Source organism: Lemur catta, chromosome 22, assembly GCF_020740605.2.
Source record: "Lemur catta isolate mLemCat1 chromosome 22, mLemCat1.pri, whole genome shotgun sequence".
Taxonomy (NCBI): domain Eukaryota; kingdom Metazoa; phylum Chordata; class Mammalia; order Primates; family Lemuridae; genus Lemur; species Lemur catta.
Window position 1 is genome coordinate 8558582 of NC_059149.1, and position 71791 is coordinate 8630372.

General features: G+C 49.9%; 1 long non-coding RNA gene across 1 annotated transcript; it reads right to left on the bottom strand.

Moving 5' to 3' along the window:
• Positions 1–29919: 29919 nt before the first annotated feature.
• On the bottom strand, positions 29920–50615 carry LOC123626669. The gene is made up of 3 exons (XR_006730965.1): positions 50572–50615; positions 37947–38107; positions 29920–30168 (listed from the first exon to the last, which is right to left on the bottom strand). It is a non-coding gene; the product is annotated as an uncharacterized LOC123626669 (long non-coding RNA).
• Positions 50616–71791: the final 21176 nt, after the last annotated feature.

Genomic DNA, 71791 nt, shown 5'->3' on the forward strand with positions numbered 1-71791 from the left:
TCCCTTCCTCCCCTCCTTCCCCACTCATCCCCCACTTTTCTCACTTTTCCTAGTCTTCTTCCTTCTGTCCTCGCTCCCCTTTCCTTCCTTCCCTCTGCCCCCCAGTTCTTCCCTCTCTCATCCTCCTCCTCCTTTTCTGCAGAGAGCATTTCTCTGGCTGCGGTTCTTCCTCACAGAGCGTTCTTAGCGCTGGAGCCCGGTAGGTCCTTCCCAGCGACAGTCCCCGCTGCCTGCTGTGACTGTGCAGCCCCCACCTTGCACACAGCAGGGCCCTGGGGCCCGCGGTCTACACAGCAGGCCAGGCTGTGGGGTCTTGTTCTTTCTCTGCTTCAGAGAAAGAGTTCTGATAGAAAAGCAGGCCCCGTCATGTGTGTGGCATGTCCCTCCTGGGGCAGCCGTCACTTCTCTGGATCTGCCTGTGGCTTGAGCATCGCCCTGGCCTGGGCCTGGGCAGTGGGAGACGAGAGAGAGCGCTGGCCACGGCCACGCAGGCCTCCCCGCGTGACTCACTTTCTGTCGCTGTGACTCAGGCAGGTTATTCCAAGCCTCTGTTTGCTCCTTCATAAAATTAAACTTAAATCAGTCTCAGAAATAACATAGTGCAGTTAGCACGGTGCTGGCACGTGGTAAGCACAGTGCCTGTGGTGATGAAGCATGGAGTGTGGACCTTCCCTCAGGTAGCTTCGCTCTGGAAAGGCAGGTGAGGTTGCCATTCAAAGTAGAAAAGAGAAGGAAATTCGGAGGCGTGGGTGAAGAGCTGGGAGGAGCAAGGGAGAGACTCCCTCTCCCTGGGGTGACGAGGGAGGGGAGGCTTTGCAAGGAGGGGAGCACTTCGCAGAGCCTTGGAGGAAGGAGTCAGATGTGCCACAGGGAGGGAAGGATGAGCCACAGCGGGGGAAACACCAGGAGCACGAGTCCCGAGGGAAGAGACGAGTGTGTGTAATGGGTGAGCTGCAGAGGGCGGTGACGAGGCTCCCGGGGCAGTTCAGGGTTCCTGGAACCTCTGCGGTTACAAAGTTACAGTTGTGTTTTCCTGCATTTGTGCCCTCAGTCACGTCCCCTCCTACTGGGACATCCCTCCGGCAATTTCCACTTCCTCTCCCGCATCATTCCTATCAACACATAAACGTGCCCTTATGTTACCCGTCTCAAAATGAAACAGGAAACCTCCTCGTCCCCACTTCTCTGTCCCCCTTTAGAATGACACTCACTGTCTTGGTTCTTCTCCTCTCCACTCTCCGGGCTCACCCCACCATCCCTCGGAGACTATCTGGGCTGAGCAACGCTTATCCAAAATGCTTGGGACCAGAAGGGTTTCAAATTGGGATTTTTTTTCAGATTTGGGAATATTTGCATTATACTTACAACCGGTAGGTTAAGCATCCCAAGCCCGAAAATCCGAAATTCAGAATGCCCCAAAGAGCATGTCCTTTGAGCCTCATGTCAGCACTCAAACAGTTTTGGATTTTGGAGCATTTCCAACTGCGGATTTTTGGATTTGGGACGCTCAGCCTATAGTCATCAGGGTCACCAATGCATTTGTTCAATCCAGAGTTTGTCTTTCCTGACCCCTCGAGGGCATTTGGCATAGCTGCTCACCCCCTTAGCCTTGAAGTACGTTCTTCACCTGGTTTCCAGCTACTGTGCTGCCAGGTCCCTCCTACCTCGTTAGAAGCTCCCTGTGGTCAGCTCTCCGGCCCCCACCCCATCTCCCCGACCTCGTCCCATTGGAGTACCCCAGCGCTCTGACTTGGACCGCCTCACTTTTTCTTAAGCCAGTGTTTGCTTATTTTAACTTTTTCTTTTGCATTTAAAAATTTTTTAATCGTGGTAAAAAAAATAACATAAAATTTACCATCATAAAGTTGCCATTTTCAAGTGTACAGATCAGTAGTATCAAGTGTAGTCACAGTGTTGTGAAACAGACCCCAGAACCCTTTTCATCTCGAAAAACCGAAACCCTGTACCCGGGAAACAGCATCTCCCCAGCCCTCCTTCCCCCAACCCCGGCGACCACCGTTCTGCCTCCTGTCTCCGTAAACTCCTCCACCCCACGTGCCTCACATAAGGGGACTCGTGTCTGTCTTTTTGCAACTGGCATGTTTCAGTTAGCGTCATGTTCCCTGGGTTCATCCGTGTCCTGACATGTGGCAGGATTTCCTTCCTTTTGACGTCTGAATGCTGTTCCACTGTGTGTGTCACAGGTACCACGTTTCGTGTATCCATTCACTGCCGACGGGCACTCGGTGCTTCCCCTCGTGGCTGCTGTGAACAACCTGCTGTGGACCTGGGGGTGTAGATCCCCCTCCCAGACGCGGGTTCAGCTCTGCTGGGTGTGTGCTCACAAGTGGAACCGCCCGACCTTCCCGCTCCTCCACCGCACGGTCGCCTCAGCCACGCTCATGGCTTGAAATGCATTCCTGATGGCCTGATGGCTCCCAGCTTTAGGTCTCCAGCCAGACCCGTCCCCTCAACTCCCGACTGTCCACTCACCTCTGCCCCAGGCTGCCCAGCAGGCACCCACACTGGGCATTTCCCAAACTGAACTTACAACTTCCTCCCAAGAACTTGATCTTCCCCCAGTCTTCTCCATCTCATTCAATGGCAGCTCCAGCCTCCCACCTGCTCCCCTGAAACACCTGGGGTCCCTGGCTCCCTCTGTCTGTCACACCTCACAGCCAGCCCCTCAGGAAATCCTGTTGGCTCTACTTCAAAATATGTGCAGATTCTGGCCACTTCTGTCACCCCGGCTGCCGTTGCCATGGTCCACGCCCTGTCACCGCTCGCCTGGGTGTGGCAGTAGCTTTCCAGCAAGCCCCAGGCCCACCCCCTTTTCTCACAGGCTATTCCCCAGGCAATAGCCAGAATTATCTTTTTAAAGATTTTTATGGCAAATGACATCCTTCCTCTTCTTTAAACCCTCCAAGGGCTTCTGGCCTCCAACGGGAAATGCCAAAGGGCTGTAACAACCAACCAACCGTATGCGATCCGGTCCCATCAGCTCTGCGAGCTCAGGTCTCACCCGCCTCTGGTGTCCCCATTACCTATGACTACATGACGAATTACCCCGAAACTTGGTGGCTCCAAACAACAAACATTTGCTATGTCACAATTTGCACTCAGGACACAGGGTGTGGTTTGGTTGGGTCCTGTGGCTCGGAGTCCCTTGCGAGGCTGGAGGCCCAGCATCAGCGAGAACCGTGGTCACCTCAAGGCTCAACCGAGAGAGAAGCTGCTCCCAAGCGCACTCGCCGGGCGGTTAGCGGGACTCGGCTCCGCGTGGGCCAGTTGGACGGGGGGCCTCAGCTGCTCACTGGCTGTGGGCCCCAGGCAACCCTGCGCTCCTTGTCACCTGGGGCCCTCCATGGGACAGCTCACAGCATGGCAGGTGGCTTGCATCAGAGCAAGGCAGTGAGCAAACTAGACGGCAGGCCAGACAGAAGCCGGAGTCTTCCAGTAACCTACGCTCAGAGATGACACCGTCATTTTTGCCATATTTTATTGGTTCAAAGCAAATCACTAGGTCCAGCCCACGCTTGAGGACAAAAGTGTGAATCCCAAGAAGCAGAGGTCCCCGGGAGCCATCCTAGACGCTGCCTGCCACTTCAATAAAAATTTAAAACAATAAAATAAAATTGCAATAGCCCCTCCTCCCCACTTTTCTCCATAACACTGATCACCTTCTAACATACTGTAATTTTTTTTCTGGTTTTTTGTTTTTGTTTTTGTTTTTGTTTTTGAGACAGAGTCTCACTCTGTTGCCCGGGCTAGAGTGCTGTGGCATCAGCCTAGCTCACAGGAACCTCAAACTCCTGGGCTCAGGTGATCCTCCTGCCTCAGCCTCCCGAGTAGCTGGGACTACAGGCATGTGCCCATGCCTGGCTAACTTTTTGTATTTGTAGTAGAGATAGGGTCTCGAACTCCTGAGCTCAAGTGATCCTCCCACCTCTGCCTCCCAGAGTGCTAGGATTATAGGCTTGAGCCACTGCGCCTGGCCTCTTTTCTGGTTTGTTTGCCTCCCCCCATTAGATTACAAATACACAAGGGCAGGGTTTTTGTGTGATTGTTTCACTGCCATATCCCTGGTACCTAGGACCATGTCTTGTACATAGTAGGTGCTCAATAAATGAATGAATCTTGTAGGCCAGTGATTTTCAACTTTTAGGTATGTAACATTTTCTTCAAACAATTTTGTAAGGAAAGCCAATCTACAAGAAAAGCAAAGTGACTCTGTTAGAATTAGGGGGTAGGGACCCAAAGTCCAGCTCCATCTGCCTCCACCCACACCCTGTTACTCCCTTTTTGAGGAGTCACGGAGCCTTAGGGCTCTCCCGGAGCACTGTGAGCAGTTCTAGTCAAAGGTAAGAGGCAGAGAGCTCTCTGCTCCAGCCCCTTGTGTACGGGCTGGGTTCGGAAAAGAGCCCTGAGCTCCGCTTGCAGCCCGACCCTAGACATCAGTGAGCCCTTTGTGTGGCCCCAGCTCTCTCCCATGCAAAACTTGATTCCATTCCTGGCCTCTAAAGAGGGAGAAAATACTCAAGAGAGTCATTATTGGAAAAGACTTTAGCTGTCACTTAATGTAACCCACTGCCCTGTGGTTTTCAATCATTAATTCATTCAACAAACATAAAGTTCCTGCAATGTATGTGCCAGGCACTGCATATAGAAAGACATGAAAAGCAGAGTACCTATCCCCCCGAAGCACAGGAGGGAGATGGCAAATGTTGAGATGCCTCTCTCCAAACTCCCTGTTTGAACTCCTCCAGTGCTGGGGAACTCACGACCCACCAAGGCCACACATTACACTGCCCAGCGACACCAGCAGCAAAACTCTTCTCCTTTTTGTCAAGCCCTGTTTTCTTACAGCTTCCACTTTGGTCTTAATTTTCTCCTCTGGCTCCACACCAAATAAATCTCTCCCTCTTCCAAATGACAGCCTTTTAAGTATTTGAAAACAGTAATCAAGCTCCACAGAGAGCTGTCTATAGACCTGTGGCTGCTCTGGGGGGGCCTACGTTTTTGTGGCTGCCCCTGAGCTGCTGGGTTCTGGAGCCAGGCGGAGCCCAGTGGTCCCCGAGCACGTAGCAGGGCCGTGGTGCTGGGAACTGCCTCCCGCGCCCACACGGCCCGCCCCAGCGAGAGGGAATTCCAACACGCTCCCACTAGCCGGCAAAGGGTTCACACAAGGGGCCAGCCCGGCTGGCAGGTTTTCCGCTGCCTCCGCAATCCCCGTCCTGGAGGGGCAGCTTCTCCTGGGGTGCAGCCCTTCAGCTCACTTTTCAGCTCACTCATTCGATTTCGAAGCAGCCAAATCCCGGCTCTTTTCGACCTGGGGAAGTCTAGCTGCAGCAGCGAGGAATTAAATGGTTTTTTTTTTCCCCCTGTATGTTCTTTGTTTCAACAAAATGTCGTTTTCCAAGTAATTGCTTGCCTGACGCAATAGGGCCTGCTGGGCCTCCAGGGTGTAAATCTTCCCGACAAGGGGGCAGTTTTCTGATTTTTCCTGCAAGGCTGAAGCCCAGCTCTGTCTCTGGGCCAGCCCAGCAGGTCTTGAATTCATTAAAGTTTGGGCCACTTGGCCAAGCTGTCTCCGGCAGTTCTGCCAGGGCTGTGGGCTGCTTGGCACAGTCCTCGGAGCCCTGTTCAGCAGGAGACCGGGCTGGCCCAGGGCGGGCGCAGAGGGAGGTCACAGGGTGCAGGACAGGCCACAGAGCTGGGGTGGGGCAGAGTGCAGAGTCGCCAGACAGCCTCAGAAAAGCGAGAAAAAGCTTCAAAACGCATCCAGTCTCAGAAGGAGGACCAGGACGTGGGAGTAACCTGTGGATCTGCCCTGCACAGCTGTTGGAGGAAGCCTGTTCTCCAAAAACACCCTGACTCCTGGCTGCAGGGAAGTAAAGGGAACGCCTGGTCCATTTCGGAGTGTCTGAAAATTCCCTGTGTGGCATTGCCCTGCTTGTCGCCTCTTTCCTTCTCCTTTACTCCACGCTCTGGTTTCCATTTAAAAGTGGTGGCTCGCGCCTGTGATCCCTGCTTTCTGGGAGGCCAAGGCAGGAGGATCGCTTGAGGCCAGGAGTTTGAGAAGAGCCTGAGTAACAGGGAGACCCTGTCTCTGCAAAAAATAGAAAAATTAGCCGGGCATGGTGGTGCTCGCCTGTAGTCCCAGCTACTCGGGAGGCTGAGGCAGGAGGATCGCTTGAGCCCAGGAGTTTGAGGTTGCAGTGAGCTAGGCTGACGCCACTGCACTCTAGCTGGGGCAACAGAACAAGACATTGTCTCAAAAAATAAAGCAAAATAAAATGAAATGTAAATAAATAAATGCAAACATGCTCTTGCCTCCATTTCCCTCCTTCCTTCACTCTTCACCCCAATGTCCCGCCCACCTCGTGTCCCACCCCAGGCCCACTTCTCTGACAGTGACAAGTGTCTGAATCAATTGCCTTCCCCTTCCTCGGTGAGGTGTCCCTCTCTCTGCGCTACTCCTCCTTCCCCGTGAGTCTCCTCTGGTTAAATGAAGCATAGTGGTAGCATCCTCATGTCCTTGGGGACAGCCATGTGTCTTATATGAACAGAGAAGGCAAGAGTCTGTCCTGCTAAGCACCCACCACCCACATCTACTGATAAAGAAGGGCCTTCCTGGTCCACACGGGCCTTTAAACCGTGAGCCTAAGTAAAGGCTTCAGGCAGAGCTGTTCAGTGGGTCCCCCACAACCCCACTCGCACCAGGTCTGTAAAACCAAACCCCCCCGTGCCCTGTAGGAAAAGTCTCCTGATCGCAGTCATTTGTACGCACGTGTGAAGTAAAAACCCGGTGTTAGGTCAACCTGGAGATGTTTGCCTTTGGATCTTCCCTAACCGTGAGCTTAAAGACTTTAACATGACTTCAGGCATCACCCACCAGGGGACAGAGGTTCACAGGGGCAAAGTATTCTTTGCATATTCCCCGTGTAGACTACACGGGCAGCTGCACACTCCTTCCCCTCTGAGGCCAGCCGGCATCCCAATCCCATGCAACCATGTTAAGGAGCTTCTTGTCCTCACTTCTGGGGTAGGAAACAGGCTGTGAGATGCCGTCAATGGTGAACAAGGGGACTGTGAAGTCCTCTCCCCGCCAAGGCTCTGGAACACTCAGTGTGCTCCTTACAGCTGGATTAACCTAGACACATTCCTGCCCGGACACAGAAGCCCAGGCCGAATGTTCCAGGCGCCCTGCGATTGTGGGATTCTCTGCGGGGCCCACCCAGTGGTTTCCAGCCATGCTGGAAAAAACAACAAGCAGCAGCCCCACCCTTTCACTGCAGGGCACGGATCAAAACCGCACGCTGCCGGGTGTGCGGTTACTGCAGCAGGGGAACATTTGTCTTGCACTTTGAGTGCATCTTGCTGGAGACTTCTTTGGGGGCGACGTTATCACCAACATCATCATCAGATGGTATTTTTTTCAGTGTGCAGATGTGCATGACACAGGGACAAGCCAGTGAAGGTGGCTCATTCTGCAGGGTTTGGAGCTCTCTCTTCGGCACAGACAGCTGCTGCTCCTCAGATAGTTGGACAAGTGAGTTCCACACCCAGCCTCCCCTCACTGTGTTAGTCTAAAAATGGAGGCAAACAAGCTTATCTTCTCCAAAAACCCCATGCAGAGGTCTTTGGGGGACCTCACAGAGGCTGAGCCAGAACCCCACTTGATTTGGTTGGTGGTCTCCGCCACAGAGCTAATGAGCTGCAAATACTCCTCTTCAAAAGCACAGGCTGAGCCTTTGAAGCCTGCACAGACCCGCCCAGAGTCCCACAGTCTCCAGCCCCAGCTTCCCGGCAAGGCCCTCGAGAATTCCTCGGGTTGCGAATCAGAGAGCCTGTCCCACGTGGAGAGCAGGAGGGAACCAGCCACACTTCCCATGCACACCCAGCCTGAGCCTCCCCGCTGGAAAGGGGGGGACTGTTTTGCTTTGCACCCCACAGTTTGTGCATGACAGGAAGAGCCTGATAACAAGTACCATTTGCTGAGCAATATGTCACCCCCGTGCTAAGCACCACGCATGCGTCTTTCCTCACGTCTCTCACACGCCTTATTTTAAAGATGAAGAAACAGGGACACAGAGAGGTTCTGTAATTAGACCCAGGTCGCACAGCTAGTAGGCGGCATATCCAGGACTCCAGGCTAGGTCTGGCTGACTTGCAGAACCACACATTTCTACATATGACAAATTCATTTTATTTCTATGAAACCCCGGAAATAAGCCTTGATACGCAAGTGTATGGGATACACGTGCGTAGGGCCAAATAGAAATCAGTCCATGCCTAAAAGAAATCATGCTACGGGGCCAATGAACATCGCTGAGAGAATGTGGGGAAAGCCCTCTCGTGTGGATCTCACTCCTGTACTCCCCGGCCACACAGCTGCTTGGTGGGAAGACGTTTGAGTGTGCACACTGTCAGCTTCTAGTGAAATCGGGGACAGTAGGGACCATGGGTGGCTTCTGGGCCGCCAGGGGAGGTTTCTGCCTCCTGCTGATGTCTGAGAACTAACTTACGGGTTTTCTGCTTGTCTCCTGCACGAGAACAGCCAAAGTGTTGAGAGGAGAAGGTGGGAGTTAAGTGAAATTAAAGAGAAGCGAGTTGTAGAAGCGGAAGAGCCACAGTAACCTAGTAAGACTATACTGAGTGTGTATTTAATGCTCAAACCCACAGCAGTGTGCGCATGTGCGTGTGCAGCACCGGGGCGGGGAGGTCGAGGAAGGGGAGAAATAGGAGAACTTCAAGGCTCTTGAAAGCTGGGTGAGGAAGAAAGACCGATATTACATATAACAGCCAAACGCGGTTTGCATCATACCGTACGTAAGTGCTGAGTTATTCAATAGTAACTGCGTGATTCCGGGTCAGGGGACTTGGAATAGTAAGAGGGGGCTTCACGGAGTGGGAGGGGAACTGTAGCAGACCCTCGGAAGCTGGCTGAGATGCAATCCGGCGCTGAGGAAGAGAGGGCACGGCTGCAGGGGAGCACACGTATGAGGATCATAAATAATAAACCAAACCTGCGTTGTACTTAAACTCACAAGCTGTTAGGGCTCAAAGGATCCTCAGAGGCCGCGTAGTTCAGCCCTTCCCTTTGGAGACAAGAAAACAGAGGCCGAAAGAAATGAAGTTGCAATGGCTAAGCCGCTTAACCTCCTTAGGCGTAGTGGATGTTTGTCTCCATGGAACTGGGATTGCTTTGTAGACAAGATCTCAGGCGTCCTAATAACATCCTTGGGAACCAGCCAGGGAGACTGCGATGGTGACAAGGGCAGCGGTGGCGATTTGGTCCTTTGTTAGTCTGCATGATGGTGAGCTGGAAAGGAACCAGGTCCCCCCAGTTCTGTTCTGGCAGAGTCTCCAGGGAAAGGGAGCGCCGTGGGAGGGAGGGGGCAAGGAGAGCCCTCGGCCTCCCAAGCGGCCACACAGCACCACTCACGCTGGCGTCTGTCCTGTTCAGCACACCACGCAGCCATCATTTTGTGCAACACAACTTCAAGTGTGCCGTCTGGTGGAATTTCAGTAACTCTATACAATCCTGCGAGCATGAGCACAATCAAGATGCAGACGTTTCCATCAACATAAAGACTTTTCTCACAAAACCGTTCCTGTCATAACTCCCCCAGCCCCCACGCTCACCACAGACAACCACTGATCTGTTTTGCCTTTTCCAAAATTTCATATGAATGGAATCAGACAGCATGCAGGCTTTTGGTTTGACTTCTTTCCCGTAGCATGGTATTTTTGAGATTCATTCGTGTTGCCTGTATTAATATTTTGTTCCTTTTGCTTGCTGAGTAGTATATGGATATACCACAATCTGTTTATCTGCTCAGCAGTAAAATATACAGACGCTTGGATTCTTTCCAGTTCTTTGGGGTCTTGGGGGGGTTCTTTTGTTTTTTTGCTTTATGAGACAGAGTCTCACCCTGTTGGCTGGGCTAGAGTGCATTGGCGTCAGCCTAGCTCACTGCAACCTCAAACTCTTGGGCTCAAGCGATCCTCCTGCCTCAGCCTCCCGAGTAGCTGGGACTCCAGGCATCTGCCACCATGCCTGGCTGATTTTTCAATATATATTTTTAGCTGTCCATATAATTTCTTTCTATTTTTAGTAGAGACAGGGTCTCGCTCTTGCTCAGGCTGGTCTCGAACTCCTGAGTTCAAACAATCCTCCCACCTCGGCCTCCCAGAGTGCTAGGATTACAGGCGTGAGCCACCGCGCCTGGCCTTAACTATCTTTTTTTGAAGACAGAGTCTCACTCTATTGCCCCAGCTAAATGTCATCACAGCTCACAGCAACCTCAAACTCCTGGGCTCAAGCAATCCTCCTGCCTTAGCCTCCTGAGTAGCTGGGACTACAGGTGCACGCCACCACCCCCAGCTCATTTTCCTATTTTTTATAGAGACCAGGTCTCGCTCTTGCTCAGGCTGGTCTTGAACTCCTGACCTCAAGCGATCCTCCCACCTTGGCCTCCAAGAGTGCTAGGATTACAGGCATGAGCCACCGCATGCACCCTTTTTTAACTGTCTTTTGAACAAAAAAAGTCTTTAATTTTGATGAAGCTAATTTTATCAACTGATTTGTACCTTTTATATTTGAAACATTTGTTTGACCTAATGCAGTAAAGATTCCTCTTTTATATTTTCTTCTAGTTTTAGTTCTCAAACTTAGGTTTATAATTCATTTTGAGTTAATTTTTCTGCATGGTTTAAGGTAAGAAACAAGGTTTAGTTTTTGCATACAGATATTCTGTGGTTTTTTTCATACAGATATTCACCAGATGTTGAAAAGACTCCTTTTTCCAATTGAACTGCTTTGGCACCTTGGTCAAAAAAAAAAAATCAATTGATGATTTTTAGGACAGCGAAACTATTCTGTATGATACTATAATTGTAGATACATGTCACTATACATTTTTCCAAACTGATAGAATGTACAACACCAAGAGTAATATACATTACACCCTAATGTAAACTATGGACTTTGAGTGATAACAACATGTCAACACAGGACCATCAATTGTAACAAATGTACCATGTTGGATGCTGATAGCAGGAGAGGCTGTTCATGTGTAGGGGTAGGGAGTACATGGGAGCTCTCTGCACTGTTTGCTCAATTTGCTGTGAACCTAAGATTCCTCTAAAAATAAAGTCTGCTTGTAAAAAAGAAGAAAAAAAGTCTATTTTTGAAAAAAATCAATTGCCTGTATAAATGAGGGTCTATTTCTGGACTCTATTCTGTTTCATTGATCTAATATCTATATTTATTTCAATACCATATTATCTTGATCACTATAACTTTATGGTAGGTTTTTAAATCAGGTGATTGGTAAGTGATCCAACTTACATTCTAATAATCATTCTAACAGGTATGAGGTGGTAACTCATTGTGGTTTTAATTTGCATTTCTCTGGTGATTAGTGATGTTGAGCATTTTTCGTATACCTGTTGGCCCTTTGTATGTCTTCCTTTGAGAAATGTCTATTCAGGTAGGTCCTTTGCTCATTTTCTAATTGGGATATTTGTTTTCTTGCTATTGAGTTGTTTGAGTTCCTTATATATTTTTGCATATTAACACTTTATCAGATACATGGTTTGCAAATAGTTTCTCTTATTCCATAGGTTGTTTCTTATTGACTTTTTAGCTATCCTTCTTTCTAGTATTTTTAGTGGTTGCTCTGGGAATTACAATATAGGTCCTTTAAGTTTTACAGTATGCTTAGAGTAAATATTGTACATTTCAGTAAGTTATCGAAACTTTGCAACTGTGTTGGTCCATATTCTCTTACCCCACCCCATCCTTTATGTTACAATTGAAATATATTATATTTTGTGTATATGAAGTATATACATTTCCTTTGGTATTTTTTGTCATGGAGCTTTGCTAGCAGTGAATTCCTTTTCACCTGAAAATGTCTGTATTTAACCTTGATCCTTGAAGGATATTTTCACTGGATATAGAATTCTGGATTGACAGTTTTTCTTTCTGCAATTTAAAGATATTTCACTCTTCCAGCCCCATGATTTCTGATGAGATAACAGCCCTAAATTGAATGTACACTGTGTTCCCATGTACACAGTGTGTCATTTTTCTTTTGCTGCCTTCAAGATTTGCTCTTTATCTTTGAATGTCTGTGGTTTGTCTAAGATGCATCTTTTTCTCTCTATTCTTTAACTGGGATAATTTCTATTGCTCTATTTTCAAGTTCACTTTCTATTTCCTTTGTCATCACCATTGGATGTTAAGTCCAGCCAGTAAATTTTGATTTTTGACATTGTATTTTTCAGTTCTAAAATGTCCATTTAGTTCTCTGTCTTTTAAATCATTTCTCTTTCTCTACTGTGATTTCCTATCTTTTGATTCATTAGGAGCATATTTCATTTTACCTCATTGAGGGTAGTTATAATAATTGCCATTTAAAAATCTTTGGCTGCTAGTTCTAGTATCTGGTTCACTTCAGGGTCATTTGCAGTTTATTTTCTTTTCTCTTAAGAAACTGTTCCATTTTCATGGATCTTCCTATATTAGGGAAATTTCTGTTGTAACCTGGTCATTACAAATGTTCAGTTGTAGAAAATTTTAATTCTGTTCTTTTTCTCTGATGAGAACTACAAACTCTGTTTCTTGAACAGCAGTTCCCATGTCTGTTCAAATATTTTCTCTTTAACTGAATCCCTTTCAGTCTGTTCTGTGCATTTGGAGGGTCGGGAGAGAGGTGGGTGCTCAGCATTTGGGATCTTCTTTGGCTCTTCCCCACCATGGTTGCCCCACTCTCTTCAGCGCCACAAGTTAGTTCCCTGGCTTGGTTTCCTGGTTTCCCAGTCCAGAAAGACTCCAGCGTGTCCACCAGCACTCCTGCCACTCTGGCGTCATATCAGCTGCACCTGGCCCTGGGAAAGAAGCTGCAAAAATGAGAACTCACTTTGTAAAACTCCTTTCCTCTGAGGATGTCCTTCCCCCAAAAGCCTGTCTGCTTCCGTTCACTCTTCAGTGTCGGATGTAGCTGTCTTTGGTTACTTATCCAGATTTTTAGTTGATTTTTATAGAACAGTCTGTCTGGTAAGATCTTACTTATTCTGTCATTACCGGAAGCAGCAAGCCCAGGATAATCTTTTTAAAAAGCAATATCAAGTCACTTCCTGCTAAAATCTTGTAAACATCTTATCATTGCCCTTAAAGGCCAAAGTCCTTAGTGTGACCTTCAGTTAGACTCTGAGCATAAGGCAGAAGGTACCTGCATTACTAATGGTTTTCCAGAGAAACAGAACCAATAAGATATATATATATATATATGTAAAGAAATTTATTATAAAGTATTAGCTCACACGATTATGGAGTCTAAGAACTTCTACAATCTAGAGACCTGGGAAAGCCAGCAGCATAGTTCAAAGACCTGAGGGCCACCGAGCCAAAGAGCCAATGGTGTGGATTCCAGCCGAGTCCACAGGCCTGAGCCCCGAGGGCAGGGGAAGGTGGATGCACTCAGGCAGGGAGTGAATCCAACGCTCCTCTCTGCTTTCTTCTATCCAGGCCCCAGTGGACTGGACGATGCCCACCCACATGCGGAGGGTGACCTTCTTTCCTCAGTCTACCGATTCAAATGCAATCTCTTCTGGAAACAACCTCACAGACACACCCAGAAATAATATTTCACCAGCTCTCTGGTCATTCCTTGGCCCAATCAAGTTGACACATAAAAATTAAACATCACAGCAGTCTCAACTGGGATTTTGAGGATAGTTTGATGAAGAGACATTTACAAAGGTTGAGGGAAATAAAAAGACAGGCTAAGGCACTCTGGGTCTAGCAAATATGGAAGCCATGGTGACTCTTAGGCCTGAATGGGCACGGGGAGTAAAAAACCAAGCCAAAAAAGCTAGAGCCATGGAAACGGGGCCACCCACAACAGGACACAGCCACTGCCCGAACGTCAGCACCCAGCAGGGACAGGGCAGGAGGGAATGCCATGACTCCTCCTCCCTGTGTTCTCTGATTCCTGCTGATGTCTCCACGGCCCAGATCCAGCTGAAAGCCCGAGGGAAGAGAGCCCAGGTGCCACAGTCTTCGGTGGCCAGCCTCCTGGGCTGCAGAGCAGGACAGAGAAGGACCCTCTTCGGCCTGGTCCTGCCCTGGTGTCCCCTCCAGCACAGGCATACTGGACATCTTCCAGTTCATCCAATAGTTCTCTCCCTCCTTTGCCACAAGATATTCCTCCTGTGAATGTTTTCCCCCATCTTTGCCAACCTCACCTCTCTTGTCAGCTTAAGCCTAAATTCCCCAGAGAGGTCTTTTATGACTCCCCAGACTAGGAAGTGACCCCCTTTCATGTATTTCTAAAGCTCCCTGTTCTTCTGTCTTACAACACCAAGCTCACTAGTGAATAACCAATCGCATATTATAATGAGTTAGTTACTTCTCAAATATCTGCCTTCACCAACAAACTATGAGCTCAAGGAGAGCAGGAGCAAGTTCTGTTTTGCTCACCACTCTGTCTGCAGTGCTAGCACATAAGCTGGCACTAATGCTAGCTCATACTAGTGCTCAATACACGTGTGGATTGATTAGTCAACATGCCTGTCTCTCTTGCTGGAATACGAGAAGACTGACTGTGTTCCATGAATTCATGAATCCCCATCTCCTAGCATAGTGCCTAGTATATCATAGGCCCTCAAAAATGTGGCTGGATGTACTAATACACAATACTATTTGTATTTTAAACCTATGCTACATTTGAAAGTAATGAGTTCCATTAATTTAATGCCCACTGCAAAAAGTCTTTTATTTGTCCTAAAATTTCCTCATTCAAGCTTGGAGGCTGACCCCTGCTCCCCAATTTTGTGATTCTCGAATTTGGGAGCCACATCTATGTCCACCTTTCCAGCATGTTTCTGCAGCCTTCACTCTGCCAACTCTCGCACATTTGACTTTCCAGTTCAAAGGGACTGCATCTCTGTGGTCTCTTTATACTTGGCCAGACTTCAGCCCCTAGAATACTTTCTCCCTCTCTTCTATAATTTCTCAAATGCCATCATGCATTATTGATTAGCCAAGATCAGAAATGTCCACAGCACTGTGTTCGACTGGTAGGTTCTTGCACCAAAGAAGGACAGAGTTTTCTCTCTCCTTCCAGCCCTTGTCCTGATGGGCAAGTCAATCAAATCCTTGGCAAGTCAGATTCCTCATCTATGAAATGGCAGTGACATCTGCTGTAGCAGTTGCTGAGTAACAAACCACCTAAAAACTTAGTGGCTTAAAACAACCATTTTATTTTCTCATGATTCTATGAGTCAGCCGTTTGGGTTGGGCTCAGTTGGTGGTTCTTCTGCAGCTGGTCTTGCCTGGGGTCACTCATGAAGCTGTGGTCAGCTGGCAGTTCAGCTGGATAGAGTTCCCAGCAACAAGAGAAGGCAAAACCCCCAGTACGCAAGCACTTTTCCAGCCTATGTTTACATCACATTTGCTAAGAGCACACTGAACAAAGCAAGTCACGTAGTCAGGCCCAGCGTCATTGTCAAAGGGGCTACACAAAAGCATGGATACAGGAGGAATGATTCATCGGGGCCCATTACGGTAAAAGTCTCCCTACCTTTTACTTAGAGAGCTATGGTGAGGAACTAGTGAGATATTGCTTGCACACTACAGTGTACAATGTAAATGCAAGTTATTACTTAACCGGTGTATGTAATTCCATAATTTACATTATATTGATTATGTATCTGGGATCTTCCAATATCCCCTATTGGATTCAAGTCTCTTTGGGATGGTGTTATAGGTTGAGTTGTATTCCCCTGAAAAGATATGTTACAGTTCCAACCCCCAGTACCTCAGAATGTGAACTTATTTGGAAATAGAGTCATTGCAGATGTAATTAGGTAAGTTAAGATGAGGTCATACGGTGGTAGGGTGGGCCCTTAGTCCAGTATGACTGGTGTGCTGGTACGAAGATGGCCATGACACAGAAATACGCAGGGAGAACACCTCGTGAAGACAGACACGAGACGGGAGTTATGCTGCCACAAGCCAAGGGACATCTAGGGCTACCAGAAGATGGGACAGGAAAGGAGGGTCCTCCCCTGGACCCTCCAGAGAGCGCATGGCCCTGTGAACACCTTGATTTTGGACTAAAGCCTTCAGAAATGTGGGACAAAAAAAATATCTGTTATTTTAAGCCACCCAGTTTGTGACACATTGCTACTGTAGCCCTAGGAAACTAATAATATGATAAATATATTTAACTCCCTATCAGCTTCATTTAAAGAGGCTTGAGATAAAATAAACCAAGAGTCTTTGATTAGGAGTCAAGAGTTTAGGACGCTCACCATCTGTGGCACTTGACCAAGTCATTTCTCCTTTCTGGGCCTTAGTTTCCATATCTGTTCAGAATGAGGGTTGCAGTATATCCATGTTTCCAAAGCATGGTACGGCTGTACTATGATAAGGTACTTGGGATGATTTTACAGGGGCATATGGACGAACATTTTAAAATTGTAATGTTTAATATTAATTATGGCTATCTTAAATGTATGGCAAGTAGGGCTGGTTTCTATTACGTTGGTAATATAAAACCATCCAGGGTTTTGAAAAGTCTTAATTTAAATAAAACTATGAGTAAATAATAGCACAGTTGGCATATGTATATGGCAAAAACTGTGAAAGTGGTATGTGAAAGACTGACATTTGGGGAAACACTGCACTTTATATTCTCAAAAGATCCTTCCAGATCAGAAGTGCTAGGATTCTGTGGCTCTGCAAAGATGCCCGCCAGAATGAAAGGCAGGGGAGGCACTGGAGGAAGACAGGCAGGCAGTTACCGAGGAGATGAGAGAAGCTTGGGCAGCTCTGCAAGACCCCAGGAGGGGCAGTGAGATCCTCGTCACTCGTGGGAATGTCCTCTGATTCAGGAGCTGTTTGCTCCATGTGCATCACATGTCTTTATCGCCACACGCCACCGTCCTCATTGTTGGCTTTGCCGGGGTACACCTTACCCTAGTTAAGCTTCCATGACCGAAGGACCCAGGTCCTGAGACACAAACTGCCTCCCCTACTCAAGAGGCAAAAGGTAATAATATCAATTTAGGAAGCTGGGAAATCTTTCAGTTGGACTTGCCTGTAGGCTGTTTCTGGTTTTCATACTAGGGTATAATATGGGGTCATGTTTGACTATAAGAGGCTAACAGGTGGCTGAGGAAAGGGCAAGGAGCATGAAGACAGATGCGTCATAGTCTCTCAGAAGCCCCTTAGTACTGGGAGAGACCTCAGAGGTCATGTAGCCTCTAAAGCATCCCATTGGGTGTCGTCCAGCTTCTCCTGAAACAGGTCCCTTGGCAAGCCAGCCCTTCCATGTCAAATGGCACTGAGGGTTAGAAGTGCCCTTCTCTGTGCTGGACTGCAGACTCCCTTCTCATAACTTAGATTAGTGGATCTTTTAGCTGCAAAGACCCCTCAAGAATCATCTGGTTTGGCCCCTGCCTTTGAAGAGGGCAGGTGGCGTTACCCACATTTTTCATAGAAGATGACTGAAACCCAGAAGATTCATGGACAGAGTTACTCAACCTCATCTCTGGCTCAGTAGCTTCCTATTATGCACATTCTGATTGACCTTTCAGAGCTGGCTGGACCAAAAAGCCATTAGTCCTTCCTCGTCCTCAGTGCAGCATCTCTTCTGCAGCAGGTGGGATGCGTGGCATCGCCTTCCTCCAGCCCCGGTGCTGCACTCACCATCCTCTGCCCACCCTGGGGGAAAGCCTAGTTTTCAACATACCTGTGCGGTTTCTGTTCCGCTGTTGGCACTGACCTGTTGGGCTTGGGATTATTGCCTGTTGGTCCTTGTTCTGCATTTAGTCTCTCCACACAATAACTCCCACCTGCTGGAAAAGACCCCCTCGCGTAGCCACACAAATCTCTTCTTCTCTAGAGTTGATACTGCTAGTGCCCTCTCCTGTTCCCCAAGGACATGGCTTCCAAATCCGAACACTGTTCTTAGGGTCTTCTGGTGCTCAGAACTGAATACAACAGTCTAGACACAGCACGGCTGTACGGATACATGTGCATCTGTACAACAGTCTGGACGCAGTTGGAACACAGAAAGCCCTTAGGACTGGAAGAGACCTCAGTCCTTGTCTGGCCACTAGACTTTGATTCATGCAGCATTAACTTTTGGAGCAGCCACAGGGCACTCAGGACTCTTGGTGAACTCTCAGTAAATTAAACCTCTAAATTATGAACCAATATTAGACTTCAGTTCTCGTACTTTTTACTTATACAGTGGATATTTTGTAACGTAATTTCTAAAAATCTCAGATACCCGTGTGGATCACCTGCTCACGTCCTCCAGGCCTCTGCTTAAATGCCTCTTGGTGAGGTCTTCGGGGAAGGGCCCCCAGGAGCCCAGGTCTTTGTCCAAACATACTTCTCTAGCCTTCCCTATTTCCTTCTCTGCCTTAGTTTTCTCTATAGCAGGGGTTCCCAACCTACGGTGAGCTGTATAATTATTTCCTTATATATTACAATGTAATAATAATAGAAATGAAGTGCACAATAAATGTAACGCACTTGAATCATCCCAAAATCTTCCCCCTCCTCCCCAGCCCATGGAAAAATTGTCTTCCATGAAAATGGTCCCTGGTGCCAAAAAGGTTACGGACCGCTGCTCTATAGTACTTAATCACCATTTGACATATTATTTATTATTTTACTTATTTACTCTGTCTTTTCAAATCTGTCTTCCTCTACTAGAATGTGTACGCTCCGTGAGGGGCTTATCAATTTATTCACTACTACAACTTCAGTACGGATGGAGAGTTCCTGACACACGGGAAACACTCAGTGAGTATTTGTTGAATTGATAAGTGAATAAAATGCAGATGTATAGTCAGCTTGGGTTGCCATAACAAAACCTGCAGCCTGGGTGGCTTAAACAACAGAAACTTACATTGTCATAGTTCTGGAAGCTGGAAAAGACAAGATCAAGGTCCAGCAGTGCTCAGCTTTTGGGGAAGGCTCTCTTTCTGGCTTGCAGACGGCCACCTTCTTACTGTGCACTCTGGTGGCCTTCCTTGGTGAGTGTGCTCAGGGAGAGAGATTTCCTGCAAGGCCACCTATCCTATCAGATTAGGATCTCTTTCTTGTGACTTCATTTAATCTTAGTTATCTCCTAAAAGCCCTATCTCCAAATACAGCCCCATTGGGGGTTAGGGCTTCAACATATGATTTTGGGGAGACCGAGTTCAGTCTATGTAGCAGGACATTGGAGATCACCTACTCAAACTACCCAGGTGGTTGGTGCAGGTGAAGAAACTGTGGGCCTGGAATGGTGAGGCCACATCTTGTCCGCTCACTTCCTGCCAAGTCCTCACACGAGGGCCACCAGTGGCACCTTTGGATTGATGTGAGGCTACGCAATTCCCCAAACCGGGCTCCATCCAAAAACATACATCTATCACCTTAGTTCTCCTCCCTGCTGGGGCCTCGCCTCCAAATTTCAAGACCAGAGCCCCTGCTTCCAATTTGCCCAGAGGTCTGGAAAATGGGCACAGCTGCCAAGCCTCAGATGCTGCAAGAACCTGCCATCTTCCCAGGGATCCACCGTCAACCGCACTCACTGAGCCCGTGCCAGTGCTCATCCAGCTGTGCTCCCCACGCGATGACAGCAGGCGGGTAGGAGAGCACTCATTGTCCCGAAATTACGAGAGAAGAACAAAGTGCTAACAATGTGTGTGAGGCTGGCTCTGGGGTGACAAGTTCCAAAGAGAGAGAAATCAGAGTGAGTGGAAGAGGTCTTCATGGACATCATGACTCAAGTCGGGGCTGGAAGGACATGTGGGACACGGACAGGCAGAGAGGAGGAGGGAGGACTTTGCCACCTGTGACAATGGGCGGGGGTGGTGGCAATAGAATATGAACAAAGGGCTGAATCAGTCAACCCCAGGTGTGGGTCTGGGAGGGGGACAGGGCTCCAGCATTCCTCAGTGAGAACAGCACCAGGAACTACAACCTCCTCTGCCAAGTTCTTCTGTCCTTTCTTCTTTCCTCCTTTCCCTGCAGCTGCCAAGGCGGACAGGCCCAGAGCTTCCCTAACAGTTCACAGGAAGCGTCCCAAGAACGATTGTTCACAGCGGACCTTCGATTCTCCCAGTAGAACAGGCGGCTCCTTGGACACTCTTATTGTTCTTCCCACCCAGGGTTTTCTTCCATCAGCAGCCAGTTCTGGGGGATTGGGAGCCCCAGCTTACTAACTTGAGCAGAGTCCAAGTTCCTTAGGGTCTGAGGTCCATTTGGGGACAAGGGTTTGGACAGCAGGTCCCTTCCTTCTTGGATTCGACAAGAAGTGGGTAGGTCACAGGCAGCTGTGCTGAGTATTTATGTTACGCAAAAGGCCGACTCAGCCCTCCTTCCTGCCAAGGTCAGCAAGCCACGTTCCCAAGAGTTTGGGCGTGTGGGTGTCCTCTGGACCAGCAGGGGAGTCTGCCAGGAGCCACGGCCTTAGCTTGTGCAGATCGTGTCCCCAAAGGCAGCACCAGGTCCCCCTTGGATCTCTTCTCTCAGCCCTGGCCTCCCACACTTCTCTCACGGAGCACTTTGTCAACCAACGAACAGGACTCCGGGGACATCATGTCAATGGTGACATGGCCTGGGCTGAGTCGGGGTGGTGGGGGGCTGTGGCGAGGACGGGGGGGCCTTGGGGACACGTGCGGGCAGAGTGACTACAGTAATAGGCTTGTCGATGCAACTTCAGCCGAAGCCCCCCTCAGCTTCACTGCCACCATCAGCCACATCTAGGCACGTTCTCACTTCAAACTGCTGAGATCAGAACGAAGCGGATGTGATTTGGAGAGGAAAGTAAGCAGCAACAGGACAGCCTGAGCACTGACTGCGGGAGGTGGCGGAGTCGCTCCAGCAATTTGCTTTGGGAATTACTGGGAGACCAGTTTGGGAAGGGAAGACGTCTGAGGTGCGGATCAGCCTCCCGTGTTACCGACCACGTGCAGGGCAGCTATTTCCCTCGTCCCGCGGGCTTCCGCTGCCCCCGCATCCTAGGTACGCTCGGGTCGGCCCTCTGGAAAGTGCCCCAGGCCTCAGCTGTCACTCACGAGCTGCAGGCCTGGGTGCCGTAGTCACGGTGCCCCCGAGCTCGGTGGGCTGCCGCTGAATGAGCTGCCCACCGGCCCCAGGCGGAACCCTGTGAGAGGAGCCCCCCACCCCAAACCTCCCTGGATCCCTGAGCGCCTAACCCCACCCAGTGCACTGTGAAGAAAAGACACGACATAAACATAATACGAAGAAGCGGCACAAGTAGCAAGGAGAGCGCCCAGCGAGCCAAACCCCAGAATGATCCGAGAGAACATCCAAAGTGTTTTCTCCAAACATCTGTTGCAATCGAAGCTCAGGGCCCACCCCAAGGATCAGCACTGGGCCCGGGTCCTCTGCAGCCTGTGGTGGCAGGACACGGGGGACCCCTGCACTGCACATCTCTGCGGGTGGCATTAGAGAGTACGGCCGGCTGGGTGGGACCCCAAAAGGCAGGGTCTGGTGCTGAGCTCTGTGTGAGACCCAGGGGCCCCAGTTTAATTAGAATTCCTGCCTAGGATGAAGGCCTGTGGCTGCCAGCCCCGGCCTCGAGCCATTGGTCACGGCCCATAAAGGCCACCCATGAGTCACGGAGCCTGGGCGGGGCTTGTGTCCCTTGTGGAGGGCGTCTTGGAGTCCTCTGTGACCCCTGCCTGCAACCCAGGCCCCCAGGACTGCATCCAAAGCCCCTTCTCAGCAGGCCACGTGTGTAATGACACCAGATAGGGATCTAGGCCACTAGTGTCCACTCGGTGGAGTCTCAGTTCACTCCACACGCCTTCCACGAGGTCATTCCTGTCCCCAGGGCGCCCCCATCCCCACCCTGAATGCAGCTCCAGGAACTGCCATTCAAACTTGCACGTGTCCACGACGGCTGCAGGGTTGGCACAAGGGCAGAGCCCACCTGCCCCATAAGGGCGAGTCCTTTGCAAAGATTTATATCAAGCAAACATTTTTAAAACTGTGAAATGTGTCATAAACTCCCAACCAGGCTTTCTAACAATGCAGTCGGTGGCGACTGGCAGCTGCTGTCAGCTCCACGATGCTGCCACAGGCCCCGGCAGAGCCACTGACAGGAGCAGGGCCAGCCTGCGGCTCCGCCTGGCTCCAGCACTCGGAGGCTGTGTCCCCAGAGGGGAGAGCTCTGGCCCACCCGCCAATCTGCATGGTGTGACCCTGAAGCCTCCAAATACTCCCCTTGCAACAGACACCCCAGAAGTGTCTTTAGATTCCACTTTGACATTCTGGATCCTGCTAAGCTGTTTTCCCAAGGAGGTTAGCCCTTCCAGGGATTTGCAGTCATTTACACTTTAGTGTGAATGAAGGATCTAAGACCAAGATTAATTTAGAGAATTAGGAGGTGGGACCCCAGGATGCCAGAGTTCTGAGGGGAAAAGAAGTGAAAGGATGAGGAGAAACCAGGCTCTGAATTCAGTCATTTAAGTCAGGGGAAGCTCTAGTCATTCATCAATGACACTGTGGTTAAGGGCAGGTTGCTGGGGCCAGATTGCTGGGGTTTGACTCCTAGAGCCACCGCTTACTGGCCACTAACTAGCTTGGACAAGTCACTTAACGGCTGAAAATGAAGGAAATCTTAGCACCCTCCTCCAGAGTTGCTGTAAAGACTGGATAAGTCAATGCAAGTGCACGTGTAAAGCATTTGGAGAACAGAGTCTGCCACCGGTGCTGTAAGTAAGGCCCACATAAATGTTGCTGCAGGTTAAGTTCCATTATCTGAAATACTTGGGACCACAAGCATTTTGGATTTCAGACTTTTTTTTTATTTTAGAATATTTGCATCATCCTGGTTGAGCGTCCCAAATCCCAAACTTTTTGAGTGCGTCCTGTCTGCACTCAAAAAGTTTCGGATTTTGGAGCATTTCAGATTTCTGGTTTTCAGATTTGGGATGCTCCACCTCTACTGTTAGCTACAAAATGAGGGAAGGAACCTGGAGAGTCTCGGCATTCTACTGACAGAGTGGTGGCGCTTCAGGAAGCGGTCTTTGAGAGAGTCTCCTGCTTGGAAGGTGAGCACTTCTTTGCTCCCCTGAGGAATGTTCTGGAGTGGGCAGGCAGGGAAAAGTTCAAAGAGATCCCTGGAGAGGCCCTGAACCCTCCACCCCTCTGCGCACAGAACTCTACTCTGCATAATCACCAACTTTCTATCTCGCATGCAAACCGAGTGCCACACGAATAAATCAATTCCCAACCACTACGAGTCTGTAATAATCCCTCTCACTGGCTCTTCGAGCCTGCTGTAGGGAGCACCTAATTAACTAATAGCTGAGATCTGGTGCCTCTTTCTCCTGGGAGAAGCCTCACTAAATCCCTTCCCCGGAGCCCTCCCTGTCTTGCTGATAGAATCTCCCAACCAGGAGACGGGCAAGCAGTTAGAATGTGGGAATATGAGGCCACTGTGCTAATGGAGATGAGTGATAAATAAATACATTCCATTTAATTAACTAAAACAATCATTACGGAGACTTAATGTCCTCCTGTATGGTCTAATCTTAATGTGACCGTTAAGAAAGGTCAGTACATCATAACGTTATGAGGGAAGCTTTCAGCTGGGTCCATCTCCCCACTTGCACGTTTTCAAAATACTCAGATTCTTCAAGATGTAGCCCTAACTCGTGCAGTCACCTACCCCACAAACCTATTTACTGAGTGCCTACTGCATGCTGCCACCAAGCTAGGCATGAGGGACACGTATATGAACCAAGAGCAGTGGTCTCGGAGGGGCTGCACGCCCCACCTCCATCCCGGGGAGGGAGACCAGCTGATCTGTTAGAAGTCAATAAGAAAATATTAGAAGTTCCATTTCTATTTATTTATTATATATATATTTGAGACAAAGTCCCATTCCGTTGCCCGGCTAGAGTGCAGCGACATCATCATAGCTTACTGTAAACTCAGACTCCTGGGCTCAAGCCATCCTCCTGCCTCAGCCACCCGAGTAGCTGGGACTACAGGCACACACCACCACACTCACCTAATTTTTGTGTTTTTTGTAGAAATGGGGTCTCGTAAGTTGCTCAGGCTGATCTCAAACTCCTAACCTCAAGTGATCCTCCTGCCTTGGCCTCCCAAAGTGCTGGGATTACAGGCGTGAGCCACTGTGCCCAGCCACTATTTTTAAGCTTGCCTGCATTAATTTCTATTTTTGTGTTTCCTTTATAATGACTAATATGTGAGTACAGACATGCATGGGTAAAATGTTTAAATAAATACCCAGATATTGAAGGTACATGCCCAGAACGTTTTATCCATGGGGTGCCTGATTAGAGAAGTTTCAAGACCACTGAGGTAGAGCAGTGGTTCCCAGAGACCTGTGGGAGATGGGTGAGAGGATTAGAATCCCCATGGGGAATCTCTTCTAAATACACTTGCCCATCCGCCTGGAGGAACCGTGGGACTCTCAGGGGAAGAGATGGAAACCATTTGTGATTTTAAAAAGCTCTAGGTATTTCTGACACCAACCCTACCCGCTCCCTGCTCCCTGGTGAGAACTGCCTGTTCACTGACTGCTTCTCGGAAGCCCTCTTTACGCCCCTTTCCCAGCCTGCACTGCGATGTCCTGGGGTTATGAATAGCATTTCAGATCTAATTCACATAATTGGGGACTTAGTTGTAACCGCCTGCATTATGCACCACGTAACATCACTTCCGTCAACGCTGGACCTCAGGTAGGATGGTGATCCCACAAGATTATAGCATATGTTTCCTGTACCTTTTCTATGCTTATATATGTTCAGATACACAAATACTTACATTGTGTTCCAGTTGCCTGGAGTATGCAGTACAGTACCTGCCGTACAGGTGTGTAGCCTAGGAGCAGTAGGCTACGCCATACAGCCTAGGTGTGCAGTAGGCTACAGCATCTAGGTTTGTGTAAGTTCACCCTATCATGTCCCCATGATGATGAAATCGCCTAAAGACACATTTCTCAGAATGTATCCCTGTCATTGAGTGACACATGACTGTACTTCAGAGATGACTGATATCTCAATTAGACTGGAAGCTCCTTGGGGACAGAGTATCTGACACATGGCAGCAGGGAGAGCCATTGCCCCTCCTGTGTCCAGATCCATGAGCAGGCTCGAGGCCGGATCCAGCACCAGTGGGTTTTCCAAACTGGTGCCTCTTTTCAGAAGGGTGGGAGAAGGGGCTCTGGGGACACCGGAGTCAAGCCAAGGAGCAGAGCTGAGTGGTGGCCTCCACACGTCACCTTTGGGAGACATCATTGAGTTACTCGCCTCATTGGCCATGTCTGGGAGGGTGATTTGGGGGCTTTGTCACCATGAAAGTGCCCACGGTCTCACCTCTGCAGGCAGGATGAGAAAAGCTAGGATGGTCACTTACCTTCTCCCAACTTCCGCCCTCCGAGGGCCTCTTGTCCCAGAGGCATTTACACTGGGATGTCACAGCCTTAGCCTGCCCAGAGGGCCGTTGGGGAAGGGAAGGAGGAGTCAGGGAGGGCTGGAGGGAGCACAGTGAAGCAAACCCTCAAGCTCGATGTATCAGCTACGAAGCTTCAAATCCACTGATTCTGCACCGCCCACGGCCTCTGCTCAGGGCCGGCACAATCAGGCCAGAGCTGGGCACCCCACCCAGCAGCCGACTGGAACCTTTGAGGGGGCTGGAGTGAAGAATTCTGCCCATCTGACCAGCTCCCTCCACATTTGGCATAGACAGAAATAGAAGGTTGGAAGCCAGCCAGAAATGAGACACACCGAGAGACGAGCCTGGCAGGACAGGGACCCCAAGAGGGCTTGGGGCGAGAGTCCAGTTCCCAGCAGGACCCTGACAACCGGCAACCCTGACACTAGTGCTGCGGCAGCACATGCGCCCTGTTCTCTGGGTGAGCTGGGGACGCGGCAGCTCTGTGCCAAGGCCGGAGCCAAGCAAAGACTTGACCGTTCCCAGGTGGAGCCTCCAGGTGTGTGGAGGCAGGACCACCTCGGATCCTGTCCCCTCTGAGCAGCCAGCGGGGCCTGCTCCAACCCCCATGGGACGTGAGGTGTTGTCCCACGGTCTTCAGGGCCACCACAGAGCTGTCTGGGGCCCAGCAACTGTCAGCCCTGCGCTGTGCAAATGGGCAGCCCTCAGAGAGGTGCCTGTGGGGGACACAGGCGGGAAGCCGTGGTTCAGGGAGGAAACCCCCCCCCCCCGCCTCCTCACTGGAGCCCAGGCAGGGCTGGGGGCCCGGCTCTCGCCATTTCCACGCCTGTTCGGGCCTCATGCGGAACTCTGACCCCCTCCCCGTTCAGTCCCGCCCTGGCTGTTCACAACAGTGAGAGTTCCCCCCGTAGAAAACACTGGTCCAGGCCGGGCGCGGTGGCTCACGCCTGTAATCCTAGCATTCTGGGAGGCCGAGGCGGGTGGATCGCTCAAGGTCAGCAGTTCGAGACCAGCCTGATCAAGAGTGAGACCCTGTCTCTACTATAAATGGAAAGATATTAGCCAAACAACTAAAAATAGAAAAAATTAGCCGGGCATGGTGGCGCATGCCTGTAGTCCCAGCTACTTGGGAGGCTGAGGCAGGAGGATCACTTGAGCCCAGGAGTTTGAGGTTGCTGTGAGCTAGGCTGATGCCATGGTACTCTAGCCCAGGCAACAGAGTGAGACTCTGTCTCAAAAAAAAAAAAAAAAGAAAGAAAAGAAAAGAAAACACTGGTTGAGGTGGACAAACATCATGACAGTCTCATTTCTACTTTCTTCTACTTTCTTGCCCCCCAGGGATGGCCCGGATGGCAGGGCAGGCCTCTCTCTAAGGCAAACCTGGATCTTGGGAACCAGCGTTCCTAGAAGCTGGCTCTGCCCCCTCCCCGTTGACACCCGGAAGCAGTCAGCCTCAGGCCACAGCCCTGTGAACCCGTGGTCCCTCTCATGAGGGAACAGGATGTGCAGTGGGGCCCTCCTGGTCACCCGGAAGCAAAACCAGGACCCGAGGTGGGGCGAGGAAGGCCGATCACAGTCAGGACCCCACATCCCACCTTCAGAGAGTTGCCCCCAGGTCACCCAGGGCAGGCTGAGGGAGCCAGACGCAGCCTGCCTGCCCCCAACCAGCCCAGAGGACGACTTGGGGACGGGAAGGGTCACAAGGGCTTTCCCTGCCCCAAAGGGCAGTGAGCACAACTCCAGGAGGCTGGCAATGTGGGAAAGGAGGACGGGCAGACCTCTGCCCCCACCAGATAGTCCCTGCGCCGCAGAACCCAGCGGAGGGAGGGTGATGAGAAATTCCTCCGAGAACATTCTGGGAGCCCGGAAGCATGGTCTGTGGTGTTTCAGTCCCACGTCCCCCACCTATGGGGGCCAGCAAGGGGGCGCTCGCCATGTGCTCCCTGCTGTTTGCGAGCAGAGACACCACAATAGTTTCCTAGAGCTGCCGTAACAAAGTGCCACAAACCAGGAGGCTTGAAATCACAGAGATGCATCGTCTCACAGTCCTGGAGGCCGGAAGTCTAAATCCCAGGTGTCGCAGGGCCCTGCTCCCTTGGGGGGCCGTAGGAATCCTGCCTTGCCTCTTCCCGGCTTCGTTGGCCTGCAGTTGTGTCACTCCCATCTCTGCCTCCATCGCCACACAGCCGTGTTGTCCCTGCCTGTCTCTGTCTCTGTGTCTCTTCTTCTAAGGACGCCAGTCATGTTGAATCAAGGGCTCGCCCTACTCCGGTACAACCTCATCTTAACTAATTACATCTGCGCAACCCTATTCCAAATGTTAGGAAGTTAGGACTTTAACCTATCTTTCTGAGGGACACAACCCAGCCCATAACAGAGACTGATGCCTTATCTAGAGAATTCTGAAAGTCAGAGGCTGCTGGACTGTCCCCTGGACCTGAGGGGACTGTGGCATAGCGTGCCTCAGAAGAAAACAGCCACCTCCCGCCCCACTGCAGTTCTCCGTAACGAAGACCCCGAGGATTCCTGTGGTTGTGCATGAAGAAGCTTGCGGTTGGCAAAGGGACAGAAACCAGCGGCTCCAGGGCAGCCCCAGAGCTGAGGACAGGACAGGATGCCCACCCCAGAAGAAGGGCATCTGCCCGACGCTGTCAAGGGCGGGTCAGGGAAGGAAACCTCCACCTGCACCCACCTCCCTGCCCCCAGCCCCTTCTGGGAGAGAGAAAAGGAGGAAGGTTCCAGAAGCGGACCACACCCTCCTGTCTGCAAGCAGCTGGGAGCCAAAGCTCTGGCCAGCTGGGAGGAGGGAACAGACAATCCTTGCATTGTTTGTAAGATCAGAGTTTTGAAAAGTGAACAGGACTGAGTCTTAAATGCTGGACTAGGACTGTGCAAATGACCAAAAGTGACAAGAGAGTCATGGCACCCGTCCAGGGAGGCATTAAAGGACACACAACCAGCGAGACAGAAGGTCTGCGCTGTATAAATAGAGCAGCAACTGGGGGGAAATCGTGCCGTTTCAAGATCACCCCCCAACGAACCGAGACCCCTCCGTCTACCAGCTACAGTGAGCTTCCCTGAACCTGATTTATAGAAGTGTCACATGCAGGCTGCTGCCTCTGCCAGATAGGCCGTGCCCTTATCATGCGCTGGGGACCCGAGCTCAGACAGCCGTCTTCCTGCGACAGTGACGTGCCCAGGTGAGAACAGCTCCCAGCCCTCATCACTCCAAAGCCAGACACCGAATGACACCGGCGGCAGCACAAAGAGGTCTTTGTCAGCACTGTCCTCAGAGGATCTCAGGGTCCCTGCGCTCGGATTGCAAGTGCCAGAAACCAGGGAACTTTCTCCAAGGAGGCAAGGCTAAGTAAGGGCTGTCGGGCTACCGAGAGGCCAGTCCCACCATGTGTTTCGCGAGTGACACAGACCAGAGAGGAAAATGCTGTGGGTCCTCGACTTGCTGAGCTTGTCACTGCCCAGCACAGGGTGTGAAGAAAGCACTGTGGTGGGTGCTGTGCCACGGAGGGTGACCAGCCCCGGGAGGAGGGAGTGGGAGCAGCTTGCCCATTGCTGGTAGTCAGCGACAGCAAAATAACATTTGCTGGCGTGTGGGGTCAGATGACTCGATTAGAGTGAATTCACCAGGTAGTTACGGAGCCCCTGCTGCGTGTAAGGAATAGCGCCAGGCAGAGTTAGGAGCAGAACGATGAGTAGGAAGGGTCTGTTTGAAAACACAGCTGGGATTCATTCAGGTATGATGAGACCACCAGACCAGGAGACAACTGCTATTCAAAAGACAGTTTGCTACTCACGGCTCCCAAGAGAAGGGGACACACCGCACCAGCCGGGGTCACAGAGGAGGCGCCAGGGTCAAGAGGAAACAAGGGCAAGAGCCTTCACTGTGGTTATCTCAGAAAGGGAGGCGCGAGGCAAGGGAAGCAGCTGAACAGGTTTAGGGTTAGGTAATATGAATAAATTTGTCAGGCTCTGGGCTAGAGGGGTGGTTGTCCAGTACCTGGCCCTGGGGTGATTTGGAGCAGAGGGACAGTGTCTGGGATCTCAGGATCTGGTGAAGGGATGGTTGGGATTGATTGGTTTGCATATCAAAGGTGCGCCTGCGAGGGAGGAAGTTGTTATCTCTAGGAATCAGCCATCCCTGGGAGCCTCAGTCCTTCCTGCACCCCGGATGTCACAGCATCATAAAATATAGAAAACCGCAAACGTGGTTAATACCAGCTTCCTGCTCTCAAGCTTGCAGTTCAGGAGGAAGGCCCTAGAACATGTCCACAAGTGACTATAAAACAAGACAGGGTACAACGTGTGCCATAAAAGATAAAAATGAAGGGATGGAGTTTTCAAGAGAAGGAGAAATTATCTGTCTAGCTGGGGATGGGGGGGAGGTTAGAAAACACCTCAAGGAACAGGTAGTATTTAGATAATGGATAACAAAACGTATTTAGTTTTTAATTGATAATACATGTGCATGATTTTTTAAAATGAAAAAAATCACAAAAGTCAAACTAAGACAAAACCACAGTGCTGAAGGCCGGCGCAGCGGTTGCCGGGGGTCAGGTCTGGGAGCAGGATGGGAACGTAGGGGAATTGCACAGGGAGGTTTGGGGTGATGGAGCTGTTCCGTGTCTTCCTCATAGTGGTGATTACCCAAATTGTACACGTTAAAACTTGCAGTACTGTACGCCGAAAGGAAAAAACAAGTAAATTTTACTGAATGATAATTCTTTAAATTAGAGAGAAAAAAAATACAAATGAGTATAGAGTGAAAAGTAACCTCCCACCAGAGGGGAATTTGAGAACATTTAAAATCTATTCTTTTAGACTGGGCGGGGTGGCTCCCTCCTATAATCCTGGGCCAAAGAGCCAGGCATGCAGCAAACATATAAAAAAATGCTCAACATTTCTAATCATCAGGGAAATGCAAATCAAAACCACAATGAGATATCACCTAACCCCAGTGAGAATGGTCTTTATCAAAAAGTCCCAAAACAACAGATGCTGGCGTGGATGTGGAGAGACAGAAACACTCTTACACTGCTGGTGGGACTGCAAACTAGTGCAACCTCTGTGGAAAAGAATTTGGAGATACCTCAAAAAGCTAAAAATAGAAATACCATTTGATCCAGCAATAGCACTATTAGGCATCTACCCAAAGGAACAGACATTCTATAATAAAGACATCTGCATGCAAATGTTTAAGGCAGCACAATTCACTATTGCAAGGATGTGGAAACAACCCAAGTGCTCATGAATCCATGAGTGGATTAATAAAATACGGTATATATATATATATATATATATGTATATATATATATATATATATATATATATATATATATACACCATGGAATTCTACTCATTTACAAAAAACAATGGTGATCTAGCACCTCTTATGTTATCCTGGATAGAGCTTGAGCCCATCCTCCAAAGTGAGGTAACACACGGATGGGAGAATAAGCACCGCGTGTACTCGCCATCAAATTGGCACTAACTGATCAACACTAAGGTGCTCACACGTTAGTAATATTCATTGAGGGTTGGGGTGGGGTGGGTAAACTCACAACTAAGGGATGTGGTGAGCATTGTATGGGAGAATGGCATGCCTCTTATCCTGGCTTGGGTGAGGCAAAGTCATAACATGTAACCAAAATGTTTGTACCCCCATAATATCCTGAAATAAAAAGAAAAAAGCAAAAAACAAAGAGCCAGACATGGTGGTGCACACCTGTAGTCCCAGCTACTCAGGAGGCTGAGGCAGGAGGATCACTTGAGCCCAGAAGTTTGAGGTTGAAGTGAGATATGATGACACAACTATACTCTAGCCTGGGTGACAGACATCCTGTCTCAAAAAAAAAAATCTCTTAGCAATTTTGAAATATGCAATACATTATTATTAGTAACTGTGGTCACCGTGCTGTGTGATAGATCTTGAAAACTGGCTCCTCCTGTCTAACTGGAACTTTGCACCCTTTGGTCAACATCTCCCCATTCCCACCCTCATCTCCCCCAGCCCCTGGCCTCTGGTAGCCACTTTTCTACTCACTACTATAAGTTTTGCTTTTTTAGATTTCACATACAAGTGAGATCATGCAGTATTTGAGAATCTCTGGATCTTTTTTTTTTTTTTAAGGAGGAGTCTCACTCTGTCACCCAGCCTAGAGTGCAGTGGGGTGATCACAGCTTGCTACAGCCTTGAACTCCTGGACTCAAGTGATCCTCCAACTTCAGCGTCCCAAGTAGGTGGGACTACAGGTGTGAGCCACTGCACCCAGCTAATTTTTTTCATTTTTTTAGAGACAGGGTCTCACTATGTTGCCCAGTCTGGTCTCAAACTCCTGGCCTCAACTGATTTCCTGCCTCAACTTCTTTAGTTACTGGGATTACAGGCATGAGCCACTGCACCTGGCTCGATAATCTGTTTTTTAACTGGCATGATATAGTTAGATTTATTTCTACCATGTTATATTATGTTTTTGTTTTCACTGATTTTTTTTTACTCCACACTAATTCAATTTTCCTCCTCTCTACTATTTTAGAAGTTATACTTTATATTTCTATTTTTTTTTGAGTGTTTCCCTACCATTTTTAGCAAACATCGTGTCACAAGTTTGGATTCTCCAGGAAGCAGACACTAGATGGAATTAGGTGAGCAGAAGGATTTGGGGTGTAACACCGTGAACAGGAAAAGGAGGAAGCAGAATTGGGCAGAGGGGAGTTTCAGGTGGTAATGCCGGTCCCAGTTCCACCACCTGAGCTGCTACCACCTTGCTCAGTCACTGGCCAGAAGCTGCTCTAAGAATAGCATGACCTTGGCCTGAAAACTGGAGGTGTCAGGTATCCTCACACCTGGGCAGCAAGCCCTTTCTTGAATGGAGAGTCAGGCAGTACATTTCCATGCCTGCCATGGCGTGCATATGTGCCTACATCAATGTCTCTAGCCCCTCACTAAAAAATACCAGGATTTTAGCATTCTAACTCCAATCATGTCTGCCCACATTTTAAGTAGGTGTCCATAATCCAGTACTTCTTGTTACACCTCCCAAGTTAGTCATCACCATAGTTTTTGTTTTATTTGGTCAATGTTTGTTCAGATTTTCATGTACAGTCATCCCTGGGTATCTGAGGGGGATGGTTCCAGGGCCCCTGCAGTCACCAAAACCCAAGGATGCTGAAGTCCCTGATATAAAATGTCATAGTATTTAAATATAACCTACACACAACCTCCTGTGTACTTTAAACCTTCTCTAGATTACTTATAACACTTAATACAATGTAAATACCATATAAATAGTTGTTAATTTAATTTTTCATTTGTATTATTTTTTACTGTTGTACTTGGTTTTTAAAATGTTTTTGATTGGTGGTTGGTTGAATCCGCAAATGTGGAATCCTCAGGTACAAAGGAACAACTGTACATTCACTAATTTCTTTGTTTATCATTTCTTCTGGCAATTTAATCCTTCCTTCTATTTTCAATTATTTTTCTTCCTGAAGTACATCCTCTAATTCCTTCAGTGAGAGTGTTATTGTCTCTCAGTCTTTGTTCTGAAAATGTTTTTATTTTGCCCCTAACTCTTGAATGATAGTTTAGCCAGGTATAAAAATGTGTTTACTAGCACTCTGAACATTTTACTACATGATTTTCAGGCTTCTATTTATTATGGTTGAGAAATCTGATAATAGTCTAATTTCTGTTCCCTTGAAGGATGCTCTGGTTGTTTTTAAGATTTCCTTTTAGTCTCTGAGGTTCTGCACTTTTACCACAATGTGTCCAGTGGTGGATTTAGTTTGATTTATTCTGTCTGGGACCAATGGGATTTCTGAATCTATGAGTCATGTCTCTCATCAACTTTGGAAGATTATCAGTCATTACCCCTTAAAATGTTGGCTTTCCACTGTTCTTTTTATTTATTTTTCTTTCTGGAACTTCTGTTAGATATATATTGAAACATTTTAGCCTATCTCTTGTATCTCTTAACATCTTTTTAATATTTTATATCTTGTTAACCCTTTGCAATGAATTCTAGACAATTTTTTCAGCTCTAGCTTTTAGTTTATTATTACTATTTTTTTTTTTTTTTTTTGAGACAGGGTCTCACTCTGTCATCCTAGCTAGAGAGCAGTGGTACCATCATAGCTCACTGCAACCTCAGACTCCTGGGTTCAAGCGATCCTCTTGCCTCAACCCCCCACCCCAAGTAGCTAGGATTACAGGTGCACACCACCATCCCTGGCTAATTTTTCTATTTTTTGTAGAGATGAGGTCTCATTCTTGCTCAGGCTGGTGTTAAACTCCTAGCCTCAAGCAATCCTCCCTCCTGAGCCTCCCAAAGTGCTAGGATTACAGTGTGAGCCACCATGCCCAGCTATTTATTGTCTTCTGTTTTGTATAAATGTGCTGTTTCATGCAACTATAATATTTTAATTTCAGTATCCATATTTTTCATCTCATATGCCCGTCATGTTTTCATCACATATTTCTCTTTTCTTGCATTTTTTATTACTTCATTTATGTCTTTCATCATTTTGAGCATACATTTTAAAAAATTCCTATCTAAGCATTCCATTTTCTGAAGTTCTCAGTCCTGTCCAGGGACACACGCCCATGATGGACTGTTTCTGGGTGAGGTTCTGACTGTGAGCCCACGTGCAGTGGGACTGCATCTGGGGAAAGCTGGGGCTGGGGCTGTGTCATTCCGGTGGGGTTTGTGTTTGCGGCTGCCAGTCTCTCCAGGCTGCGAGCATTGTCAGCTTGGGCCACGTTAACATTAACATCTTAGCTCGAGGATGCCTAGACCACCCAGGTAGTAGAAATTAGAGCCAAACTCAGCCAAGGTACAGGCTGTGACTACAAATTCTCAGGGGGCACTTCTTCCCATCCAGAACCAAGTCACAGCAGACAAGCATCCTTCTTGGCCCCTTCTGCTGGTGGGTGGATATGTTTTAGACCATTATTTTACTGTGCACGTAGCTCATAAATGATTCTAGCTTTAAGCAAGAGCCTCAACTCCAACCCCTCTGCCTGAGCAGGCCCAGGGATGTGTCTCCAAGGAGGTTCAGACCCAACCCTCAGCCATAACCAGGTCTGATAACCAGCCACGTTCCTACCACAGCTGCCATGGTCTCTGATCACATATTTATCAGCCTGATTTTCCGTTCACTCTTTAATTTTGGCCCTGAGGATTTCTTTTGCTTTTTTTATATAAGCTCAGTTATATGTTTAAAGGGATATTTGATATATCATATTTAGGATTTCCAGGTGTTTTGTAGCAGAAGAGTTCTCAAATTATATTAGTTCCCCATATTGACACATTAAAGTCTGATCCTTCTCATAACTGTCGCTTCTTGTAGTTTGTTTGTTCAGACACTTTGTGACCCCATATTAATAAGTTTATTGCCTCTCTGGGTAATATGTCAGCATCAACTCCCTCCTGTTAAATACCTGGCCTCTCCATCTTTTTAAATTCAAATTCCTGGGAATGGGTTCTTGGTTGGACCAGCTCAACCCTCTATGGCAGGGCTCTTCACCCCACGCCTCCCACCAACCACGGGCAGCCCATGACTCAGCCGCTGAGTCAGGTGCAACCACATGCAGCTGGAGGAAGGCTGGGTCTCACAGTATAAAACGCTGTGGCCTAAGGCTGCCCCAAGCAGGATCAGTTCCTTAGAAGGACCTGTGGACATGGAGGGCACTGTCCTCTTCCCAGCGCCATCAGAACAAAATGCCACCATCACCTGAACAGCATTTTACCCATGAACACATGAATAAATGAACAGACAGCTAGTGGAACAGCCTATAGCTGACGGTGATGCTTAATACAGGTTTCCATTTGAAAGGCAGTCTCTGATGAGCTCCTTGGTCAACACTTTAGTCGCTGATTTAGACACAGAGATCAAAGTCAGTGTATAAATTTCCAGCATGACACAAAGTTGAAAAGGGACAGATAACATATTCCAAAAACGAGTTTCAAATGGTTTCGACTGATGAGGACAAACAAGATTAAATTTAATAAGGATTAGGCAAAGCCCTGGAGTTAGGTCCAAAATTCCAATTGTGAAGCACAGGACTGCTAAGCCCTGACTTGGCAGCAGTTCCCAGACCAAGGACATGGGGTTCTAATGACCATAATTTTCACCTGGCCCTACTAGTCCCGCTCAACTCCCACCCAATACTCCCGGCCCTGGTCAGACACCGGGGCCCTCAGAAAAAGAACTCCCCAGTGGTTGCCGTGGGCTTAGATCCTGAATTACCTCGTCAGCCTCAAGCTTAGCTCTACCTCCAGCCATTCTCCTCTGTACCCAACTCAGCCCCTCTAATGCTGTGCACAATTTGGTTTTCTGGGCCTTTTCAGCACCTCTCTGCTCCTTAGTCATTTTACTCGCAGTCTTCCTTCTCTGCAAGCCAATTCATATGGGGAACTTTGGAAGGAACTAAGGGTACATTTCTCCTACAGAAGAGACCATGGAAGCAGAAGAGACATGCTCAAATGGAGGGGTGGGGAACAGGTCTTGCCAGCAGCATCAGAACCGGAGGGGAGAGTGGGAAGGATCAGATGTCTGTTCAACATAAGCCACTTAGCGCTTCAGATACTGTGCGTGAGCACTCACTATCTGCAAAGGGACAGGTGCTGTGGGCCATGCAAAGGAAGGACTTGCCACAAATGGAATGCATCCCCCTAGCTGTGGCATTGAAGGGGGTACCCGACCTGTATCAGGAACGCTGCAGAGTTGATGGCTGCACTGGGTGAGGGGACCAGACATAGCCAGTGGCAAAATTCTGGTTCTATAAGCCAAGTCCGAGCCAGACCAGCCCTCTCAGAAAGGCACTGAGGAAAATGAACCCTTCTGAATGCAGAGGAGGTGACAGACCACAAGTTGTAATCCCAAGGGGGTCAGAATGACCTGCAAAAACTCCTGCAAATACCTCTCTACCTATTTGCTTTGCTTCTGGCCCTTTAAGTTATCCCAACCCTCTCCCAGGCTGCACCTGCAGAAGATAAAGTTTGGCTGGAAACAGCCACCCGTGTGCAGAGCAATTTCCCAGAAACTCTGTTCCCTGATGCGGCTCAGATTCCGTCTTCCTTTCCCCCAGTCTCCCGGCTCTGGCTTCACCTCGGTTATCTGACCCTTGGCTTTACTCATCCTACAGGCCAGGTTTTCAAGTGTGAGCAAGCCTCTGACTCACCTGGAGGACGTGTCAAACCACAGGTTTCTGGTCTCGGGCCCCAGAGTTTCTAATTAGGTAGGTCTGGGATGGGCCTAAGAATTTGCAGCTGTGACAGGTTCCCAGGTGACACTGATGCCGCTGGTCTGGGGACCATGCTTTTGGAACCAGTGCTGTAGACTGAGGCACAGCTCTCCCCTCGGCAAGAGCCTCTGGTCTAACTCAGCCCCGTAAAAGCCGACCTCTGCCTCCTAGGCTGTTGCAGCCCCAGACGTCCCCCCAGTGCCCTGGGGGGCTCAGTGCAGCCATCACTGAAAGGATGCCCCGGGCTCCTGAAACCCAGGGTTTCTTGATCTATAAATATGCCAGTGTCTTAGAAGGTATTTTCCCATAGTTTCATAGAGATAATTAAAAATCCTTTGGGAATAAAAAAACACTAACTCCTCCAAATCTTCCTAAATGTCATGAGACCCAGCGGTAGCCTTTGAGCCACACACAGCCTGCAGTGCCCGGGCAGACAGCTGAAGGGAAACCGCGGGGTTCGGATACCAACAGCTAACTCTAGCATAACTCTTATCCTGCGCCTGTCTCTATCATAAACACTTTATTATTTCATTCCTCGTAACAAACCTACAAGGAAGTTTTCATTATTATCCTCATTTCATTGATAAAAAAAAAAACTAGGGCACAGAGAGGTCAGGTAACTAGCTTGAAGTCACACAGCTAGAACATGATGGAGCCAGGCCCAAGCCCTGGAGTGGAGCTCCCGAGTCTGTGCGCTCCCCACTGCACCACACGGCCTGGGGCGACTTACGCAGACTCCAAAATCTGTGTTCTGGGTTCAGTCTCTTTTCTCCTGCTGAAATATTTACCTACAGTTAGGATCCAATTTTCAGGTGCCTAAAATCTTCCACCCTTTCCTTACCGCCCTCATTCACCCTAAAAGAGACTTGCTCCCGGGGCTAAGAACTGAATTTGAGGCATCAGCAAGCAGAGAAATTCAGAGGAGTCGCTGGGCAGGGCCTAAGACCACGCCCAGCTGGCCCACCCCGCTGGCCATGAAAGTGCACCTGACTTTCATTAGGGGTCTTGACTGTTCCTCAATGACTTCGTGGAGGTGGGACCGCTGGGAGGGCAGAGTCCCCGGGGTTCTCCCCTGGACGGTGTGCCCTCCTGCAAGTCAACATAGGTCTGGGCCACTTCTAGGTTTTGAGGATATCGCCAGAAGAGCCTTATTATTAATGTTTACAATAAGCAAATGGACACATTTAATCCCCCAAAGAAACATACCGGGCAATATGCTGTAACTGTGAAATTCTCGGGATGATTGATGGCAGGATTTATTGAAACTCCTATGAACTCAGCGTGCTCAGCCACGGGTGGGGTGACGGCCTGCCATCTGAACGTGGTGTGAGGGATGTCCTCAAGCCCGTTGGGTCACTGGTGCCTGTCTGGGAAACGCATGCACAGAGAACATCCACGATCCAACGCCGAGGCCCCAAGTCTGGCCCAGTAGCCACCCCTCCAGTCCGTGACAGGCCTTGCAGGGGGCCCGGCTCTCCGGAGACCCTGACCGAGGCTTCCCGGCAGACGGGCTTCCTCTGTCGTCTCCCAGGGCCCAGCCCGGCGCTGCCTACCGGCCATTCCTCCTCCACCTTCTCCCTTCCTGCGCCCCAGCAGAATTTCTCCCCACCTCGTTCACCGCTGCCCTGAGACTGAAAATTCATAATGTCATAATGTTCTGGCCTGTTGGCCACTATTTTAATCGGCATCTAATGGTTCTTTTGCTCCTAAAAGAAAAATGCCTTGCCTCATATCCCGGAACACATCTCTAAACTTCTCAGTTATTTCCACCTTGACCAAATAAACAGAACCCTTGGCCTGCCTCTTCTTCACCAACAGAAGGGACACTGTTTTGTCTTGCGTTTGCCCATCTAGGCTTTCAGAAGGGCTGTAGTTCCATGTGACCCCGTGCCCACCCAGTAGCTGCTTCTAAGACAACCAGGGAAGCAACGTTGGGCTGGTTGGATTCCTTCTGGCTGTGGGACCAACAGCCAACCTTTTCCCAGAAGTGAGTGCATCTTGGCATGTTGATAGGATCGTAAAATAAAAATACACAGTGTCCAGTTACATGTGAATTTCTGATACACACCAACTACTTTTTTGGCATAAGTATATCCCATGTGATTTGGGGGACATGCTTAAAAATTATTAGAGTTTGTTTATCTGAAATTCAAATTTAACTGGGGGTGCTGCATTTTTATCTAGTAAGTTTGGTAACTAAGAGTATATCAAATAATCTGGTTAAATAAGAGTTCAATGAAAATGTTACCAATAAGTAGAAGCATCCAACCAACCTAGCTACATTCGTGCGCCTGCTTGTTGGCTAAGGAACAGCAGGCATCTGATTAACAATCACAGATCACAACCCACCCAGCATCTGGCAGGAGAGAGAGATAATCCCCCGAGGGACATCACAATGCCACTCAAAAAAAAAAAAAAAAAAGATAAAATAAAAAAAACTACACAGTCAAAAGTTAACAAGGTTTCTATAGTTACTTAGTTACTAAATACCCTTTATAAAGTTAACATAGTTACTAAATAGCTTTTATAAGGATGTGGAGTGGGTGAAGTAAAAAATTGCAGAACAGGGAAGGTAAAGATAAAGAGAAATCTCTCCTCTAACACGATTTTCCCAAAGGCACGTTCCTAAAAAGCAAAGGGCGACTCAGGAGACCTTCGCCCGCCTCCGGGCCTGGTCACTGCAGGAGCGAGAGGGAAGCCCTTAACGGCAACCTCCACCCCAGCCTCGGCACCCCAGTTCCGCCTAAGACGCAGAAGTGGCATTTCTCCTGGGTGCAGAGATCGTGTTAAGGCCCTCAGAAGAAAAACGTAGCTCACAGTCAAGGAAGTCTCCTCCCATTTAAGTTAACGGTAACGGTGAGGTAGCTCTCCCCTTCAGATGAAAAAGGAAGAAAAAAAGCCTCATTAAAAAACATTTTTAATAAAAAAATTTTCATCTAAAACCTTCACAAGAGGATTACCGTCAAATGATGCAATAATTTTTAGGGCAATAATAAGCATGCTTTTGAAAGTCAGTGCTGATTACCAGGTGTATTAAAAATGGCCTTGGGGAAATCTCTGTGCAAATATTTCGTTTTTAGTTTAATTTCAAAGACTACTTAAAAGGAAAGAGGGAGGATGTCTGCAGTGGTAAAGTAGCAATCGTTTGCACCTGGGCAGAACTATGTTTCATCCCAGAATCTGGAGGGTTTTGTGCACAGATGGGACAGCCTGTGTGTGCAGCGGCGGAAGCTGCGAGGCCAGGAGAGGACGTGGCAGAGGAACAAGGTGCCTCTACCAAGGTCACACGGAAACACAGGTGTGCAGGAGAGCCCGGCTCCCACATGGTTATGATCCCACAGCCTCCCTGCTCTGCGGAGAGGATCTTGCTACCAGAGGCCCCTCCTGGCTTCAAGTTCAAATCCTCTGCAGCCGCCAAGAAGCCAATATGGCCATGGCCAAGTTTACTGAGCACCTGCTACATGCACAGGACTATTGCACCATGGGGGAGACTGGAGACGGGCAGACCCTGATCCTGCCAGCAAGCAGGAGCCTAGTCACAGGCAAGACTGGCACATGTGCACGGTGGTGACTTCATACTCTCTTTATGGAGAGATGACATCTGCCAGTAAGGAAGAGAGAGACCTTCCTCTGAGCCTCCAAGCATAGGACAGATCTAGACAGAAATGTGGGACATTTCAGAATGTTTCATAATATCTTATATTCTACCTGACTTCTTTCTCCACCAGAAAACTAGAGAACCCCTGCCTTTCTCCCAAGAAATGCAAACCAGGCTTCAGGCTGGTCACAGGCTGTTTGCCGAAAACCAGACACTTGCGTTCTCCTCCAAGAAGTTCAGAGGAGGTTTTGGTTAGTGTGTTCCCATTCTGTTTGTGTTTTGCTGGTTTCTCGCCCCACCCAGTCCTTTATTCTACTTCTTTTCTTCTTTTCTTTCCCACGGAAGAAAAACTCATGATGAGAGCACGAGGCAAGGAGAGCAGAAAAGCTCCGGGCTTCTCACCCATTTTGCTGAAATCTTGGAGCAGCAACAGAGCCTGAGCTGGGAGGACAGTCACACTGACCAAGACAGGACTGCTGGCTGGGCATGATGCCCCATCTGCTCTATGCTTAGGGAATAAAGAATGAGACAGAGGTTGGCCGATGGCCACTACCAGAGGGACCCCCTCCCCGTCACTGACTACCATAGGATGTCCCCCGAGCAACCTGGACGTTCCAGAACAGTTTCCATTTAAAATGTTTTGATCCTATAAATCTGCAGTTCCCCAGGCGGTGGGACAGTCCTGGTCCGTGGCCTGTTGGGAACCGGCTGCACGGCAGGAGGTGAGCAGAGGGCAAGTCAGCAAAGCTTCAGGTGTATTTACGGCCGCTCCCCATCACCGGCATCACCGCCTGAGCTCCGCCTCCTGCCGGATCAGCGGCGCCATTAGTTGCAGGAAAACAAGCTCAGGGCTCCCACTGACTCTGCATTATGGTGAGTTGTATAATTATCTCATTATATATTACAATGTAATAATAATAGAAATAAAGTGCACAATAATGTAATGCACTTGAATCATTCCAAAACCACCTGTCCCCACCCTCTGTCCGTGGAAAAATTGTCTTCCATGAAACCCGTCCCTGGTGCCAAAAAGGTTGGGAACCGCTGCCATAAATCATCCAAATGGGCCAGGAAATTATAACATTTCAGTGCCCAAACTACAATTTCAAAAATGTCCCCTCACATTTGGAATTGGTACAAAAATCTTTCACCAGCCCAAACTTCCCGACAGGGTTTCGGAAGCTAGGATCGTTGCAGCCAGAGGCCGACTGGAGTTTTTGGTCTTCACAGTCCCCACACAGACCCTTTCAGTTACCTGCTGTCCCCTCATCCGGTGGCACCTGCTGCCCACGCAGCTCCATCGTCCCTCTGCTCCCCCCAGATGGAAACCCACCCGGTTAGCATCAGGCAAGCACACACCACAGCGCCATGACTCAAGAGGATGTTAGGATATTTGCATCCTTGCAAGATAGAGTGTCTTGAGACAAAGAGACAAAATCGTAATAAGGAATTAGGGGGTGTGGGCAAAGTGTAAGAGAATACGGGGAGAAGGAAAGTGCGGGCATCTGCGGAGCCCCTTGGAGCTATCGTGCCTGTTTGCCTGGTGTCCTGCCTCTGCAGGGGGTGGAGGGGAATGCAGCTGCCACAGTGAAGGGACAGTAGGTGCTGAGTAGGTCTGAGAGCCCTGCCGTGTAGCCAAGGCTGGACGCTGCCCAGAAGTGGCTGCACACACTTCTGATGGGACAGCCACACACATGGCACAGGAATAAGCACCTTGGTGTCCTGGCCCAAAGGCCGCTCGGCACTGGCTGGAAGTCTGAAGGTGGCCTCTGTGTTTTTTGCACTTCTGCACCAGGTGTTTCGTGGATGCTGCCCCCAGAAAGCCCACTTCCCCTGTGCTCACTGCCCTTCACTCTGCCCCCTGGTGACAACTGTCTCCCTTCTGTTCCCTTCAGCACCTCCACTGGGGCCTGAGGGCTGCCTCCCTGTTCTCTCCCAGCTTTCTTACTTCTCATTCCTTGCCTTTTGCTGTGACACTTCTCAGTGTCAAGGGCAGATCTCATTGTCTGGATCCTCACCTTTTGCAAGCCCCGGGACACACCTTCCCCACAGAGAATCCCCACAGGGAGGTAGGGAAGGGGCCAGCCAAGAAACCAAGCTTGAAAAATCCCACGTCTCTTTGTTCTTCTTGCAGCCTGCAGAAATGGGTAAACGTCCCCCTTTTCCAATCCTCTAAAAAAAGAGCACACATGGCAGTCTTAGGGGAAAGTCTCTGTAGAAGGCTGTCTTACCCTCAAAACTTTTTCTCTGTCTTCTCCTCCTATGGCCTGAAATTTCCACAATTAGAAATTAATTTCATTGATTTTTTTCTGCTAAAAGACAAAGAAGCCTGGGAAAGGTAACGGCAGTTGTGTTCCAGAGCAAATGTACTTATTCTGAGAGAGTATTTTGATAGGGAGAGAAAGAATGTGAGAGTTCCTGGGAATGAGGGACTTGGGAACAGTTAAAAGGAGCCTCAAAGAAAGGAGAAACAACTTCGGAATGGAAAGTTTCCATTGGGAGGGGGCCCAAGCCAAACTTTTCTTCTCTCTGGGTTTTGCGCAAGCCAAGCAGGTCAGAGCCAGGTCTCAAATCAGCGAAAAGGGGTAAAGGGTTGAGGAGTTTTGGAACAAGTTCAGGCACTGAATACAAAGGCTTCTTTAGTCTAGGAACTGTGTAGACACCAGGATCCAAAGAAAGGGAAGACCTAGCTCCTGCCCTCAAGGAGCTCACAATGTAGTTGGGAGAAACACAAGGAGATCAATCCTGTATGGTTGGAAAGTGCCCAGGGTGTTCTGGCCACACAGGGGAGGGGCACGGCGGGCAGGCAGCTGATGCAGCCCGGGAAGGGGGAGGATGGACACGCGGGCTGGGTGTTAGGAGATGAGTTCGAAGTAGCCTACAAGGGCTGGGCACGGTGGCTCACACCTGTAATCCCAGCACTTTGGGAGGTCAAGGTGGGAGGATTACTTTAGGCCAGGAGTTTGAGACCAGCCTGTCTCTACAAAAGTTTTTAAAAATTAGCCAGGCGTGGTGGCACATGCCTGTAGTCCCACTGCTTGGGAGGCTGAGGCAGGAGGATCACGTGAGCCCAGGAGGTCAAGGTTGCGGTGAGCTATGATTGTGCCACTGCACTGTAGCCTGGACAACAGAGCAAGACCCTGTCTCTAAAAAAAAAAAAAAAAAAAAGAAGTAGCCTGCCAGGAAGGGAAAGGACGCCCAGCGGAGAGAGCATACGCAAAGGCTCGTGCACATTCTATGTGTTGGCGTGCAGGGCACGTAGGTCCTCAAGGTGGCGTGAAGGGAGAGGAGGCTGCAGAGATGCTTAGCAATTGGAGCGCTGAAGGTCATATTGAGAAGTTTCCATAGGAAAGCAATGAGGAGTCCCTGGAGAATTTTAAGCAGAGGATACGTGGGCGCTTTGTGCCTGCCTTGCCTCTCGTGGACGAGAGTAGGAACGGGGGGCGGGGGGGCAGTTAGGGGGTGAGGGTCATAGATCCGAGTTGAAGGACTGACCCGACGCAGGGGCAGGGAGCAGAGGGAAAGACTGGGAAGACCTGGGAGCAGTGTGGGCGCTGAGGGGATGCAAGAGGATGAAGATGATGCCCGGATTCCGGCGGGGCATTGCTGAATGGTTAACCGCCCTCTGAGGGAGGGAATGCAGGGCTGTCGCGCAGGGCTTGGGTGTGAAAGTTCGGAAAGTCTTGTATGGCCAACTTTGCACTTGAAAATCCCTGAAATTACCCATAAAGTGCAGCAGAGCTCGCCGTGGCTCTGCTTGACTCCGACTACGTTTCAAGGCCTCGTCGTATGAGACATACGGACCTTCACACCCCAGAATCAGGCTGGGCATCCTCACCCCGGGCTCGCAGCCACAGGGACAACGTGCGGCAGAAACAACCTCCAAGTACCATGTAAGTCAGTGACTCTCGACCTCGGCCACGCTGGACTCACGCGGGGGGCTCTGGAAAATACAGATGCCTGAGTAGCCCCTCCAGAGAACCGCCTGGGCATGTGGATTATTAAAATCTCCAGAGTGACTCTAAGGTGCAAAGTTGAGAACCACCGATTTAAATTGTTCTCGCTTCTGCCCCTTGTGTCATTTGAATGCCTGTGAGTTAGAGGGGCCAGCCCCGAACTCAGTTTTGGACTCACGGTGACCCTGGGAGGCTCAAACAAAGACGCCCTCTCCCCTCAGCTGAGGATCCCTCGGCCTTACAAATGTTTATCCACAGCCCGGGTCAGCGCTGGCTCCTGACTGCCGGGTGCAGTGGCCGGGATGGGGACGAGGCGCTTCCAGACCGCAGCCCCAGACAGCTCGGCTCTGAAACACAAACAGAAAATAGCCACTCTGCCTCCCAACCTGTTCCGCGCCAGGAGGTGGTGGGGTGGGGATCGGGGGAGATTTCAAACAAGGGCAACATTTACTAGGCTTTTCCAACCCGTGCTAGAATAGTCATTACTGCAAATAGCCGTTTTCACTGCTACGAGTCTGTAATTTCACCCTCTGAAGTAACATGTTCTCGGAGCTTCTGGTATCTCGTTTTGTTGATGCAACGAGGAAAATCGGGGATAGGACTTCAGGCGAGTTCTCACCCCCAGGCCCTAGAGATTATCAGGCTCTTGGAAAATCGGGCTCCAAGATTGTGACGAGGAGGATCCTTCAGTCTGAGTCGGGGCTTCCATCTTCCTTTTCTTGCCGTATTTGTCACCTGCACACCCGCTGGACAGGTCCTTGTTTCTCCAGGCACCTTCTCTGGAGCATCTTAGAAACTCGGCTCAGAGGGGACCCTGGCCCCTCCGAGGCAGTGGGGACTGAGTCAGTTCATGCACTGCCCACAGGACGGCCAGGACCAGAGCAGAAGAGCCACGTGGTCCAGGGTGGAGGCCTCCAAACGTAGCCGAGAGCTTCCCAGGGCTGCTCCCTTCTGCCCTGACCGCCTGACCTTGTTAAGGCCGCCCCACGAGGTCCCTGGGGGTTGAAGAGGCACACACCAGCCCCAGCCGTTCGGACATTCAAATCCACTCAGTGTTAGTCAAGCCTGGAACGGTGGAGGCCCCACACGCTAGATGGCCACCTGAACTCTGAGGGGACATCCCAGCATGACCCTGAGCTCCTGGAGCTGCTGGGCAGCTGAAGGCAGCTCTTTTGGGGGAGACCCAGCCGCAGCCCACCTGCCAGTGACCCATCCAGGATGGGCACTTCTGCCAGGGGCAGGTCAGCCACAGGCACACGGCAGGCTGGCGCTGTTTGGGTTACCCCCACCCTGCTGACGACAGACAACTCAGGGACATGCACCTTCTGATCCCAAGATGAGGGACAGAGATTCTCATTCTTGTCTTTTGGGTTCCCCAGGTCCCCAAAGGCTTCAGTGGGTGGCTGTGAAATTCTCAAAACAAAAGCAATTCGAATTCATTTTCACTTAAAAAGAAATGAATGCAAAATCAAAGGATACTTTGTGGGGGCCAGGAGGGAGGAGAAATGTCACAAAATTGACAAATGTATATAACTGATTCTTTTGTCAACACCCACCATCTGCCGGGTACTGTGCAACGAGGGAGGCAGGGCCCCTGGCCTCAGCAGGGCCCTGGTTTGGTTGAAGAGGCAGCTGTTTGCACTAGTGGGGGATGTGGCAGCCCACCTGGGATAGCAAACATTGCCCCAGGAAAAGGTTTGGGGAAATTGGTAGGAATTCATCAGGACCTAAGAACAAAAAATATGGGGAGAGATGGTTCCGGCAAAGCCACAGAGCTGTGTGAGAAGGTGTCACCTTCAGGAATCAACCTCCAAAGGCTGGGACCTCGACCCACCGGTTCAGCGAAGGCTCAGCCCGCTCCGGGCAGAGGGTCCTGTCCTGGCATCATCCCACCGCACTTCCTTCTCCACGGCACACCGGGTGTGTGCGCATGCGTCTGATAAGCTCAGACCCAGGTATGTGGCCTCGGAAGTCACATACGTCATCCTGGGCGAGAGCTAAAAATAACTCACCCATCTGCTGCCTGCCAGCTCACCTGCCCAGACAGAAGTTGGCCAGGTAGGCCTTGCCAGGAAGCGGGGTTGGCAGGGAAGGACGTTGGCAGCGCTGCGGTTTGACTGACTGTCCTCTCCTTGCCAGCGTATCAGGATGCAAGACGCCTGCCACACGGAGGCCCTGGCTCCGAGGACCCACAAAAGGGCGAGGGAGCCGGCGCCTGTCCATAGACTCGCTCCGCAGCCACACGCCGGTGGCTTCACATACACCAGCGGTATCTCTGTCTAAAGTGGAAACTGAGGCTCTCACACGGCCCACGGCTGGCAGGGGACATTAGACACTGCGCTAAGCCACCATAAGCCACGTGGCCGCACCTGCCTGTGTGCACACCTGTCGTCCCCTCGCCTTCCGGAGACAGCTGCCCCTCCCCCGCCAAACCGAGGGCTCAGCCTGCGTCCTTTCCCCACCCGCCCCCCCGGCTGCTGAGTTTTGGGGGCCTCTTTCCGGCGCAACCCCTCCAGCAGGGAGTTGTCAGCAGCAGCACACGCAGGCCTGTTTCAGAGCAGGTGTTTGTTTTCAAGCTTTCTGAACAATCTTCATTTAAATATATATATATATAGGCCAGGTGTGGTGGCTCACGCCTGTAATCCCAGCACTCTGGGAGGCCGAGGCGGGAGAATCGCTTGAGGTCAGGAGTTCAAGACCAGCCTGAGCAAGAGCGAGACCCCGTCTCTACTAAAAATAGAAAGAAATTAGCTGGCCAACTAAAAAGATATATATAGAAAAAAATCAGCCGGGCATGGTGGCGCATGCCTGTAGTCTCAGCTACTTGGGAGGCTGAGGCAGGAGGATCGCTTGAGCCCAGGAGTTTGAGGTTGCTGTGAGCTAGGCTGATGTCATGGCATTCACTCTGGCCCAGGCAACAGAGCAAGACTCTGTCTTAAAAAAAAAATATATATATATATATATATATATATATATATGTATATGTATATATATACACACACACATATACATGTATATATGTATATATATATGTGTGTGTGTATATATACATACATATATGTATATATATGGCTTCTATATGTGTGTGTGGATCCCTGAACAGGCAGCCAGTGTGTGCTCCTTTCCTGACCCAGGGCACCTGACCCCCTGCTCTCCCAGGCTCTTCCCACCCTGGTCCTCCAGGCTCCTGCCCCATGCAGAAACATGGACTTTTCTCCCCATTTCTCCCGAATCCTCCGTCCCAGAGATGCCACTGTGCCTCTGCCTTTTAGAAGTCATCCCTCTCAAGCCATCGCTTCCTTCTCACTCTCCTCCTCCGACTCCTCCTAACTGTTAGGCAAGAGCTTAAGCGTTGGAGTTAGACTTCACATTTTTCCTAAGCCTCAGTTTCCTTTTCTGTAAAGTGGGCATGATAACACCTACCTGGAAAAGTTACTAAAAAGGACTGACTTGATGCAAAGTGCCTTACTTCTATGACCTTATGCTGTAACTGGTTTTTGGTTTTTTGTTTTCTTCTCAGCAAGTGAAGAAATTAGAATGATTTAGTAACTTGCCTAAAGCCACAAAGTTGGTAAACAGCAGAGCCAGGATTCAAACCCCAGCTGGGCCTGTCTTCACCGCCCTTGCTTTTTGTCCCCCCGCAAAGCTGCGTCACACCTGACCTCAGACATTCCAGGTCTCAGGGGCACCACATGCCTGCCTCAGAAACCACGGCCACGGCACCGCAGGCAGGGAGTGAGGTGCGGCCCAGTCGTCACCATCCCCAGCGTGGATGCCCTCCCCGTCCCCCCACCCTCCATTCTGTCACGTGTGGGTCGGTCGGCAGCCTGCTGTGCCAACCGCCGCTCTGTGTCCTCAGCCCCGTGGGGTCTGTACTCAGTGCCCAGTTAAATACCTGCTTGTTGATGTGCGGGGTGAAGGCGTCTGCTGCTGCCGGGACAAGGACCCGGCAAAGGATTGCAGTCGTCACGTTTCTCACGCACCACCAGCCCCCCCCCCCAGTTCACTGCGGGGTCCTGCCCTCGTGACACGTGTCACCGGCAGACACAGCCTCCGAGAACCACCTGAGTCCCAGATCCCACTCAAATCTGACCTCACAGGGGACCCCGAGCCCAAGGGAAGAGCCACATAAATCATCCTCGTAACATTTGCCTGAACTTTGCGTGTCCAGCTTCACTCCCAAGTTGTAGGTTTGATAGAAACAATCTTTAAAAGGAATTTACAATGAGGATAATTATTTTCCTACAATTGACATTGATCTGAATGATGCCAACCACCAAGACATCTTCTCTCCTGGGTAGCGGTTTGTCACGTTGTTTGTTCTCCAATCAGTTACTTTCCAAGCCATTTACTGATTTTTTTTTCCTTTCAAGCCCACAAGAAAGCCTCAGGGATTTTATTCAAACCTGAAATGCATTTTTTCTTGTGATAAAGGTAATATATTGTTAGAAAGTCATATAACACAGAAATATTATAGTAAACAGCAAAACATCTACTCATAATCCTTTTCCCAAAAGTTGCCACTACAATAGGTTGGTTTATAGCCTTCCTGAGTTTTGATGCACATAGAAATACAGAAATAATTTACATGAACTTGATCATACAAATATGCTGTCCTGGCTGGGTGCAGTGGTTCACGCCTGTAATCCTAGCACTCTGGGAGGCTGAGGCGGGTGGATCGCTCGAGGTCAGGAGTTCGAGACCAGCCTGAGCAAGACCCCGTCTCTATTAAAATAGAAATATCGCTTGAGCCCAGGAGTTTGAGGCTGCTGTGAGCTAGGCTGACGCCACGGCACTCACTCTAGCCCGGGCAACAAAGTGAGATTCTGTCTCAAAAAAAAACAAAAACAAAAACAAATATGCTGTCCTGAAACCTGCTAATTTTTTTTTTTTTGACGTTCTATCGCGGGATAACTGTCAATGGCCACACATATAAAAGTGAGCCATAATTTTAAATAACTGCTTAACATTCCATTGAATAAATAAACCCCCATTTTAAAAAATCAATACCATGTTAACGGGTATTTAAAACTGTTTTCATGTCTTTGCTATTCTAAACAAGACAAAAACAGACATTCTTGTCTGATTATTTTCTTAAGATAAATTCCCAGAAATGGAGAGGCTGGGCCAAAGGAGCTGCATATTTTAGATTTTGATGTCTACTTCTACGCCACCTTCTAGAAAGGCAGCCATGGTGAAGGTTTCTTTCCTACGTATCACAGGGCTCAGGGAGTGGCAAAGGGCTCCAGCTGACTCCAGGCAGGTGGAAGCAGAGCCGGGAACAGCACATCTATCTCTTCCTGCCTCCTGTGCCTTACTGCAAGCAAAGCCAGGCAAATCCGCGAATTAGGACAATTTTTAAAATTCCAAGTGTTTTCCCTTTTAATTTCTAATAACTTCTTTGCTCACAGAGTCCAAAGATTTCCTGGTAATTTCCAAATTTAGATGGTAGTCATGATGTCTGAAACTTATTAAAAAATAATTGGAGGCCAGGTGCGGTGGCTCACACCTGTAATCCTAGCCCTCTGGGAGGCCGAGGTGGGTGGATTGCTCAAGGTCAGGAGTTCGAGACCAGCCTGAGCAATAGCAAGACCCCGTCTCTACTAAAAATAGAAAGAAATGATCTGGACAGCTAAAAATATATATAGAAAAAAATTAGCTGGGCATGGTGGTGCATGCCTGTAGTCCCAGCTACTCAGGAGGCTGAGGCAGTAGGATCACTTGAGCCCAGGAGTTTGAGGTTGCTGTGAGGTAGGCTGATGCCACAGCACTCAATCTAGCCTGGGCAACACAGCAAGACTCTGTCTCAAAAAAATAAATAAATAAATAAAAATAACTGGAAGAAAGCAGTATGTCGTATACACGCAGAGATGCTACCAACGTGAGCATGACTCGACAGAACTAGCTAGAGCAAAAGGAATAACTCTCCACGATCCCAAAGGGTCACTTAATTCTTATTATCTCCTCGTCCAATAAAGCTCATTTTCTGAAGCTGGCATTCAAGACCCTACATAGTCTAGCCCCATCATAAAATGTAAAGCCTTCTATTCCCTAAATAAATCTATTTTTCTCTAGCAAAACAGAAGTTGTTGCTTTGCATACAAATGTACCATGTTTTCCTGCTTTATGTCCTTGTAGTTAATACTAAAAAGCCAGCATGCTAAGTGCTTTATGGGGGATATTTTAGGTAATCTTTACAACAATCCTGTGAGGTAGGTACCATTTCTTTCCATCTTACATATGGATAAATGAAGCTCAGAAAAGTTAAGTGACTTACCCCAAAGCACACAGCTGTTCAGAGTTGAGCCGGGACTGGAAACCACGTCGTCTCAACCCCAGCACTTCTGTGCTCAATCTCTGCCCTGCAGCACCTCCCACCCCTACTCGTTATAGCTCCCGACGAGCCAAATCCTTCAAGATATGGCTCAAAACCCATTTCTCTGACGACTCCCCACCTTCCCACAACTGGCAGTTCTCCTCCATCATTCTGCATCTCATTCTCTGAGCTTGTTGTCATCGCTACCCTGTGCCACCACTTTTTCCATTTCATTCATTCAGGTGGTTGGCCTTTCTCCAGCACCTTCCTTGGGACAGGCCCTGCCAGGTGACCAGCCCACAGCCCCAGTCCTCGAGGAGGTGAGGCCGGCTGGATGCCCCAACTCGACAGCGAGCTCCTTGGAGCCAGGGGCCTGACGGGCCCCTCTCTGCGCTGCCCACAGCCCTGGGAGCCCAGAAGACCTGCAGCAAAGATGTCCGCATTAATCGGTGCCGTGGCTGGTCTCCCCACATCAGTGCCACCAGGACTTTGCCTTCGCCTATGAGCCGCCCAGTCTGTAAATTCGCCCCTTCCTGCTCTGGGGCATTCTCCTCTCACCTGGGGCTGCACCGGCAAGGTCATTTACCCCTGTGTCCCAACTCCTGCCTGATAAGGAGCCTGTCCCTCCTCCGTCTCCGCTCCCGGTGAGTCTCTCTCGCTCCGAGGTGTTTGCTCCTCGTCCAGGCAGCTGGGGGATGGGCAGGGTCCACCCTGGAGTGAAGAAGGCGGGAAAGGGATGGACGCGGAGCCCCAGGTCACCAGAACAACGGGAACTGCGCGCAGTGCCACCTCCACCCCCAGAGGAACAGGGTTGGGGCAGAGGTTAATAGAAAACCAACTCTGTTTATATTTCACCATCCTCCCTTCCGCTCGCTCCTCTGCCTCCAGCACACACACACACTCACACACTCACACACATGCACATACACACACGCACACACACATGCACGCGTGCACACACACACATGCACATACACACACGCACACACACACACACTCACACACTCACACACATGCACATACACACACACACACATGCATGCGTGCACACACACACACACACACATGCACACACACACTCTCCTTTGCTCTCCTGACATGCAAACCCACAGGAGATCACGGGAGAGAGGAAAAGCAGGGGAAGCTACTTTTTATGGTGGGAACTGGCGTAGGTGGTCCCTAATCCCCCAGGTGCAATTTGAGAGTATCGGGTGGGACTAACTCCTCTGCCACCTGTCACCAGGGCCTAAAAATTCTCATCTACAGTTGTTTCTGGGGTGGCCCAAAAGTGCCCCTTTGAGAAGTAAATATCGGGCAGCCGGAGCCGGGTTCGTGGGCCTCAGAAGGACCCTGATCTTGGTTCAATGCTCTGCTGTCGCCATGTTGAGATTCTTAGTTTTTCAGCGAGGACCCTGCGTTTGCACTTTGCACGGGGCCCAGCGGATTATGTGGCTGCTCCTGTGGGCTACAGAGAGCGAGTTTCTCCAGGATCGGGATGAGGACAGAGCGGGATCTTGATGGGAGGAGGTGGGAAGGGGCTGGCAAGGGCTGGCCGGCTGGCCCAGGAGCCGGGACTTGCTCCTCTGGTTGGCCCCGCTCGGGCCATGGAGCACAGGGGGCCACAGCCTGCAGCCGCTCAGGAACTGCCCATGGCTAGCTAGGACTTGCCCCTCCCTCACCAGTCACCAAAGCCAGGGGAGCACAGAGCTGAGAGTGTCCGGGTCTCACTGTGTCCCAAAGAGGACATCAAATGTGTCCCCTGGCCGCCCAGCTCTGAGGGTGCACAGGAGGGTGACCACGTGGACATGCTCTGTCCACCCCCAGGCCTGGGCTCTGCCTCCAGCTGCGAGTCCTTCCACAGCTGCCAGATCCGCAACAAGGTGACTCTACAGAAGCTGCTGCTCTTTGCTGAGTGCCTCCAGCCACGGGACACTGGGACTAGTGGCCCCCAGTCCCCGAGGGAGCACGTGAGAGAGACCAAAGGCTTCACTCCAACTTCATTCCCTGCAGAAGCCTTGCTGCCTCCTCTGGGAAAACCAGCACTTTGCTCAGAGTTGCCATGACGTGAGGCCTCCCTTAAGGCAAGGGACTTGGTCCCCTCTGCAGCCCAGCGCCAAGCCCAAGGCCAGCCCAAAGTAAACCTGGGAAGGAGGGAGGGAGGAAGGAAGGAAGGGAAGGAGGGAGGAAGGGAGGAAGGGAGGGAGGGAGGGAGGGAAGGAAGAAGGAAGAAAGGGAGAGGGAGGGGAGGAGGGAGTACCCGGCATGACTATTCAGAATGGAGCCTAGGAGACCCTCCTGTCTTACAATCTCCTCCAAAACAGCCTGTCACATTCTACCAATATTATTTCATTCCTTAAAGGCCTTTTGGGCTTAAGAAGCACTAATAAAATTCAAACATCCCGGGAAATGGTAATTCTGCAAGCTTTCTTCCAGGGAGATAAGGAGCAGGTGCTTAGAGACAGTGAGGGCGGCAGGGCGGGGGCAGGGGATGGCAGCGGTGACAAACACAGCCCTGTGCAGGGTGTGTGCTGGCAGGAGCACGCCGCGGCCAGAGCGAGGAGGGGCCCTGGGTGGTCTCTGAGGCTGCGTCTGTGGCTGCGGCAGAGACGGGGCAGCTCCCAGTGGCTTCTGAGTGGCGGCTGGCTGAGCTCTGCTCCTCCCAGGCTGCTTCCTGCCCCAGCTCCCTGCTGTCCTGGGCAGCCAAAGAGCAGGTCCTCTGGGGCAGCCACAGCACACGCGGAGAAGGGTGGCCCCGCTGCAGAGTGTCAGAGCCCGGCCCTCCAGGCCCTGCGCGGTCTCTGAGCCCCCCAAGGCTGCGCTAAATCCGTCTCCTGCAACATCCCGGTGCAGTGCAGGGAGGGGCGGCAGGAGGTGGGGCTCGCAGCCATTGCTGGGCAGGCTGTGGCCTCACTGAGGGGGCCTGCTAGAAACGGGATCGGGCGTCACAGGGAGTCCCCACCATGTGGTTGCTATTATCAGTCGTTTTCATCCTAATTCAGATCTCGTCATTCAAAACTGGCACCCTCTGGCCGGACGCAGCTGCCCTGGGATCAGCGGGTCGCAGTCAGGCTCCCGCTGTGAACCCGCAGCACGTGGATGCATCCTGTGCTCAGGCCTCTAAACCTGCCTACAAGTGACTCGGAGTGTCCAGCCCCCGAAGGGCGTGACTGTGGGCTGGTGGTCAGGGAAGGCCTCCTGAAGGAGGCGGCGCCCGGCACGGTGGGGGCAGAGCGTGCTTGAGCCCGGGGAGGAGCAGAGAGGACCACCGGAGCGACCCCCTTCCTCCTTAGCCACCTGCCCCTGCTCCCCTGCCTGGTACTCCCTAATGGCCTAGAAGTTTCCCCGTGTCTGCCCCCAAACAGCAAAAAGCACTTTCCTGGGCATTCTAGGGTCCAAAGTGGTCTTAATGCCCCCAGAATGCCCCGGTGGGACTGGCAGTGAGGGCACAAACCCCACTCCTCTTCACACGTGCTGCTGCCACCAGAGGGTGGCCTTGGGGTCCCTCACGGCCCTTCCCCCTGCCGCAGCCTGAAGGGGAGGGTCACCTCCCGGCACCGTCTCCTGCAAGGGCCCAAGCGCGGGGGGACATTCAGCCCAAGGAAGCCCCTTGGATCCTGCACGATGTCCCCCCGCAGGGGAAGCTCATCTCCCTCGCAGGCAAGGACGGTGCTGCAGGGAGGGGGCTGTCGGGGGCCGCACCGGCCTGGAGCCCCCGTCCACTCACTCGTCCCCCCGGTCCTGCGTTCCCTCGGCTGAACGTCGCCTGAGCACTGACTACAGGCCACGTGCTGTGCAGGGGACGGAGCGTACCTTGGTGAGAGCCACATTGTCCTCACCGGGCTCACGGCCCGTGTGGCACGTCATGTGGGAGGCAGGCGGGGAGGCTGGGGGTCTCTGTCCCCACCCGCCAGGGCCTCGTGGTCTCAAAAGCTGACACAGTGTGAAAAGGCTGGGAGGGGTCTGTGCGGACGTCCCCACGGACATGGGGACACACGGCAGCCAGCCACAGGCAGGAGGGGTCGGCCCGGAGAGAGGGGAGGGGAGAGGGCAAGCCTGGAGACTGGGGAGGCACCACCGGCAAAGGCCTGGAAGGAGACCTAGAACCTTCTGGAAGGTTGGAAGACCTGGAGCAGTAATGATCCCGGGAGCCGGGGCTTAGACAGGGAAAGGGAAACCACCAAGGAGCTTTAGGCAGAGGCTGTGAGTGGTCAGATCTAGACGTCACAAAATGACTGGCCCCGGTGCGGAGGGCAGGCTGGAGGACTCGGGCTTTGCCTGGCAAGAATGGATGCCCAGCCTGAAGCAGGGGCGGTGCCCACGGGACAGGGGCAGACTCGACGGGCTTAGGGGGATGGGGTGACCATCTGGATGTGGGGGGCCTGCAAGAAGGAAGCTGCCACCCAGCCTCCGGCTCCAACAGTAGGAAAGACAGCTGAGCTATTCACCAAGGAAGGGCGCGGGGACAGGGAACAGGTTTGTGGCGAAAGGTGAAATGGTTCAGTTTTGAACTTGCTGAGTTTGTTGTGTTTTGGGATGGGTAAGAGATGCTAGAAAGTGTCAGATATTCCTGCCTGGACCTTGAGGGTTACATATTTGGAAGACAATGGGAAACTGAAGTCATATGAGGTCATCCAGTTCGTAAATGACAGCGAGGATAAATCCAGAGGGACACCATTAGATAGCAAAAAGGGAAAGCAGAAGGAAGAGGGACTGGGGAGAGGTGAGTGAGAGAGAGAAGAAAAAATCAGGGAGGAAAAGAGTAAGTGTATTTGGGCTTTTCTGCATAAAAAGGCAAAGTCAATTCAAACTGACCTCAATAATAAAAGTGATTTAAAGGTACACGTGACATGTGAAGAGCCAGTGCTAGCTTCAGGTTCAGTTTGATCCAGCTGCTCTCCCAATGACATCCAGAATCCAGTTTCTTTCTGTCCTTTGGCTCTGCCTTCCGCAGATCAGCTTTATTCCAACACCAGCTGCCAAACACCCGGGTTTCCTACTTCCCCCTCCAAACCCGGGGGAAAGAGGCCACCATGCCCAGAGATCTCCCAGAAGAGCAAGGAAACACCTTACCTAGAAACTACCAACAAAACTTTCCCCCAAACTCATTGTCTTGTATTTGGTCACATCTCCATCCCTGAACCAGTTTCTGTGGCTCTGACTGGCTGATGCCAAAGCCATTTTCCCCAGGCTTAGAGCACGAGGTGGAGTGGATTTTCCACAAAGCACACGGGGGAGTGGGTTCCTGCAATAAAAACAGGGTACAGTGGTGACCTCATCACCAAAGGGCAGAAAGAACGGATGTTAGGGAGGCAGTCACAAGGCAAAATAACCCAGATGAGCATGTTCAAGAATGAGGAAGAGGTCAACAGTGGCAAAAACGACAGAGAGAGCAAGGAACACTCAAATGGAATGTGTGTGCTTTGTGAGATGGGGTGGGGGTGTTCATCAGGAAACTTTTCCTGGAGATTGTAATCCTTGCAGGGAGTCAGCCTCGTACTGGCTTCAGAAAGGATGCGTGTGATAGCACGTGTGTGTGTACATGTGCACGTGCCAGCGCGTGGCCCCGCACCACACACCCTGGGAAGGAGGGGGGTGCCCAGCAGGGGAGGGTCTTGTGTAGGGATCCGGAGGCACAGCCCAGAGCACACTCTGAGGGGAAAAGCAGGAATCCAGGAAGCGACAAGAGACGAGCCGTGAGCAGAGGTCAAATCCCGGTGGCTCTAAGAAGGGCCCCACTGGGCCCCACTGGGCCCCTTCAACACGGCGGTGAGGGCAGCAGGAAGCGCTGCAGGGCCCCGAGCAGGGGGTGGCACAGCCACAGTGAAGGCTAGGAAAGTCGCTGCGGCCTCAGAGTGAGAAAGAAAGCAGGTGCCGGGAGGCTACTGCTGGTGCCCTGGTGGCCTCAGCAAAGGTGGTGCTGGCAGGTGGTGGCAGGAAGAGGAAAGCTGTTAACAAGAACAGAGAACAGGGCTGGGCCGAGGCTGACGGAGGGAGAGACTGGAGGCGCCCTGGAGGGGAGGGCAGAGCTGGAAGCCGCAGCCCCCAGCGCAGGGCAGGGCCCTGCCCTAACCCCCTCCCCAGCCCCTCTCATCTGTCCCCTTCTGAGATGCCAGCGACACTGGCCTGAACTGTGGAAAGGGGATTGCCGCACACCTGTGGGACCCGCTGCAGACTCCAGCTGCTCCACAGGTGGGGACAGGGGACCAAGGCTCAAAGAGGAAGGAAGGGAAGAGGGGAGACATTCCCAATGAAATGGAGATTTGTTTTTATTTTTAAAAAATGCAAGTGAAAGGAGTGGCTAGAGCAGGAGAACAGGATCCTGTCTTCGTTTTGGAGGCAGGTCCCTTAGTGCCGGTAATTTTTCTTCTTGAAGGTGAAGGGTTTGCAGTCCCTGCTCCAAGAATGTGAACCCCAGGTCCTGTTTCTCATCGACTCTGGCTTTTGTTGAATGGGAGATGCTGGAATCTTTTCCACAGGAGCCCAGACCAAGCTGCACTCTCGGGGCTCTGCTTCCCTGGCCCTGGCTCCGGCTGTGGGGGGCGGGGAGGGCCGAGGGACTGGCGGGTTGGCGAAGGCACAGGGGATGAGGACGGCGGGGTGGACGGCTCTGCCCAGGAGCCCCGACCAGGACGGGAAGGAAGTGCTGGTCAGGCAGCTGATCCTCCACCTCCGCTTCTGCTGCGCGTCCCCAGCACTGGGGTCTGGGCCCTTGTCTGGCTCCAGGGTGGGGGCAGGAGGGGTCCTGATGATGGAGCACCTACCTTTGCAAGACCTGTCAGCAGAAACGCAGGCCACCAATGGGGGAAATGAGCCTCTCGTGGCCACCGCCACCCCTGCCTCCAGCCCCGCACGTGGATTCGCCCGGCCATCTCTCCAGGATATTGTCCCCACATTCCACCCTGACAATGGCCAAGGGAGGAAGACCAGGGCGGACGGGAGTAGCCAGGAGAGCGCCAATGCTCAGCGCTCCGACCTCTCCCTGCCCCAAAGTAGCAGAAAGTGTCAAACGAGAGATCCTGGTCTCTATTTTCGGAAGATGCCCAAGGAAATCTCTTCCTCAATCTAAAAGCCTCTCCACCCCATGGCCAGGAAGGCCACAGGGTCAAAGCAGCCTGTTTGCTCACACCCTGCCCCCTCATCCCCCTCACTAAGCACCAAGAATAACTTCCTGCTGGGGATGAGGGTGGGTAAAAAAAGATTTAATTACAGTTTCTGTTTCTGAGCTGGCTCCCCACCCCCGGAGCGCCATGTTGCCCTGCCCGGTTATGGTGTCAACCAGCGGACACCGGCCTGGGGACCCAAACCACAGGCCGGGCACCACCCGAGGCGCCACCTGGAGAGAGCCCCGGGCTGCAGGGTGGGCTGCAGGGTGGGCTGCAGGGCCGCTCCCTCGTTCTCACGGCACACCCTGAGCCAGCTCTGGTGGCCCCAGAAAATTCGGTGTTGAGCTCCCTTCTTCAGAATCCTAAGGCAGGGTGGACGATGCTTCTAAATCTTTGGAAGACAAAGTAACTTCCCCCCAGATGTCTCCAGGCCAGCACTGTCTCCCCCTCCAACTTGCAGATCTCACCCTCTACCCCCAGCACATTCTGGCTGCTCTGTGGCCGCTGGCTGGGGACACGTGCACACGGCTTTTCACAGTCAGTGCTCAACAACGTCACATGGGGCCTGACGGCGTGTGGCCCTCCCCGTGGCCGGGCCCAGGCACACAACTTCCCTGGGCGCCCACCCTCCCCTGCCCACCCACCTCCACCTTCCCATGCACACCGAACAAACCATTGGCGCTCCTTCTGCGCTTACAGGTCCTCTCAAACACTGACAAGCAGGTGACAAGGGGCTTCTTCCCACAGGACCCCCTAGGCTCCTCAGACACCCCTTTGAATCTGGAATTCAGATGGTCGTGAAAACCAGCTCTGCGCCCGGGTGAGGGGCGTCTGCGGAGCTGTGTGGGGACCAGGATTCGTTAAGTGCCTTTGTTGTTCAAGAATTTGAGGCCGGGCGCGGTGGCTCACGCCTGTAATCCTAGCACTCTGGGAGGCCGAGGCGGGAGGATCGCTCGAGGTCAGGAGTTCGAGACCAGCCTGAGCAAGAGCGAGACCCCATCTCTACTAAAAAAATAGAAAGAAATTAGCTGGACAGCTAAAAATACATACAGAAAAAAATTAGCTGGGCATGGTGACGCATGCCTGTAGTCCCAGCTACTCGGGAGGCTGAGGCAGGAGGATCGCTTAAGCCCAGGAGTTTGAGGTTGCTGTGAGCTAGGCTGACGCCATGGCACTCACTCTAGCCCGGGCAACACAGCGAGACTCTGTCTCAAAAAAAAAAAAAAAAAAAAGAATTTGAGTTAGGAATCCCTCCAGGAGGAAGGAGGGTGACCCAAATGGAGAAGAGAATAAAAGCTTTTAGGCATGGTCTGGTCTGTGCCAAGAACAGCTTCGGAGGCAGAAGCATCAAAGGAAAGCTGCCTGATGCCTCTCTCTGCTGACCGGGAGAAACACTCCGTCTCAGGGTTATTGCCATTGCAAACATCTCCTCTCTCTGGAAGCTGTTCTACACCAAGTGTACAATTACTTCATTCATCTCTTCAGAGGAATCTGTCACCAAATCCATAAGCTGCCCCCGCCAGCAGGTGGGGCAGGACACCGGCTTGCCCGACCTCTGCCCACCGGGTGAGACAAGGATGCAGTTCCTGTATTACCGAAGCCCCAGACGTCTCTCCTGCCCTGTGGCTGCACCCCCTCCCTGCCCCCCCCTGCCCCTGCCCCCCTCAGCCCCAGCAAGAATCAGGGCAAGCGGAGAGGGGTGGAAGCAGGGGTTTCCATCTTAATCCGTGTTTGGGGAGAGTCACATGAACATAGGACGTGCTCCTACACCCAAGAAAAGGAAAACCAACCTTACAGCATGCCTTCTGCATGCCAGACACATGCTATGTCACACATTTGACGTTTGCAACAATCCACTGAGGTTTGTCTTTCACAGAATAGAAAACTGCCCAAGGTCACAATGGCAAGAGTGGGCCCTGAACCCACGTTCCACCAGCGGATGGCAAGAATGTGGGCAAACGGTTAAGATCCCAAGCGTTGGGGACAGCTGTCTCTAGACTAGGAGTAGCAACAGAACCTCCCTGACCCACCTCCTGGGCCCGAGGGGAGGGAAGCCAAGTGCAAGTGCAAGTCTAAGTGTTAAGCGTAAGTCCAGTATGCAAATGTTAATGGGCTGGGAGCTCCGAATGGCAGCACAGCCTTGTACTACACCAGTGAGTCCCCGGCACCCACGCCAGTGCCTGGGATGTGCCTGGGTCGACCCTCCTGCTGTTGGAGTGGAATGAAGCCGTGTCCGCAGCATGTCCCATGGAAAACAGAGGAGACCTTCTGAGGTCCACGTGCCCCAGGGGCCGGGGCTGGGAGGAGTGGCAGGGAGCAAGGCGTCGTGTGGCAGACCACCCTGACCCATGAGCACACAGTTCTGGGGCTGGGGAGCAGCTACGGGGACCTCCGAACCTCACCCGCTCGGTCAGCCAAGCCCGTGGCAGCGCCATCTGAGACTTGTGACCCTCTCTAGAGAGCTAAGAGTTGAACTATGCCCGAAGCACACCTCCCTAGAGAGGGAGAGCAGCCCCCGGGTGCTGGTAGTGGGGGCAGTGCCAGCCTCCAAGACACCCCGCGCCCCCTGACAGAGGGCAGGCAGGACCCTGGTGCCGGGTTTGGCTAATCTAAGAATAAAAAGGACAACGTACTCCAGGCAGGCTTTAGTCCCGGGCAGGGACAGAGATGGAGATAAGGCAGAGACTCCCCGCAGACCCAGACGAGCCAGGGTGTCTGCTGCCTTCTGTCCCGACAAGCAGGGCTGTCACCCCCTGGGGAAGCTTCTTGACCAGGCCCAGAGATTGCAGACTCCCAGGGCACCTTATCTGTACCTGTTCACGGCACTCGCCGCATTCCCCCTTCTGTTGCAGGCGTGTGCGTTCCTGTCTCCTCTCCCTCTGCACTAGGGGCAGGGCCGGAGACTTAGTATTCTGTGTCCCTCTTGGCAGCTGCCACAGTGCCCAGGGCCTGGCAAGTGCTTGACAGATACACGGTGAAGAAATGAGGCAGGTACAGGCAAGGAAGGGAGAAGGTGACAGAGGAAGGTCAGGACGGCCCCGCTGGCTGCCAGGACTTGTGAACCAACCACCCCCTGCCCTGCCCTACCCCCGGCCTCCCCCAGGCCGGTCCCACACACTTTCAGGGGTGACAGTGGGCAGCCTGCCTGCGGGGAGCAGCCTGTCCCTGGGCCGCCCTCCGTCCCCTCCAGTCAGGAAGCGATCCTGCCAAGTGGTCCTGCCGAACGCATCTGCAGAACCACAACTGAGCCTCACTCTCTGGAGTGATTTGTGTGTCAAAAACACGCCAAGGCTGTAAATCAGGTGGTAGGAAGCTCTGTCTCCTGTTTCCCTGCTCAGCCAGAGACAGAATGTACTGCCACCGGCTCCCAAATCTGGAAAACCAAGCCTGATTTAAGACAAGATCTTTAACAGGCATTAACGTGGGGCAGGGCCGGGCAGTGGGGGGATCCCTGGCTCTCGGTCCCCTGTCCTGGAGGACAGAGAGAAAGCCCCCTTCTCCCCAGCGGGGAGGGGTTAGCAGGTGGGGACCCTGAGAGCCAGGTGCTAACAGCCCTGGGGGTCAATGGCAGTGGCTTATAGCTCCTCCCGGGGAGGCTGGGAGGCTCCGGAGGGGAATTTTCCACCGCCCAGTTCAATTCGGCTCCCGCTGGTGCTGCAGCCTTGAGTGTTTACAGCGAGAGCAGGAAGGTGGGGGAGCCCCCCAGGGAGGCCCGCATCTAAGGGGGCGGCCACCCAGCTGGAGGGGTCCCTAGATCTGTCTCAGCAGCCTGCACCGGGATGCTGGCGTGGCAGAGGGCCCTGGCTGTGGGGGGCTGGGGGACAGAAGCCAATGCCTGGCCTCGGTCCCTCTGTTCCTCCCTGTCTCAGGAGCCGAGAGGTGCCCGCGTGGGCGAGGGCTGCCTCCCTGCGCCCTCCTCCTCCCCGGAACCGCCGCCCCCACAGCCCTGAGCCGCTCATGCCCCCTGGGCTCTGTTTTCATTCCAGGCTGTGGATCCGGTCGTGGGAAGCAGGTAGGAAACCATGATTCTGGGGGTTAAATGAAGAAATATATTTAGTGCTCACAGAAAGCCAAATATTGGGTTAGCAGCCAGGAACGGAGAGGGAAAAAACCCAAAGCAAACAGCAAAGGAAAGAAATTCCTACCAAACAAGGTCCCCATTCATTCTCCCAATCCCAGGTGCAGGGCCTGCAGGGGACAGACTGTGAGTGTGAGACTTTGATGGGACCCCAAACCCAGCCCCTCCACCACCCACGGCCCACGGGGCTGCGGCCCCTCCCCCGAAGGGCCGTGGACATCTGCCTGGTCAGCAGCACCCTGGAGCCCACCCAGTCGCCCTGGAGCCCACCCAGTCGCCCTGGAGCCCTCTGGCAGCCAGGGTGGGGTTGGGGAGGGACAACAAAGTGAAACGTTCCTGGTTTGACTTTGAATAAGTGACTTAACCTCTCTGGGCCTCATCTGTGGAATGTGAGGGCCGGATTATGATTTCACAGGTCACAACATCCTATTAATCTGTTTCTGCCTAAAATCAGCAGCGGTGAGTGTGAGCAGGACCGCGACCGCAGCGCCCGTCCGTTTCTGGAAGAGTTTAGGCGAGGCCTGAGGGAGACAAAGAGATATATTTCAGCTCATTCCCCACTCGCAGCATTCTGTGCCCCGGCCCTGCACAGAGGAAGTTTCTAGGGCCCGAGCCGACCCCTCCAGGAGCCCCAGGCTCCAGTGGCGTGCCCCTGCAACCCGCTCACAGCCCGGCCTGGAGAGCTGCGACACCCAGCCAGGCTGTGGGGTTCAGTGACGGGGAGAGGCTGAGGACAGGTCGGTGGAGGGGCGGAGGGGCGGAGGAGGAAACATCGCAGACCCCCAGCACTTTCTGCAGATCACAGAGAAGCCAAAGTTTGTCCTCCGGCTCCAAGACTCCTTCGTATCCAGCCCCTGAATTATCTGCCCCTCCCGGGGAGGTGGCTGGGGCAGATCTGTAGGGGGAGGCTGGGTCCCAGGTAGTGCAGCACCTTTAGGGGCAGAAGTTGTCAGCGAGAGCATAAAGGGCGGAATTCTGACCAAGCAGAGGAAGGAAAATGGGGATTCCTTTCCCCTAGGTCTGCCTCTCTCTTTCTCTGCGTCTCTGTTCATTTCTCCTGCACTCGACTCCCTCCACTGCCCTCTCCCTAGTTTCTATAACGTGGAGCTCTGGTGCAATTTGGGCATCCCCACGCCTCCTGGGCAGGAAACTCCAACCTGAGGACTGGCATTTCCTGTGTGCTGGCGAGTGTCCCCTCCAGAGAGCCCCAGGCTGAAGGAGGCCCTGCCTGCTCGTTCCCTCCCTACCCGTCCTCATCTCCCCCCTCCAGCCCGCTCCAGCAGGGACTCCACCAGCTCCCCTCTGTCGATGACTCATGGGACCAGAACCCTGGGAGAGGACACGCAGGACCAGCCACTGACAAAATTGGCGAAGAACATGAGTTCCCACAAACCTGCTCCTTCCCGGCATCCCTCAGGCTCCGTGCATTGCACCTCCTTCCACCAGTTTTCCAGAAATGAAAAGTCGTCCTTGACATCCACCCAATCAGTCACCTCCCACTTACCTCCCGAATTCATCCCTACAATCCCTCCACGCCCACTGCCACTGCCCCCGTGGCCCCTTGGTCTGGCCTGGCCCACCCACATTACAGAGCCTCGTGGCCCTGTCTGTGCGGCTCTCCTCCCTTCCAGACTCCCTGGCCCAGCCTCTCTGAAAGGTACACGCCCCGGATGTCCCCCTGTCCACTACCCGGAGGACAGCATCGAAACGTATCGGTGAGCACACCAAAGCTTCTCACCCGCGGACGCAGCCCCTCTGCTGCCACTTCCCGGGTCTCCAGGCAGAGCTGGTGACAGTCCCATAAACAGGTCCTGCGGGACTTCCAGTCACGATGGAGTTCTCTGCTCCAGCCACAAAGCTGTGGCGAATAAAACATTTTAACATATCACCCAACGCCCATGGCTGGGCTCAGAAACAAAGCAAGCTTTCTGGGGACCGGGAGCTGTGACCGAGGCGTTGCTGGGCCCAGTCTGTGAGAAGAGCCAGGAGTGTGGTTACCTGGGAAAGGGTGGTGACTAAGATGAGCACCGGGGACCTTCTGGAGGCCCATGATGTTCTCTTTCCTGCTCGGGGTGTTTATTTCACGGGAGCATTCACTTTGTGACAACTCGCCTGGGTGTCCATTCGTGACATCCTGCTTTTCTGTATAGATGTTATGCTTCAGCAGAAAAGCTCACTTGAAAAAATGTTTTTCCAGGAGACAGGAGACCAGAGGAAGATCCTGGCTTCCAACCGCTGGGGACCAGGGTAGGGTGAGGTAGGGGACATGGAAATAGAGCAAAGGAGGAACGGTGCCAAGCCACCACTGGCTCCACATCTGGACTGGCATGATTCTGGCAGAGGAGAAGGAACCATGAAAAGACACATCAGAGCTCGCTCTGGGACGGGGACTTAGGAAACCGGGTGGAGGCAACCGCAAAACCATAAACTGCACGTTAGGGAAGAGGAGAAAAAAGACAAAAACAAAACAAATCCGGGCGTCGGCGGGAGGACTGCCGTTTGAAATGGATCTGCAAGTCCAAACTCCAAAACACACTTTAACAATGAAAAACTGTAATGCTAAAAAAAGATGGCAAAATCAATAAACAACATGAATTCCTTCCAGTTGATGTCAATTTTATAAAGGAATAGTAGTAAAATCTATCAATTTTACAGAGGAAGAGGAGGAGGAAAGTCTATCAGTTGTATAGAGTTTAAGTTTTCAAGCAAATTTGTATTTACATTGCTCAAAGAAATAAAAAAAACATAATAACTATTAAAAATAAGCAAGAAATATTGGATGAAAACAGGTAGAAATGGAACAAGAAAGAACAAGTGGGCATAAAAAAAGAACCAATTGGGAAGGGAAAAAAGAGGAAAAAGAAGAACTAACTGGAAATCTTAGACACAAAAAATAGCCGTTGAATTTTTTTAAGCCTCAATATTCAGGTTAAACTCTAGACTGAGTGTATTCGAAGAGAAAAGATGATGATTTGGGATATAGTAAGGAAAAATTCATCCAAAATGCAGCACAAAGAGGCAAAGAAGGAAAAATATGAAAGACAAATTAAGACAGGAAGAAGAGTAAGACCCTCTAGCCTAAGAGAGATCTAGAAGAAGAAAGTGAAGAAAATGGTCATAAGTTTTATGTTTTTGTTGCTGTTTTTTTTTGTGGCTCTCAGTATTCTCACTACTCCCTTCTCAGCTCTTCTTTATACCAGAGATTTGGAAGGCAGATTAGAGACTGGAGTCTTTTCTTCCTCCAGCAGTGGCAGCAGGTGTCTAGACTTGCTCAGATAGTTATGTAGAGTCCGGCTGGACCCCACTCCCCAGCACACATCAAACCCAGGGTTGCAAGATAAGTGTGATAGCAGCAGAGATTTCCTCTCGTTCCCTGACATCGGGATGATAACAGCAATCTCTGAACTCTCTGGGCCATAAATACAGTGGTGAATCTGAAAGTTAGAAATTCCCTATATTAAATCCCTTTCTGTTTGAAATACCTAGAGCAGTCTCTGTGTTCCGACCGATGGAGGTATAATGGCTATATTTGAAGATACACTACTTTTCCCCATAAAATGGACTCCAAACATAAAGAGTTATAAAACAGGAGAAAAAAGATCAGAAAATTAGAGACTAAGGTCAAGAGGTCCAGCATTCAAAGAATAGGTGTTCTAGAAACAGAGGAAACTGAGAGAAGGAACTTATCAAAAAAATAATTCAAGAAATGTTCCCAGAACCAAAGAACGTTAAGTTCTCAAATTGAAAGAGCCTACGTACCGCACAGCACAAAGGATGAAACTAGACCCACGCCAAGGCACATCCTGATGAAATTTCAGAACATTAGGGATAAAGATAAGATCCTATGATACAAGCTTCCCATAAGGGGAGGGGTGGGGAGGAGGGGACAGCCATATACTCAGTATCAAGACTCAGGATGCATTCAGACTTCTCAAAAGCAAACACAGAATCCAGAAAATAATGAAGCAATGTACTCAAAATTCTAAAGAAAAATGATTTCTAACATAAAATTTTACACCCAAAGTAGCAGTCACATGTAAGGATAGGGGGAAAAAAAATATTTTTACATGTATAATACAAAGAATCTTTTTAAAAATGTATTTCCTAAGTACTGTCTCTCAGGAAGCTACTGGAGGATGTGTTCCACCAAAACTAAGGAAACAAACCATGAGAGAGGAACACAAAAACCAAACCTGAAAAGAGATGAAGGAAATTCCTAGGATGATGATGAAGAGAGAGCCCAGGGTAATAACTGTGTAGTCAGTGTCGAAGGCAACCAGTCCAGGCCGCAGCAGATCAGAATTGCTCCAGAAAAAATCTCCTGAAGAAGATAAAATTGATAGATAACTTAACGTTTGGATATACTGACAGAAGATTTATGTAACTTGGGCTGAATTACTCATAGTAATAAGAATATAGAAAACTAAGCAAATGAAAAGGGAAGACAATTTTGAACTCCAGGGAAAATAGAAAGTTGTACCAAAAAGAAAAATTAATCATAGTATACTGCATGGCTCAGCTGTGACTAGTGTTATAATAGTCATAATAACATAAATATTTAATATGAATCAAATGAAAATTATGGTATTGGGGAGATTAAGGGACTATCTGTGTGGTGGTGGGGAAGGAGGTGAGAGAGAACTAAAGGCTTATTGCCCATACAGGGAAGTCCATAAATAAAAACTATAACTGAAAACAAAGAAGCAGGAATATAGGCATATTATTTTGAGATAGAGAGGTAACGCCCCCCCACACACACATACTCACACAAAAACAGTTAAAATTGTTGAAAAAGCTAGGCACGATGGCTCATGCCTGTAATCCTAGCACTTTGGGAGGCTGAGGCAGGAGGATTGCTTGAAGCCAGGAGTTTGAGACCAGCTTGGGCAACATATCAAACACCATCTCTAAAAAAAAAAAAAAAAATAGCTGGATGTAGTAAGTTGCGCCTGTAGTCCCAGCTACTAAGAAGGCTGAGGCAGGAGGATCACTTGAGCCCAGGAGATGGAGGTTGCAGTTGTGCTATGATGATGGTGCTGTGCTCTAGCCTGGGTTCTGTCTCAAAAAAAAAAAAAGAAAGAAAGAAAGAAAGAAAGAAAGAAAGAAAGAAAGAAAGAAAAGAAAAGAAAAAGGAGGCAGGAGAATCACTTGATCTCAGGAATTGGAGGCTGCAGTGTGCTATGATCATGCCTGTGAATAGTCACTGCACTCCAGCCTGGAAAACGTGGCAAGACCCTGTCTCAATCAATCAATCAATCAATGAGTTGAAAAATCACCTCTGAAGAAAGGAAAGTGGGAGGCAGGGAGTAGGGGACTACTGTTCTTCATAACAAGTCTTATAGACCAATTTAACTCTTTAATCTCTGTGTGTGTGTGGTTTCAAATAAATATAAAATCCATGCCAGGCATGGTGGTGCACACCTGTAGTCCCAGCTACTCAGGAGGCTGAGGCAAGAGAATCGCTTGAGCCCAGGAATTTTAGGCTGTAGTGAGCTATGCTCGCACCACTGCACTCCAGCCTGGGCAACAGAACAGGACCCTTTAAAAAAAAAAAAAGATAAAATTTTAAAAAATGAGATCAGAAATAAGATATCTGTCCCAGACGGTTTTAGACATTTCTTTTCTTAAGCCTTTCAGGCACAAATAAACTCTCTCTTAAACAAATATTTTCAGTTCCTGTGCCAGTTGTGCTCCCAAATTCTTCTGGCAAGATTTTCCGTAGGGCACAGGAGAGCCCAGCCATGGATTACATTTTCCAGCCTCCCTTGCAATTAGATGTGTCTGTATGACAAATTCTCACCTTTAATTATGAGCAAAATTGGCGTGCTGCTTCTCCATCGCTTACTGTATCATTTCCTAGGGCTGCTGTAATGAAGTACCCCAGACTGGGTACCTTACACATCAGAAAGTTATTCGTTCACAGTTCGGGAGGCCAGAAGTCCAAGATCAAGGTGTCAGTAGGGTTGGTTCCTTCTTAGGGTTATGAGAGAAAACCTGCTTCATCCCTCTGTCCTGGCTGCAGGCGGTTTGCTGGCAATCTTGGCATTCCTGGCCAATCTCTGCCTTCATACTCAAGTAGCATTCTCCCTAAGGTGTGTCTGTACCCAAATTTCCCCTTTTTGTAAGGACATTAGTCACATTGGATTAGAGGTCCACCTGTACCAATTTCTGAAGAAGTCTTCTTCAGAAATAGAAAAAGAAATCCTAAAATGTGTACGGAACCACAAAAGACTACTGAATAGCAAAAGCCATCATGAGGAGAGAGAGCAAAGCTGGAGGTATCACTCCACCAGACTTCAGAACATACCGCAAAGCTGTGGTAACCAAAACAGCATAGTACTGACATAAAACAGACACACAGACCAATGCAACAGAATACAGATTCCAGAAATTAATTCACGTATCTACGGCCAACTAATATTTGGCAAAGGTGCCAAGAATGCTTGTTGAGGAAAGGACAGTTGCTTCAATAAATGGTGCTGGGAAACCTGGATATCTATATGCAGAAGAATGAAACTGGACACCCACCCCTCACCCTATACAAAAATCAACTCAAAGTGGATCAAAGACCTAAAGATAAGACCCGAAGCTATAAAACTACTAGAAGAAAACATAGGAGAAACACTTGGGACGTTGGTCTGGGAAAAGATTTTATGAATAAGACCTCAAAAGCATAGGAAACAAACAAAAATAAACAAATGGGATTATATCAAACTGAAAAGCTTCTGCCCAGCAAGGGAAATAATTGGTAGAGTGAAAAGACCACCTACAGGAAGGGAGAAAATATTTGCAAAGTACTCATCCAACAGGGGATTAATATGCAGAATATACAAGGAATTCAAATATCTCAACAGCAAAAAAAAAAATTTGATTAAAATATGGGCAAATCATCTGAACAGACATTTCTGAAGGGAAGCTATACAAATGGCCAACAAATATTTTTTTTAAATGCTCAACATCACTAATCATCAGGGAAACGTGAATCAGAACCACAATGAGGTATCATTTCACCTCAGTTAGGATGGGTATTATCAAAAAGACAAAAAATAATAAATGCTGGCAAGGATACAGAGAAAAGGGAACTCTTATACACTGTTGGTGGAATGTAAACTAGCACAGCCATTATGGAGAACAGTGTGGAGGTTCTCAAAATACTACAAATAGAACTTCCATAGGATCCAGCAACCTCATTGCTGGGCAATTATCCAAAGAAAAGGAAATCATTCTATCAAGAGACACCTGCACCCCCATATTCATTGCAGCAATAGTCACACTAGTGATACGATATGGAATTAATCTAGGCGTCCAACAACAGTTGAATGGACAAAGAAAACACGGCATATATATATACACCATGGAATACTATTCAGCTATAAAAAAAGAATGAAATCCTGTCATTCTCAGCAACGTGGAGAGAACTGGAGGACATTATGTTAAGTTAAATAAGCTGGGAACAGAAAGTAAACTACATGTTCTCATTCATACGTGGAAGCTGAAAAATGTTGATCTCATAGAAGTAAAAAGTAGAACAGAGGATATTAGAGGCTGGAAAGAGTAGGAGGAAGGGAGGGATGGTGAGAGAGTTGTCAAAGGATACAAAATTACTGCTAGATAGGAGGAATAAATTCTAGCATGCTATACCACTGTGGGACAACGATAGTTAACAATAATATATTTTTTAGTTTCAATTAGGTAGAAGGAGGATATTGAATGTTCCCAACACAAAGAAATGACAGATGTTTGGGATGATAGATATGCTAACTACCTTGATCTGATCACTGTGCATATATATTGAAACCTGGCTATGTACCCCATGAATATGTACAATTATTATTTGTCACTTAACAAAATAAAATGTTAAATTAAAAAAAAAAAAAGGAAATTGCCTGTCCTCCACTTTCTCTATTTTCCCCTTCCCATGAGCTATGCACACACAGAGCTGAGCCCGCTTTGGCCGTAGAGATGAAGACAGACGCCTTAGGAGATGGTGGAGAAAGAAAATGGGAAAAGCTCCAGTGACCACACAGAGGGGAACTGTCCCCCAGCCCAGGCGTTCATTTCCAGACTGAGCAAGAAGTACACGTCCACCTTATTTAAGCAACTGGGTTTGGGTTCTGTTGTTGTTATTGTTACAGGGGCTTAGCTTTTACCCTAACAGATAAGTTACCCACTCACTTCATAAGGATCTTAATTTCAACACCAAAATCTACTAAGCACAGAATTTTTTAAAAAAATGCTAGAGCAATATCTGATCATAGATTCAGAGCTTCTAAATGAAATACTAGCAAATTAAATTCAAGGAAGGAGATATATATATATATATATGTATCATGACCTAGTTGTGTTTATCTCAGAAATTCAAAAATGCAATGCTCAACATGAGAACATCAAAGTATGCTACTTTAACAGATTAAAGGAGAAAAAATCCATTTAACTTAATAGATGAAGAAAAAATATTTGCTAAAATTCAATACTCACACAATTGAATATGAACACATGGAGTATATACTAATAGTTAATGTGAAGGAATTATTTTAAAATGTGTTTGGGTTTGATAATGGTACTATGGTTATTTTTCTTTTTTAAAGAATTCCTATTTTTTAAGAAATTCTTACTTTTTAAGGATATATAGTGAAATATGGACAGATAACATGATGTAATGTCTGGAATTTGCTTTAAATAACACAGGAGGGGGAGAAGTTAGCAGAGATATAAATAAAACAAAATTGGCCATGAGCCAGCAATTATTGTGGCTATGTAATGGGTAGACAGAGGTTTATTATACTAGTCTGCCTACTTTTATATATGTTTAGATTTTTCCATAACTGAAAGTTAAGAACATCCAAACTCATTCATGACTTTAAAAGAAAAAAAAACACAGAAGCCAATGTCCTTAACCTGACACAAGTCACCTATCAACCTTAGTTAAAATCACCTCTGTAATGACACTTTAAAACGTTGCCACTAAAGTCAAGAACTAGAGGAAGATGCCAGTTGTCACTGCTTCTACTCAACATTGTACTAGAGACCGTAGCCAACATGATACAAGAAGGAAAAGAAAGAAGATAAGAATTGGGGAATGAGGGGAGAGAAAAAACTATCCTTATTTGCAAATAATAAGATAGTATATACAAAATCAAAAAATTGATAAACTATTAAAGCAAGGAAATCTAATTTAAAAACCCATTATGGTCACAGTAACAACAGAAATGATCCAGTGCCAGGAATAAATCTAGTAAAAGATGTGCTTTCTGAAGAAAATTACAAAACATTATTAAAGAATCTGAAAAGAGACTTGAATAAATGGATAGATATATCATTTTTATCTTTTTCAAAATTTGATCTTGAAAAGATATCGATTATATCAAAATTAATATATTAATTCAATGCAATTTCAATCAGATTTCCCAATGCTACAACATGGGGGAAGCTTGAACCATGCTGTACGAAAGAAGCCACACACAGAAGTTCACATACTGTATGATTCCGTGTATGTAAGATGTCGGGGATAGACAAAGAGCAGATTAGGGGTTACCAGGGGCCGGGGGAAATGAGGAGTGTCAAGTTAGAGGCCCGACGCGGTGGCTCACGCCTGTAATCCTAGCACTCTGGGAGGCCGAGGCGGGCGGATCGTTTGAGCTCAGGAGTTCGAGACCAGCCTGAGCAAGAGCGAGACTCCGTCTCTACTAAAAATAGAAAGAAATTAGCTGAACAACTAAAATCATACAGAAAAAATTAGCCGAACAACTAAAAGTACATAGAAAAAATTAGCTGGGCATGGTGGCACATGCCTGTAATCCCAGCTACTCGGGAGGCTGAGGCAGAAGGATCCCTTGAGCCCAAGAGTCTGAGGTTGCTGTGAGCTAGGCTAACTCCATGACACTCTAGCCCAGGCAACAGAGTGAGACTCTGTCTCAAAAAATAAACAAATAAATAAAATGGTTTAAGCAGCAAATTAAATATTATGTAAAAATTACTTGAATTTTAGAAAAAAATTCTA